This window comes from Ricinus communis, chromosome 5 (genome assembly GCF_019578655.1).
Source record: "Ricinus communis isolate WT05 ecotype wild-type chromosome 5, ASM1957865v1, whole genome shotgun sequence".
NCBI classification, from domain to species: domain Eukaryota; kingdom Viridiplantae; phylum Streptophyta; class Magnoliopsida; order Malpighiales; family Euphorbiaceae; genus Ricinus; species Ricinus communis.
In genome coordinates, this window is record NC_063260.1 from 7,709,135 (window position 1) to 7,770,082 (window position 60,948).

The 60,948-nt window shown below is 28.0% G+C and overlaps 4 protein-coding genes and 1 long non-coding RNA gene across 6 annotated transcripts in view; 3 read left to right on the forward strand and 2 right to left on the reverse strand.

Annotated features, from left to right (window-relative positions):
• Positions 1-151, forward strand: part of LOC8267957 (bax inhibitor 1) — a 2,431-nt gene extending 2,280 nt beyond the window's left edge. The window contains exon 6 of the mRNA XM_002531745.4: positions 1-151. This exon is cut by the window's left edge and continues 183 nt beyond it. The gene's annotated coding sequence lies outside the window, so the exon portion shown is untranslated.
• A 9,314-nt stretch (positions 152-9,465) lies between these two features.
• Positions 9,466-11,284, reverse strand: LOC125370176. Its single transcript, XR_007216091.1, has 2 exons — positions 9,914-11,284; positions 9,466-9,733 (listed from the first exon to the last, which is right to left on the reverse strand). It is a non-coding gene; the product is annotated as an uncharacterized LOC125370176 (long non-coding RNA).
• Positions 11,285-21,614: 10,330 nt separating this feature from the next.
• LOC8267958 lies at positions 21,615-24,737 on the forward strand. 2 transcript variants are annotated; one of them, XM_015726970.3, is made up of 4 exons: positions 21,615-21,778; positions 22,080-22,242; positions 23,443-23,553; positions 24,336-24,737. In XM_015726970.3, the coding sequence occupies exons 2-4, from the start codon at positions 22,126-22,128 to the stop codon at positions 24,570-24,572; spliced, it is 465 nt and encodes a 154-aa protein (XP_015582456.1). In that variant the 5' UTR covers positions 21,615-21,778; positions 22,080-22,125; the 3' UTR covers positions 24,573-24,737. The 2 variants fall into 2 exon arrangements, with proteins under 2 accessions (XP_015582456.1, XP_002531792.1); XM_002531746.4 differs by having other exon boundaries at positions 22,092-22,242.
• Positions 24,738-43,975: 19,238 nt separating this feature from the next.
• LOC8269035 (GATA transcription factor 26) lies at positions 43,976-50,710 on the forward strand. The gene is made up of 8 exons (XM_002531169.4): positions 43,976-44,609; positions 46,523-46,894; positions 47,598-48,030; positions 48,446-48,518; positions 48,846-48,949; positions 49,304-49,490; positions 49,607-49,721; positions 50,143-50,710. Exons 1-8 carry the CDS (start codon positions 44,570-44,572, stop codon positions 50,445-50,447), a joined length of 1,629 nt encoding a protein of 542 aa, XP_002531215.1. The 5' UTR covers positions 43,976-44,569; the 3' UTR covers positions 50,448-50,710.
• Positions 50,711-52,635: 1,925 nt separating this feature from the next.
• Positions 52,636-54,478, reverse strand: LOC8269019. The gene has a single exon (XM_015726643.3). The coding sequence runs from the start codon at positions 54,280-54,282 to the stop codon at positions 53,008-53,010; it is 1,275 nt and encodes a 424-aa protein (XP_015582129.1). The 5' UTR covers positions 54,283-54,478; the 3' UTR covers positions 52,636-53,007.
• Positions 54,479-60,948: the final 6,470 nt, after the last annotated feature.

Here is a 60,948-nt window from a genome sequence, read left to right on the forward strand (position 1 = left end):
GTAGTTATGTTTTCTGTAGGATATACGTCTGGGTTTTGATAAATCCACATGAAGAGAAGTTCATAAAATTAATGGTAGTTGGATTATAGGGCTCTGCTTGCTGTAGATTTTGGGATTATAATGATGACACAAAATGGATCTTGCCCTTGCTTGTGGCTGTTTTTTTTTTTTTTTTGGTCATCTGTCATCCAACTAGTTGGTGAACCATGCACCATTTTAAATATGAATGACAGTTAGGAGCCAAGGACTGGTTCATGCAATTAGGATAGCCTTTACAAAGTATTTGTCAGATGATGTTGAGATTTTTGAATTCAAAGTCATGCTCGAGAACATTATGAGAGGTGAAATAATTCTCGTTAATGTTCTCAGATTGTCTGCCCTCTATGATTTTTCCACAGGGAAACGATCTCGAAGGTCCTCCCTTGTTAATGCTTAGGACGATTCATATTGTAAAATTACTGCTTAAATAATGCTTAGGACCGAGGATGTTAGCTCTGATGCCACTCGCCTTTACATCTTTATTTCTCTATTTTCCACTCTAAATTGCTCTGAAGTTAAGAGAGATTAGGCTGTTGACGCTTGCCTTCCAGTTTTGTGGCAGAGTTGGAATTGAACATTTGATAAAAAAAAGTGAAAAAATGCAAAGTTTCAGAGACTCCCAAATGTTTTAAGAGTTCCCTATAGTAATAATTTCTTTTTAACAAGTATTCCTCTTAAGCTTTACTCAATTATTAATTTCTTTCAGTTGAATATTATGAAAAATTTGTACACCTACCACTAGGTATTTGGCCACATATGATTAATTTTTAACTATTATTTGTTAATATTTGAATATTTGGATTAAATCTGGATAATCTATTTTTATATTTATTAATTTCTGAACCTGAAATCTTTTTAATAACACATTAAATTTTTATTTTGATATATATATATACTTATTTTTAATATTTGGATTCAAAATTATATTTAATTTTATGTTTTTATATTTTTTATTGACTAGTAAGTCACACTTTAGTTACATATTGATTCTAATTCTAATAAATAGCATATTTAATTATATTTTAATATTATATTAATTAATAAATCAGTATCTTAATTAAATAATAATTCTAATTCTATTATAAATAAATAGTATATTAATTATATTTTAATAACAAATCAACTAATAAATTAATCTTCTAATTAGATAATGATTCTAATTTTATTTTATAAAATTTTGAATAACATCTTTAATGTTATATTTAATAATAAATTAATTTTTTTTAATTATATAATAAATTTTGATCCTAAAAATAGTAGTATCAATTAATATTAATAATATAAATTTATATAATGCTAAAATTAATTAATAAGTTTGTTAAAATATATTTTATAGTATTGCACCAATAAAATTTAAGAATATCTAGAAATAGTTAATTAATTTATTCTTTAAGATATTACAGACAAATATGAAGTATTAAAATTATATTAAATTTTATTTATAAACTTGATTGTATAATTTAAATAATAGGCAACATAGACTGAAGGACTAGTTAATATTAATTTTAAAGAAAATTAACTTTTAGAATGAGCATTTAAGATGGAGCATGGAGGGGCTTAAAACGTTAAAACGTACCATACCTTGTCACCAATGGTGAGACGAATCCTCGTATAGATTCTTCAATGAGGTGGAATAAATTGCCACATAATTTTGATAGAAAGATATTTCAAAAATAATATTAATAAATTCTTAATTCAATAAAAGAAAAGTTAATTCAGGAACTCGAAACTGCTTAAATAAAATATAATAATTTAAGACTAATTTACCCGTAAAAGTCTCGCCTATAAAAGAAAAATTAATTATTTAAACTTTGTTTATTTTACAGATAATAAATTATTATTTTATGAGAAAAATATTTTTAGAAAAATAATTATGTTATTTGGATACCCTAAAGTCTTATATTTTTAAAATAATTATTTAAAATATCATTTCTTCTTTTCATTGAAACTATTTAAATACTTAAAACTTATTTAAGTCTTACATTTTCATTTATAATTAATCATAAACACAAATATTATATAAAATGAGTAAAATCAAACATATTCAGATTACCATCTAGAGGTAATTGTAGATAATTGATATTTTAATTAATGAATACCAATGCCATCATTTCTTAATTAATTTTGTTATTCATAAGTTCTTACAAATCTAAAATATAAGTTCGTATTAGGAAATTTTTTTTCATTTTTCCAGATGCGTCCGACACTATTAATTAAATATATAATTTATCTTATTAATAATATACATAACATTCATACAATTATTAATTATTTTACATGAAGTATTAATTAATTCATTTTCTTAATTATATATTGTTAATAACTGAAAATAACTAAATAAATAAGCAGGAGCCATACAAAGAAAAGCACGCAATATCATAAAACTTTTCCTGTCACATAATTAAAAAATATTAAAAAGAACACAAAGTAAAACGAAGGCTCGCACTGAGGAGTCATTATAAAGAACCTTTCGCATTAAAAGTAACAAAATTACGACAAAGACTTTGCAGGAAGTCCCAAAAATGTCAAAAGATTTTTATTTAAATTGAAATTCAGTTGAAATATCATTGAAAAAAACAAATGATTTAATCGAAATTCAAATCTACTAAGCATCCAAACGCTGCATAAGAGAACCTAATATGATCTATATGATATCTCTTGATTTGAGCTCTTCAAAGTGTGCTTGAGGGATGATAAGAGAAAAAAAAAACGCTTTCATTCCGAAAGCAAATGATGCTTAAAGTATGATTTTTTTTACTTGTAAGTTGATAACTTTTTTGGAGTGTCATGATAAATAATACTCCATAACGAAAAATAGAAATATATAAATATGTTTTACATGATCTTCCATAAAAAAATTGTTCTATATGATAATCGGATCAACTCTTGTTGGACTTTTATTAATAAATAAGTTGATCAAGTAATTATTAAATTTTAGTATGCAGTGTTTATAGAAAGTGAAACTTAACTCGACTAACCAAAATTAATTTATATATATAATCAATCAAGTTCATTAAATCTGACAAACAATACTGGCCGAGTTCACCCGGCACTCTTGTTAATAAGCAGTTTGATCAAACAATCTAAAATTTAAGTAGATAATGTATATAGTAAGTGAAATTTGACTTATTTGACTAATAAACTATTGATGAAATATTAACATTATTATTCGAATTCAAATTAATAATAAACAGTTAAATTACATAAAACTTGAATTTGACCTTTTGTATTCTAATAAGGTTTGACTATGAAATTTAAGTATGACATATATTCAAGTAACTCATAATTTGAAAACTACATGGGAAATCCAGAACTCTCCCTTTGTAAATAATTCAGAAAGAGAAAAACATGTAAATAATTTTAAATCTGACTTTGTATAAGCTACTTGGTATCTTGGTTCAAACTCTATGTAATGTCTGCGGTATTAGAAAGAAATAAGAAGCACTCTTCCTTATCCCGCAGACATCACATAATGTTTGGAAGACACATTTGATGCTATGTGATGGAATATGGGATTATGAAAGGGAGATGTCAAAACCATACTACCTTTTGAATATATAGGCTTATTTCTCAACTACCATCTACAAAACATTTAATATATTTCTCCAAATTTGTAAACTACACAACAAATGAATCTTTTATGTACATGAATATTAGCATTAAAACAATTTAGGAAAATTAGAATCGAGAAACCCTAAGATAGCTGTATTGGTAAAATGGGTGTACTTTTAGTTGTTTATAGTTCTAGTCTTCCATATCTTACAATAATTTTTCTCACTCTAATTTCAATATTTATCACACGATTTTATTTATATAAATTAAATTATTATTAATTTAAAAGTCTGAATGAATAACATACACAAATCAAGTTTTCATTCAAAATTATTCAAATTAAATATGTTAGAATAAAAGTTTAAATTCTCTAGTGATTACATTATCAACTAAAATTAGTCGAGCTCATTAAATTATGACAAACTAGATTGACTCAACTTATTTTGTACTCTTACTAATAAGCAATTTAATCTATTAATTAGACATTTTAATACATATTGTATATGGTAAATAAGATTATAACTTATACTATTAATAAATAGTCGATGAAATGTTAAGATAACTATACGAGTTCACTAAAAGTTTTAGAAAATAATATGCTTAACTTATTCTATGATCTGCAATTGTCTTGAGTAACTAATTTACCTAATTTACTTAGACATTGTCTGTTGAAGGTATCTTATTTTTTTCTATTTATATAGAAAAACTGAGAATGAATCTGGCAATCAAATTGAATCAAATTGACCGCTAAATTTAAGTTTAATTTCTTTAGTATTGAATCCGGTAAATCTTTTTGTATCTTACTAGCCTAAATGAATTTAATTGAGCATTATATATAGCTTTTTCCATTTAATTAACTTTTCCATTTGTTGAATCGAGTTAAGCCAAGTTTTTTTTTTTAGTTTAGATCTAACTTATTTAATGTCGAGCCAAATTCACTAAATTTTTTCATATCTCATGAGGCTAAATGAATTAAATCAAGCCGAGCGGAGCTTTAATTAGGTTAGGCTTCACTTGTTTATTATTAAACCAAGTACATTAAATATTCTCATGTCTCACAAGTCTGAATGAGTCTAAACAAATTTAATGATTATGAATTAAAAATTAAATTGTTCATCAAACTAATAAAATAAAAATATTTATTACAAATCTAATAAAACTCATATTCTATTCTAGTTTAAGAGTTTAAACAAATATTTATACTATTATCAAAAATAAAAATATCTTAATTTTGAAATTCAAATATTAAGTTATTAATATTTTCATTTACAAGTAGTTTATGCGTCTATAAACAAGCCGGCTCATGAACTTAATGAACTTATTTTTTTCTAATTTGAGGTTAATTGAATCTTATTAAATGAGTTTATACCATGTGATATAATATGGGATTATACTATGAGATGCCAAAACCATGCTACCTTTTGAATTTATAGGCTTATTCCTCAACTACCATCAACAAAACATTTAATATATTTCTCCTTATTTGTAAACTACACAACAAATGAATATTTTATGTACATAAATATTAGCATTAAAACAATTTAGGAAAATTAGAATAGAAAAACCCTAAGATAGTTGTATTGGTAAAATGTGTATAATTTTTGTTGTTTATAATTATAGTTTTTCGTTATATAAATCAAATTATTATTAATTTAAAAGTGTTGGAATGAATAACTTAAAGTTACATGGATCAAGTTTTCATTCAAAATTATTCAAACTTAATCTGTCACAATAAAAATTTAATCAAGTAATCAAACATTTTAGTACATATTGGATATAGTAAATGAGATTATAACTTATGTAATTAATAAATAGTCAATAAAATATTAACATAATTATACGAGTTCATAAATCTTTTAGAAACTAGATATACTTAACTCATTCTATATACAGCTTGGGACCAAATAGAACTTATTACTATGAGGGGGTTACAACTTAATGGAGGTATGAGTACTAAATTTTTCTTTTGCCTTTATACATAATCTTGCTGGTGAAATGCTAGAAACTAGAGATAAGATACATAAATATTTTATCATATTATACAAATAAAATTGATGAGACAAAACAATGCTACAGCAAGACAAAATATAGTAATCAAACATTTCAGTACATATGAGCCGATATTTTTCTACCTCAACCTTAACCGTATCTTATTAGATGAGTTCATTTGAGTTGAATTTTGAATTCTTGAATGACTAGATGCATTTAGAGTCCTATAAATAGTTATTCAGTTTAAAAAAGAAAATATAAATAGTTATTTAAGTTAAATAGTTAATCAATAATGTACATATCATTTTATTATAAAATCAAGGAAATACAATTTTGATCAAGCCTTTCATGATTAAGACTATATAAAAATAAAAAAATTATATAAAAAAACTTATTCAATATTTTAATTCAACCTCTAAATGCTTTCCGAAAATGGAAAAAGAAAAAAAGAAACTCTCTGCCACATCTAGCAAGTAGAGCATAATGTTTGTAGAATACGACTCCTACTATTTTGCATGTAAATTATTGTTCCAATTTTATGATTTCTACATGTGAATGAATAAATAAGAATAAAATTGCATGTCCTTTTGGAGTTTAACACAGGAAAGTAATTTTGAAGGTTTCATTTTGTTAATATTACTGCGATAATTCATATTGTTAAATTCTTTTCCACAATCAATTACAACGATTGATAGTTTTGATATACCACCTCTACTCTATTACATGTATATATAGTTCTGATAGCATTACAGTCCAGAAAAAGAGAAAAGGCTCCTCATTATTAATTGCCTTCCAGGTGCTGTGAAAAAAATTGCATTTTGACATCTTCCTCCAAGTTTCTCCCATCATTTATAACTTGTAACTATAAATGAAGCTGAGCATAGCCAACACTGTGAACATGGGACATCCTTGAAAACTTTGCAAGAGTTTAACCCATACCACATTGAAAGTTTAGAATAAAATTTACCCGAGATTAAAAATAAAACTGGGATTTAATATGATTTTGATATAAAATATGAACATTAGTACATCTTAAAGAGTTTGAGAATGCAATCTGAGATTTTATTAAAATGAAGACCCAATTTATATTACATCAGGTTTCCATTATTGTAGGAGCAATCTTAACAAATAAAATATCCTACCATAGTTAATGGAACAAACTGCAAATAATGGAGAAACAAACTAATAACTAAATCAATAACAGAAAAGCTAAACATGTGCTAATATGCCCCTCTCAAGTTTGGCGTATGGGAACGACCAACTTGGTAATATTGCGATCAAAAGTTGGCTTTGGCAATGCTTTGTTGAGTGAGTTAGCAAGTTGATCGGCAGCATGAATGTGAGCAACAGTAATAATCTTGCATTGAACTTGATCTCGAACATAATGAAAATCAAATGCGAGAGGCTTCATTCTACTGTAGAAAACAGGATTTTCACATAGATATGTAACCCTATGTTATTGTAATAGATTAGTGGTGAACAACTCAATATAATGCCAAGTTCCAAAAGTAGATTTTTTACCTAAGTTGTCTCATCGAGAGCACTTGCAACAGCACGATACTCGGCCTCAGTAGATGATCGGGCTATTGTAGTTTGCTTATTCGAGGACCAACTGATTGGATTGTTGCCAAGAAATTGAAGATAACCTGTAGTGGATATGCGATCATTAATATCACATGCCCAATCCCCATCAGAAAACATAACAAGATTCAAGTTGTCGCTTTTTCTTAAATGAAGGCCATAGTTGACAGTCCCTTTGAGATACCGAAGTACTCGTTTAACAGCTTTCCAATGTTGTTCTGATGGAGCATGCATAAACTGAGAAAGTTTGTTGACAGCGTATGATATATCCGTGAAACTGAGATATTAAAGTTTTCCAAGCACTTGCCTGTACTTGGTAGCATTGGTAGGAGGTGAACCATCAGAAACATGAAATATTTCAGTTGAGCTCATTGGCGTTTTGACTAGATTACAGTTGTCCATATTTTTAGCATGAAGGACATCTATAATGTAGCATGTTTAAGACAAGAATAAGGAGCCCGAATGACGAAAGACTTCAACTCCAAGGAAATAATGAATATCACCTAGATCCTTAATTGAAAATCGAGTTGCAATAGACAAGATAACCTTTTGAATGACCATAGGATTGCTTTCAGTGACAATGATGTTATCCACATAAATCAAGATATAAATAGTAAAATCAGAAGCTTGCTTAATGAACAGAGAACTATCTGACTCAGACTTGACAAATCCCATGGTGAGAAGATGAGCTTTGAGTTCATTGTACCAAGCATGAGGGGCTTGTTTGAGACCGTAAATAGCCTTCTTCAGTCGACAAATATGTTTCGGATATAAAGGATTCTCAAAGCCTGGGGGTTGATGCATATAAACTTCTTCTTCAAGGTAACCGGGAAGAAACGCATTGTTCACATCCAGCTGTTTGATGGACCAATTATTGTGAACAACAAGACTTAGAACCACCCTAATTGTTGTGGGTTTAATAACAGGGCTGAATGTGGAGTGATAATCTACCCCAGACCTTTGAGTGAAGCATTTTGCGATAAGTCGAGCTTTGTAACGGTCGATTATTCCATCCGGCTTCCTTTTAATCCTGTACAACCACTTGCAAGCAACAATATTAGTATATGAATCAGGTGGTACAAGTACCCACGTTTGGTTTTTTAATAATGCAGCATTTTCTATTTTCATTGCTTCTTTTCGGTGTTTGTTGGCTTGATGAAAGGTTTGTGGAGTGATATCAGTTTCTACTTAAATAAGGTAATCAAAAATAACTTTTGGTGTATGGATATTATTTTGAGAATGAGTGACCATGTGAGGGGTTGGTGGATTAGAAGTTGGATTGTTCGATTGCTCAGTGTCAGGGATGCAATCCGTGATGGATGTAGTCGATGGTGGTGCACAAGCGGAATTTTCTGGAGTTGAACGGGTGGTTAGACTTGTTGTGGTAAAGGATGGTAAATGTAAGGGTAAAGGATTGTAATGTTGCAAGGTAGAAGTAGATACAGGGATTGAAGATGGCAAATCAGTTGATGGTGTAGGTACTGACGGTGATTCTGTGGAGGGTGGTTGTCGGATCTTTTATGAACTGATGTTAGACAAGTCATCCCATGCTAGATTTTTGTAGGTCGAAATATTTGAAAACATGATTTTAAACGGAAACTCAGTTTCGACAAAAATAACATCACGAGATAAATAAACTTTATTTTTTACAGGGTCAAAACATTAATGACAATGATGAGAATTAGAGAAGCCTAAGTATACACAAGGTGTTGATCGTGGTTGAAGCTTATGTTGAGAATATGGTTTCAGCCAAGGATAGCAAAGGCAGCCAAACGTTTTTAAGGATTGGCAGTTTGGTGTTGAGTGGAAGAGTTTTTTGAAAGGGGATTTATAGTTTAAGATGTTTGTTGGAAAACGATTTATAAGGTATACAACATGATGACAAGCAAAGGACCATAAATTGGATAGAAGGGAGGCTTCATAAAGTAACGTTCTTGTTGTCTCTATTATGTGTCAGTGACGTCGTTCAGTTGTAGCAACTCTTTGTAGGGTGTATACAGGAGAAATCAAGTGTTCAATACCATTGAGGCTGAGATACGAGCTGAGACTTTGGTACTCAACACCTCCATTAGTGTAGAGAGATAATATTTTAGAATTGAAATGCTTTTCCATTAAAGGATGAAACTTTTGGAAAATGGACGTGACTTCATTTTTGCACTGTAGAGTATAAATCCAAATGTATTTCGTGTACTGATCAACAAAAATACAACAATATAATTTTTTTATCAAGGAAAATAACAGGGGATGGACTCCATAAATCACTAAAAATAATCTGAAGAGGTTTAGAACTTGATAAAGTAAGGGTAGAAAATGGAAGACGATGCGATTTATTTGTTACACAAGAATTACAAAAAGGAAATTTGTCTTTTATAAGAAGAGAAAAAGAGAAATTACGTAAAATAAATTATAAAATTCTAGCATGAGGATGTCCTAGTCTGCGATGCCATATTTCAATGGTGGTGTTGTGAGAGGCCATATGACTTTGTGGAGGAGTTGGTGAAGAAGTGATAGGCCACTCATACAACTCGTGTCTATTCCGGCCGTGCACCAGCGATTGCCCTGTAGTTAGGTCCTTAATAAAGCAATCAGAAGGAAAAAAATCCACAGACGTTAAGTTATCTTTGTAAAAAATTAGAAACTGATATTAAATTGCGTTTAATTTGAGGAGCACATAAAGTATTTTGCAAATGAAAAATAAAATTAGATGCATATAATTGAGCTGAACCAGTGTGGGTAATTGGAATTTTATTACCATCTCCCATTCTTACTTCTTCACTGCCATTGTACTCAGGCATATTCTGCAGCTCAGTCGTGATATGATGCATTGCGCCAGTGTCGAGGATCCATGGATTTTCAGATGTTTGGTACCCAGCAATATACTTTGCTTTTTGTTTCAAGATGATTATGAGACTTGGACCGACATACTAATGTTACATGACCTGGCCAATTGCATAGCTGACATTGAATACCATTATTGAAAATATTGGGATTTTGTTGTCGCCATTATGATTGTTGAGTGCATTTGTTGTTGGAAAATCGACGTGAATTACGATATAAGCGAGAAGCCTGCATGTTAGTGTTGATTTTGGTTGCAACTACAGCTGTTATTGACGTAGAATTTTGTCGGCCTTGATGCTGCAGAAAGATTTCATGGTCTAGTAGCTTTTCATACAACTCAGGATATTCTATCAGAATGCTTCATTTGCGGATTGATGCTGCCACTTCACGAAAATCGAAACCAAGCCCATTGAGAATTTTGATAGTTAATTCTGCTTCAACCACTAGTGGGCCTGCAACAGCTAGTTCGTCTGCAATGGTTCGAATTTGATGAAGATATTCAACAACACTCTTGTCTTCCTTGTTAATTCGACCAAGTTAATCTCATAAGCTGTAAATCCGTGTGTGACTTTTGTTTGCATAGGTGGTGTGCAGAAGAGACCATGCTTTTTCTACATTAGAGGCACTAGCAACGGTGGAAACTATGGTGCTGTCGATGGAGGCCATCATAGCCTGGTGAATTAGTCGATCTTGATGAACCCAAAGACGGTAAGCTGGGTTGATTTCAGTTTTGTCTAACTGAGTGATTGTTTGTGATGGGCAGGGCGTAGAGCCATCAAGATGCCCAGATAATTCATGACCTTCTAGAAGTAATGTCAGTTGCATTTTCCAAGTGGAGAAATTTGAGCTGCCTTGTAGTTTGATAGGTAACTGAGATGTTGGGTTGAATTGAATGATTTGATTATTTGAATTTGTGTTATCAGCGTTGATAAGGGAAGGCCATGTTGTAGAGGTCATTTTTGCCTCTGTTTTTTTATTGTTGTTGAGTGTAGCAGGAAAATGAGAAGAAGACGATCAAACTCGTTAGAGCAGCAAGAGCTCTGCTACCATAAAGAGTTTGAGAATGCAATCTGAGATTCTATTAAAATGAAGACCCAATTTATATTACATCAAGTTTCCATTATTATAGGAGCAATCTTAACAAATAAATACCTTGCCATAGATAATAGAACAAACTGCAAATAATGGAGAAACAAACTAATGACTAAATCAATAACAGAAAAGCTAAACATGTGCTAATACATCTAGCTTTTTCATTTCCTCAACTTTTTGTAATTGTTTTCTCCTTGAGTCCTCTAAATTTAATTTTATTATAGAGAGACCACTCTCACCTTTCAAAATCTGTCACGTTAAGGGGTTCTTTTTACTCTTTTTCTTCTAAAGCTTTGGACTCAGTTCTTTCTCTCCAAATCTTTTTAAGGAGACTTTGATTGTATTTGTAGTTGGAGGCTTCTAAGTGTTTTGGAGCAGTAAAAGGATTTCCCAATATGCCAAAGTTCTGAAGTACGAGTAGACAATAAACAGAAAAGTTAAATTTCTCAAAAGTTAAAATACAGAAATTTCTGCAAGTACTCCAAAATCTTTTAAGGTTCATTGTAATATTTTTCAAAAGCATTTTTCATAGGGTAATTTAGTCAAAACTTGCAAAGCATGGGGTAAAGTATGAGGTAGTTTCACCCCACGGCAAGAGCGATTTCCTTTTATGAGGAAATGTCTCAAATTTAATTCTTCTTCTCTATATTAAGCATGTTATCGCCTTGATAATGAGTATACAGGAACTACTTCCTCTTTATGTCAGTAGCTCACAATCCATTAAACTCTTATAAAAAAAAAATTACAGACATTAACAATGGATAAATTAAAATGAATACTTTCACTTTGAAGATAATTATATTTTAAAAATCTAATTAATGTAAAACTTAAATAAGCAACTAACTTTTCAAGGGTTAGGGTTGAAGGAGCTTCTCTAATCTTTAGAAAAAGTAGACAAACAAAAAAGGTAAATAAAATATGAAATATAATTATTTGAGAGTTTTTGGAAAATACTTAGCTAAAACTAAGTCATTATTGATATATTATCGCCATTTGTACATGAAACCAAAAAAAGATGAAATAAAAAGAAAAACAAGAAAAGATAATAAGTCATAAACAAAAATAAAAAACAAAAATAAGGTAATGAATTTATTTTAAATTTATATGTAAAATAAAACTGATATAATTTTGATACTTTCATAGAGCACTAGCAAAACATAGAGTCTATAAGATTTTTACTTCTTTCTTAATATGTTTAGAGTTCATAGTAAGCAATTCAAACAATGCGTTTGAATTGCTTGTGGACCTAATTTTGGGATCTCTATACTAAAAGGAAAATAAAATATAAATAGAAAAGAACTAAAATGAAAGCTAGAAAGAAAACATATTTTATATGATGATTATACAATAAAAACAATATGCATCAAAGTCTCTCATGTTTGAAATCATGCAAATAATATAATTTTTCTTTAGTTTTAAATTTAGCTTATCTTGATTCAAACTCTATCTAATGGTTGCGGATTAAAAAGAAAATGAGAAGCATTTTTTTTTTTTAATTTCACAAAGATCACCGGAGTGTTTAAGATAATAATTCTTACTATAAACAATTTGAAATTAGATTTTATGTAAGTATCTTGTTCAAACTTTTATCTAATGTTAATGGAATTAGAAACAAAATGAAAATCACTCTTTCTATAATCTCCTAAACATTACATAGTATTTAGAAGATATAATTGTAATACTTACCAGTTGGATGTGCAGTTATGCAAAAAGGAGAGTTAAACAACTCCACATTCGAATCTGTGTATGCTACTTGATATCTTAGTACAAACTCTATGTAATGCCTGCGGGATTAGAAAGAAATATGAAGCACTCTTCCTTATCCCACAAACATCACATAGTGTTTGAAAGATACAACCCTGAACTTTTGCTGATTGAATATGCAATTACACAAAGAGAATGTGAAAAAAATTTAAATTTGACTTCATATAAGCCACTACGTATCTTGGTTCAAACTCTATGTAATGTCTGCGGGATTAGAAAGAAAATGTGAAGCATTCTTCCTGATCCCACAAACACAACATAGTGTTTGAAAGATACAACTCTAGCTTTTGCTAATTGAAGATGCAATTATGCAATAGGGATGTCAAATAATTTTAGACTTCACTTTTGTGTGAGCTGCTTGGTATCTTAGTTCAAACTCTATATAATGCCTGCGGGATTAGAAAGAAAATGTGAAGTACTTTTTCTCATTCCGCAAACATCACATAGTGTTTGGAAGATATTCTTGGTACTCATAATTGAATATGGGACTAGGCAATGGGAGATGTCAAAACCATACCACCTTTTGCATTTATAGGCTTATTTCTCAACTACCATTAGCAAAATATTTATTATATTTCTCCAAATTTGTAAACTACACAACAAAATGAATCTTTTATATACATAAATATTAATTTCAAAACAATAGAAAAATTAGAATAAAAAAAAAACCCTAATATAATTGTATTGGTAAAATGAGTGTAATTTTGGTTGTTTATAATTCTAGTCTTCCATATTTTACGATAATTTTTCTCACTCTAATTTCAATATTTATCACATGATTTTCCTTATATAAATAAAATTATTATTAATTTAAAAGTTAGAGTAAATAACTTAAAAGTACATAAATAAAGTTTTCATTCAAATTTAATCTGTTAGAATAAACATTTAAGTTCTATGTGATTACGTTGTCAACTAAAATTAGTCGAGCTCATTAATTTATGACAAACTAGATTGACTGGACTCATTTTATACTCTTGTTATTAAGCAATTTAATTGTGTAAGTAAACATTTTAGTATATATCGTATATGGTAAATGACATTATAACTTATGTAATTAATAAATAGTCAATGAAATATTAACATAATTATACGAGTTCATAAAAGTTTTTAAAAGCTAAATATACTTAATTTATTTTATCTTTGCAATTTTCTCGAGTAACTAAATATTTCAGTACATTTTATAAATAATTGATGAAATATAAACATATATTACTCAAATTGCAAGCCAAAAAAAAACATTTATTACTCAAATTCATTAGGTTATTAGTTAGATGATATCCGAGTGCGTTTTTTATTTCCAATCTCTTGCCTTTGACTAGAAAATTCATTAAACTTATGATAAATTGAGTTGGCTCAACTCACTCTACAATCTTATTAATAATCGAGTAATTAAATATTTTAGTAGATAATATATATACTAAGTAAATTCTTAACTTATTAAATGATAGATGCAATATTAATAAATCTAGGAACTTTTATTTTCTTTTGTTTGTTATTTATTTATTTAGACTTAATACACTGGCAAACAAATCTGATATCATATCTATCATTAGATTGATTTCCTTGTTTAGCTGTTTTCACCAAATTTTATTCCCTATTGCTCTAATACTTTCCAAACATACTTCAATTCACCAACCAAGAAACACCTAATTACACATTATTTAGTTACTCAATTTGGTTCCCTAAATTTTTTATAATTTTCCTCATTTGTATATCAATATACCTAATTTACTTAAATCTTGTCTGTTGAAGGTAACATTTTTTTTCTATTAATAATGAGAATGAATTAAATACTTAGAGGTGGCAATCAAATTGAATCAAACTGACCGCTAAATTTAGGTTTAACTTCTTTAGTATCAAGTTTACCACTAAAAAATTTCATATCTCACTCGCCTAAGTGAATTTAATTAAGCATTATATCTAACTCTTTTCATTTTGTTAACTTTTTCCATGAGTTGAACCGAGTTAAGCCAAGTTTCTTTTAGTTTAGATGTGACTTATTTACTATCGAACCAAATTCATTAAATTTTTTCACATCTCAAGAGCCTAAATGAATTAAATCAAGCTGATGCAGAGTTTTAGTTAAGTTAGGGTTGACTTTTTTATTATTAAACTCAGTCTATTAAAATTTTTCATATCTAACAAGTCTAAACGAGTCTAAACAAGTGTAATGATTATAAATTAAAAATTAAATTGTTCATCAAACTACAAAAAAGTAAAATACCTATTACAAATTTAATAAAACACATAATTTTATTCTAGTTTATAAGTTTAAGCAAATATTTATATAATTTTTAAAAATAAAAATATCTAGATTTTATATTCAAATATTAAGTTATTAATACTTTCATTTATAAGTGGATATACGAGTCTATAAGCAACACAGCTTATGAGCCTAATGAACCTATCTTTTTCTAATTTGAGCTTAATTGAGTCTTGTTAAATGGGTTTATTTTATAAAATCGAGCTTTGAAATCATAAATGATTAGACGCCTACAAATAGTTATTCAAAGTTACTATAATCATTTGAGACATATAAACGTATATATGATTTTATTATAAAATAAAGACGATACGATTTCGATCTAATTTTTAGATATATGCTTAACCTATTCTATACTCACAATTTTCTCAAGTAATTAAATATTTTAGTACGTAGTATATATAGTAAGTGAAAGTTTGACATATTTGTTTAATAAATAATTGATGAAACATAAACATGTATTATTCAAATTCATTAGATGATTGGTTAGATGATGCAAACGCCAAGGAAGTGTTAACCTAATTGGGATATTCGGGTGTGTCTTTTTATTTCCGATATTCTGCCTTTCACTATAACTTTTATTAAATTTATGGCAAATTTTTAGTTGGCTCATCTCACTCTACACTTTTATTAACAAACAAATTTGTTTGAGTAATTGAGTATTTTAGTAGGTAATAGATATACTAAGTAAATTTTTAGCTTATTAAATGATAAATGAAATATTAACATAATTACTCGAGTTCAGATTAATAATAAATAATTGAGTCACCGAATATGAGTTTGAGCCTATGTATATCCTACTAAGGGTTACTATGAAATTTAAGAATGACATTGCATTATTTTAATTCTTTTTTCTAATTTTGTTTATACTCTTCTTTTCTCAGTCATTTGAAAACTACATGGGAAATAATTTCCCTATGTAAATAATTAAAAAAGAGAAAGGAAACAAATGAAATCCAAATTAATTCCATTTTGATTTATGTTTTCCAGTAAGATCAAATCTAGGATCTTCATTTTCTTTTGGTTCAATTTAAAATTTATTTTTTTCTTGGAAGCCAATTTTATTTTATATATATATAGAATGCAGTAGAAATATAAAATATTTGTTTATAGAATATTTATTTATTTAAACCTAATAATACACCAGCAAACAAATCTGAGATCATATCCATCATTAGATTGACTTTCCTTGTTTAGCTCTTTTCACCAATTTTTCTTACTTGTTTTGCTCTAATACTTACCAAATATATTTCGATTTGGTTGCCTAAAATTTGTATAAATTTCCTCATTTATATACCAATTTACCTAATTTATTTAGATCTTATAAGCTGAGATAACTTAATTTTTTTATCTATTTATCTATTTATAAATTTATTTACATTTGAGTACCAACGTACTTAATTTTACATAGATTTATCGGTCCAAAGGATCTTTCTTATGATCTTTGGAAAAAATAAAAATAAAAATTGGTGGCCTAGAATTCCCTTGTATGCCTATTTTGCCTTTTTCATGTTTTGTTTTTGCTTTGTAACTATCAGCACCAAATGACGAGATTAAAGTTCGTCATGCAATGATAGTATTAACAAAATAAAACTCACTGTGTGAAAAGACATTATTATCATAGAGGTACTTAATTTTACATAAGACTTGATAACGACAATATGATAATTTCTTTTAATATATATATATATAAAAGAATTCGGAGTCAAATAATTATTCTAGTTACTTTACGTAACACCGTAATCGCTTTAATTTATAAATATAAATTAATATATATGATTCTATTATAAAATTAATAGAATATGCATAAATAAAAAAAGTGTATATGATTTAATATATATGATGCGACTTGTTTATTTAAAATCATGATTTAAATTTGGTACAGTATATGTTTAGGATTACTATTGAATGTTTTTAGATTTTTTTATTTAATATATTAATTTTTTTTATTCTTATGAATTACTTTTATCAAATCTGTTTTCAATTTATCTACTTTTTCTGAAACAAATTTGTAAATTAAATTTTTCTTAAAGAAAAAAACAAAGAAGTAATTTTCCCAATAATGGTTGCTGGAAATGGAGAAAACGACAAACTCTCTTGCGCATCCAGCAAGTATAATGTTTGTAAAACACAACTCCTGTTGATATGCATTTGGAGTGGACGATAAATAATACTACTAATTTGAGAATATTTTATGGAATACTTTTATCTGCACATGCAAATACATCAATAAATAAATAAATAAATAAAATGACAATTGAAATAGAAAAAATGGAAAGTAAACAATTTCTTAGGTCACCATTTAGAAATATGGAATATCCAGTAATATTAATGACATGTGTAGGGCATATAATTATCACTAACTAATTATTATTTTAAAAACTATTTAATATAAATAGAACATATAATAAATAATATAATGTATTTAAATATAATTATATAGTCCACTAATTTACAAAATGTACTGATTCTCACTAAATTTCTTAGAAAAGGGATAAAAATGAAGATATAGAAAAGGAATCTTTTGGCTTTTTCTATTATTATTCCTTGGAAGTCGACTCGTCTATCTTCTCATTTTTATTATAAATATAATAAACTTACATAATATTAGTGGAATGGTGGATGAGAATTTCGAAAAACAAGTCTGCAACATTTTATTTGATTTACGATTCATAATTTTTAGTACTTGACTCAATTCTAAACTTAATTAAACTATAAAATTGTTTATATAAAGTTTGGAATGTGTATTTAATTAAATTTTTTAATAAATTTTTTTTAAATAAAATACTTTAAAGAGTTTTTAAATTCTTAATAATTTTTACAGCGTTCATGATTTTATGAATGACTTTCATAGACTTTACTTAAAAATATTTTTATAGATATTAATAAACTTTTTATTGATTTTCACATATTACTATTTATCTATTATTTAATTATTTAAAAATTAATTTAATCAGTTTTATTATTTTCTTTAATTTTTTATTTATTTTAAACATTATTCTACATAATGTCATATGCAACTTTATATATAAATAACAGATTTTATTTTATTGTTGTATTAAATTTATATCATTTTTAAACTTTCTACCTTACAATATGAACACTATTATTTTTGTCAAGAAATTTTTTTTTTAAAAATAAATTATCATATTACAATTGGTTTCCAATTAAACTATCAAATTCATATCATACTCGTTATATTTTACTTATTACTTATTTGATAAATATTTAAACCATAATAATCACGTTTATTAATTATTTGATAAATATCTAAACCGACAATCACACTTACCAATAGAAAAAAAATTATCCAAATAATCTTCTTAATAAAACCTAAAAGTCTATATATGGTAGGTAGATAAGTTCATGGGTTTGGGTACCTGCCCGGCTCGCCCAAAAATTTACCGACTTGGACACCTTTTTTTTTGTTAAGCCCAAACCCACAAAAGTTTGTTTAATTTTTGAGCGGGCTTAGAAATACCAATTCTTTGGAGCCCGCCCAATAAGCCTGCCCCAGTCCAAAAATTATAAAAAAAAAATGTATTATATTTTTATGACGGACCGAGCTTGGTCAAAAGTTTAGGCTCGCATAGCCAGACTTGGACCTAGATTTCAAAACTTCAAGCTCATAGAATTTGAACAGATCTAATAGTAGGGTTGTTTGCTCAAAACAATTTACTAAATGCTTCATTTAAAATTTATATTTTTTACGAGGGTCCTTTTAAAATTAAATTAAAAATTTTAATTAATATTTTTTTATATAAGTGATTACAATAAAATATTATTAGTAAATAAATTTTAGCATTTAAATTTCTAAATTTTTTATATTTTTTAAAATGGAGGATATAATGAAGAATAATAAAAAGATGATAGTGCAGGAAAATTTGAAAAGAAGAAATATGAGTTTTCAAAAAAAAGTATTAAAATCTTAAAGAAAAGTGAACGAGAAATAAAAAAAAATATATATTCATAACAATGTATACAAAGTCATTAAAAAAATTTAAAAGTCCATGTCTATGAAAGCTAATGACTTTTTGAATATGCTCTAATTTCTAAAAAAAATTTTAAAATTTTTAAGGGTCTATATTGAATACTACATGGCTTATACAAAATTTTTTAAAGTTACTATTAAAAAATTCCCAATCTTTAAACTCTATTAAAGTCTAAATATTTTTTAATTAAAATTAATACCATTTGCTAATTAAAACTTATCATTCCTCGATAATTCTTCTATAAAAATATTATTTACTAATTCTTTTATAACTCTCAAATATAGAATTTTAATTCATATATTCATTTTGGAGAAAATTGAATGACCGAAAATATAATTTATTTCCCGAAGAATTACTTAATTAATTTCTTAAGAATCAAACTAATTGGATATAGAAAATAACTCACTTTTTTATCTAGCATTAAAATTCTATTTAAATCATCCTAATTAAATCAAATAAAAATAAAATAAAATCAATTTAAATAAGAAGTCGTTTATTGATTATTAATAATAATAATATTATTATTATTATTAAAAAAAAAATCGGATATTACATTTAAACTCCATTAAAGTCTTTAAAAGTTTTAATTCAATACACCTCTTTTATTTGGTGCGGACATTTTAATCTATAGTATTATTAATTTTATTTCTTGTACACTCATATTTGGAATGATAGGTTAACCAATAAGATAGATTACTAAAATAATTATAGCACCTAAACTCCCTTTGCTACATAAATGAAATTATATCTATCTAATTTTTTTTTCGTACAATTCTTTAAATCGTCTAGTATTAATTAGTTTCTATAATATTTTTTACATTAATTATTCTTACATATTTTATTGGATAAATTTTAGTAATTTTTTTATAAATAATTGTAATTCAATTTTATTGTGCAAATAAAATAAAAGAGTTTATTACAAACTATTTTAAAGAAACTTATAATATAAATATGAAAATAAATTTCAAAATTAATCTACTATAGCCACATTAGTAAATAAGAGATTTTACATAAATTTTAGTAAAAGATTAATTTAATTTAAATTTTTAAATAAAAAGTAAGAAATAAAATTTATTAAATTATTTTAAGTAAATCAAATAAAAAGTAAGACTATTTTAGGATTTAGAATTTCATTATTTATGAAATTAGCAATCCCATTAGAGACGACTTGTTATAAATGAAGAAATTTAGCATTAGATAAGACTAATTTTATAAATTAGCTAATTTCTTGAGATTATTAAATCAACCGCTATTATATATTATCAAATGTAGTATTATTTATTAATACTAAAGTTTAATTAAAAAATCCCATGAATCAAATTTACTGTAATCCCATAAAAAATGACACCAACTAAGTTACTTTCTAATAGATAGGAATCCTTTGATTTAAATTAAAGAAATAATGACAAGAAAAATCATTTCATACATAAAAAAAAAAATTGAAGATATTCTATATAAATCATGCATTAATAAAAGGGACATTTATATAAATATGAAAAAGTGCGCTGTAAAAATTATTTTTACGGTTCTTTTTTTACGATTCTTATTTAAAATATTTTTTTATAATTTTTGTATAAATCTATTTATAATCTTTTTTAACTGCATTATAGTATTCTTTTGATATTTTATTAATATCTTTTTAATATGTTTTTATTACTGGTAAATATATTTTTAATTTTATTTTAATTAATATCTTAATGTATTTTAAACTGTATTTGGTAATATCTATATTTTTTAAAACACATATTTTAATATTATCAAAATACACTAATTGCTATAAAATAAAAACATATAATATCATTCAATTCACAAATATCAAATAAGATATAAAAGTAAAAATGATAAATATATCTCATTTATCTGATTTCATAATAATATAAATTAAAATCATATTCTATTGTTAAGTTGTAAGTGTAACTTTAGTATATTTTCTCGGATGAGGTTCTAAAAGTTAAATTCATAATAATACAAGTTAAAAAAATAAATAAACTTTTGGTATTTTTTAAGTATTATTTCTCATAGAATTATGAAAAAATAAAAGAAAATAAAAAAAACTGAATTCACAATAAATATAAATTAAAAGTAATATCCTTTCGGTATTTTATGGATATATACTTTTAATATTTTTTTCTAATAAATTTAAAAAAATATATAAAATAAAAATAAAAACTACAATAATATAAATTTTAAAAAAATACTGTCGGAATATTTTTTAAGTATACTTTTGGTATTTTTTTTAATAAAGTAATAAAGAAGAACTGTAAAAGAAATTTAAACAAAGTTTTTCTAAAAATAACTGTAAAAAAGATTGACCGTAAAAAAAATTTCAAAACACGTCCACCGCGAAAATCCTTCTTAACAAAAATCATAATCAAGTAAAGTTGGGTCAAGCCCAAAGAGTTCAAGAAAAAGAAAATAAAATGTACGTTCGCCCCAACCCAAATGGAGAAAATCGAATCCAGTCAAGGCGACCCTTTTATTAATCAGGGTAGCCCGCCCAATTATTCTTTCTAACCGTTTACCTCCGAGAAACGACATCGTTTGTCCTCTTTCAGCATGCTCCTTGTTCTTCTTCGGTGCTTGTCGTTCTTCATCAATCATCAACAAAGCGATTAAACCCTTTGCTCGTTGTGTTTTTCTTCCTCTTTAATCATCTACTTAGATCCAGGTTTGTTCTCTTCTTGTTGCTTCTTTTGATCACATATAATCTGTTTGGTTACAGAAACATAGATATCAAGTCCTGTTATCTTTTATCCATGACTTTATATTGTGTTAATCTTTATTGTACCCATCAATCGATATTATTAAAAGATCAGAATTTGAAATTTGGGCATCTTTCAAAATGTCATGTTTTAATGATTCTTGTAGTAGTGGAAATTGCAAGGTTTAGGTTTTGACCTATTTTCTACATTAAACAGCTGCATTTGATAGTTAAGAAGATGTGATTGTGATGTTACTGAACTTTGCAGATATGTTTCTAGGTATCAATTGATGTTACATAGCTGAATTATTAATATGAATAAGCTTGTTGAGTTTGGAAGGAAAGCCCTTTTTTACGTAAGAGTTCTTTCTGGGTATGAGGAACGTAGAATCCGAAATTATAGATTGCAGCTTGAGAAGCGTCTGATACAGGTCAGCTAATAACTATTGCTAATACTACTTTGCTGCATTTTCTGTGATGAATTGTTTGCTTGAAGTGATTTTGGTATTCCTTTTCATTTATTGAATTGTGCTTGCTGACTGTAAATGTACTTTCATTAGAATCAATGATGAATTGTTTGTAAGGAATTAGTTATTGACATGAAAGTCACGGTAGCAGTGTACACTTTGTTTTGGGGATATTAAAAATACTGCAATCCGTGTGTACTTGTTGTATGTGCTTTCCAGTTCAAAGTACCCAAAAAATAACCATGAATGATACTTAAATGAGTAAATCGAGTGCATCTCAACTGAGTAAATCAGTGTTAAACAATTCTACATATGCATGTCATGGTGATAGTCATTCCATTTATATTGTTTATAGGCAGAGAACTCTACTACAATCTCAACTAGTTTGAGCTTAAGAATTAGTTGAATTGACTGAAGTTGTAAAGTGAGTAGGCAACACTATAAAGTAAAGTGGCATCTCTGGATAGACTTAGGAGTCATGTGCTCATCAATTTTGACTTGAAAGTCTGTGCGTTTGCATAGGTTTTATTATGGGTATAATCAATGCAAGCTAAAAGTATCAGGTGTCAAAACCCGTGTAGATTTAGGTCAATGGTTATCCTGTGGTGTTAGAGACACTGATTAATATCAGTTGACTGTATGGTTCTGTTTAAGGTGAGGATATGAGGTTTATAAAATTACACAACACCTGCATGCTTACAAATGATAATTTTGCTAGACCACTTAAAAAATTTAGTCATCGGGAGGGCTTCTGAGGCACCAAAAGAAGACAGAAAGTGAAAACTTCTTAATGGGTCAAACAGCATATCACAAGATTGTATCTATTTCTAAGTAAATCATATACACTTGCCTTGTTCTAGGTATCCGGAAAGAGTGAAGTTGTTAACTTGTTATTGAACTCTGTAAACTTCTCCAGAACTTGATTAACTGATTTTGTGCATGGAGAGCTTAAATGTTTCTGTTAGAAATGATAATGTGACAATCATGTTTGAGCACATTTTATTGCCGTGTACAACTTCAGATAAAATATATGCTGCTACTTTGTTATTTACACATGATATTCCCACTATATCTTATGAATTACCTGCGGGAATTGGTTCTGAAATCCTGATAATTTTATTTTCAAGCTACTTTTCATCTTTATAAGTTTTGCTCTCTGCACAGGCAGAAGAGAAAAAGGCAGCATTGAAAAAGATCCCTGAGCAAGCTGTATTAGCAGAAGTTCGTCAAATGGTTGAGGAAATGCAAACTTTAAACCGGAAGCTAGAAGAAACTGTAAGTATCAAGAAGTTAAAAAATTTATTAGTACAGTCGACTCTATCCAGGAATTAACTTTATTAAATCCTCATTCTCCATAGAAGTGGGGATCATGAAAACCGAGCAGTGCAACAGATAAAGTAATAAATAAAGAAATATAAAGTTTCTAGGCCTTTCCACGTTTACCTGTTTCCATAATATATGTAGTTTTGCAATAGAATAACTAAGGACTTGTTGGATATGTGACTGAGGAAATTTTTTTTTATTATTTATGTCAATTTTTTGAGAAAGAATCCAAATACAAAGTTTCAGTTAACTTTTTTGGTTTGTCTACAAATACATAATATTAATTAGCAACATTAATTTGGCATCATGAACTCCAAATTGTTTGTTTTTCTTAGCTCACTCTTTTGGTGGTTAAAGTTGTTAGATTAGAATAGGTTCTTGGGCCAGTTTTCCCATTTACAAGGGAGAACCTAACAATTATTTGAGCAGAGTTTGCTTGAACACAGAATTTCTTTCTTACTCTTTAAGTTTGGTGAGGATTAGGTCTCAGTAGGATAGAGAAGAAATTAGCTCCCCAAGGATCCAAGGGCCAAGGACGAGATTCAAGGCCTTGAATGCTGTATTCAAAGCATCTTCCATATTTTTCCTCTCATCTTCTTTAGATCTTGTGTGAAGATCTATATGATATCGGAGTCAAAGGTCTTTTCCCATATATATAACAAGAAAAGCGATTTCCCAATAGTGGGTTAAGTGTGATATTGTCATGTGAGAAGTACAATCGTGTCAATATGCAGGAGGCTGCTATTGAAGAGTACTTTAAGCCAATAGACAAGGAAGCTGAGATTATAATGAAGATGCAGCTTGATGGGGAGGAGAAATCGATGAGAGAGATGATGAAGACTATGCAAACACAGGCCATTCTTGAAAGAGCTGAAGCAGAAAAGAATGTAAATGCACAGAGTGTGGACACCAACCAACAACATAGCCAGGAAGCAGAATCCTCCACTAAGCAGCAAACGCAAATGAGATGATTTCACGGATTTTGATTGATTCAGTATAGAAATAGTTTTTTTGTAAGAGCGAGGGTCGTCATTATTTTTCCGGATATGGTTTCTGAGATAATACAATGTATTAAGAGTCACTTGAACAGTTTGAATAATTTAAACAACAATATGGTGCAAAACCCTTTTCTTTTTCTTTTTGCATTCAATGGATCATGCCATAAATGATGAAGAATATTGTTTTAAAACTTTTGGCTATTGTCACTTGGCTTGGGTGGGATGTGCCCCTTTTTTATTAAAACCCACATAAGAAAAGAAAATTAATGAGGTTTGTAGAGATGGTGTATGCTTACTTTCTGTAAAACAATAAGGTAAACCTCTAGTCAAAAAACTACCTACTCAAATAAGTTCAGAAAAGGTTTTTAAAAAAAATCACCATTTATCTATTTTCCAAAAACAATTACAAAAATATTTCTGTTTTTTATTTTTTTCAAATTTATCCATATTATTTTCAGAAGTATCAATATTTTTTAAAATTAATTTACATATATCTAACATATTCTATATTTTAGTAAATATTTTAAGAAATTTTAGATATCTAAAATATATTATTATTTTTTATAAATATATATTTTTTGTTATTCAATTCTTTTTGAGTTTGCATTTTATCTTATTTAAAAAAGGTTGAGATACTTAATATATACTATTTTGGTTAAATATATATATTTTATTGTTATTAATGTTTCATATTCTCTTTATCTTTTTGAAATAATCTTAAATATTGTAAACATTGATTAAATTGTTCTTTTAAATTTTAATATTGAAAGAAATTGATATTTCATATTTAAACATAAATATAATTAAAAATCAACATTTACTTTATTTAGTTTATATCAAAAGTATACCAACCATATTTTTTTTGTTTAATAAATACTCAACATATACTTTTTTTCATCTTGTAGCAATATATTTTTTATATATATATATGATATACTTAATACATTTCTAAATCTTTAAATCAGAAGAATATATTTTAGAATAATTTATTTATTTATTTATCCATCACTAATATTATAAAATTAAATAAAAAATAACAATATTTAACACAAGAAATTAATATATTTTAGATTCATTATTTGTCAAAAGTATATGGACATGTACAGTTTTCTTTTCAAAATATATCTAACATATACATTTTCATATGAAAAAATCAAATCGAGTATTTTTGTAAATAAGATTTCATTTTAGAATATCTTTTATAAATAAAATTCTGTTTTTGAGTATTTTTGTTATTAGTAATTTCAAAATAAAAAAGAAATCATTATGGTTGGATTGTATGTCGTGACGTTGTTAAAAGAGCTAAAGAAAAGATACAGAAGACTAAGGTGTCCATTGATACTCAATTAGGCAGAAACTGGACCTGACTAACTACAGTATCAATGGACCAAAATTAGCTCAATTTCAATTTTCAACTTCACATTCAAACCGACCATAACACAGGTGACATTGTCTTCTCTGCCTCCCAACTTTTTATTATTATTATTTTCCTTTTAAGTTCTTACAGATACATCTCTTTGGCCCTTTCCAACCTTGAAATATGTTAATCACGAATGCAATTTTATTGGAGTTACACAGTAGCAAGTAATCTTTATAATGTATAGTTCCAATTATTTCAATCCTTTTGTCACTTTCAGCAAAGGTAGTTGTTGTTTTAGTGCCAACTAATAGCACAAATAAGCCACAAAGCTTTATTATTTAATTACAGTCTAGTCCATGAATGATATGGTGTCTAGTAAGCATCACCAAAATTTACTCGTACCATTCAAAGTGTAATTATGTCTTTTATACACTCAAACCGTCCAAAACATCTTCTATCCTCTAAATCAATAGACATTTTCTTGCTATTGTTGGCAACCATTACTTAATCAGCCACTAATCATTGTAATAATTATGCGCTTTATTTTATTATTATTGGTTAATTTTTGTTGTGAGAGAACAATCTTATTCAAAATTAATTTTTATGATGTAAATTAGGAAACTATACAGAGTTCCTGGCACTAGTCATCTCGTTACTCGTTTTTCGTCTATTATTATTATTTTTTATCATAAATATTTTTATGTATGAAATGTGAAGACTTAAATAGAAAATGAAGAGGTAAAGAAAGGGAGAAAGATGATGCTGATAATGGAAAAAATGCTTTGTGGATTGATTGGGATAGCAGACATGGGACAGGATACATAGACAATTTCTAAAAAGAAGATGGAAAAGGGTCTCTAAAAATATTTAGCATTTATTCTAGTTTCCCTCCATTAAGAGGTCTCACATCTCAGTCAAATGATGCCTCTTATCATAAATTTTTTACAATCTTTTAAAATAAAAAGTTAGAGATCAACATACAAACATCATTCAAGAATCTTGAGCTACTTTAAGGTGGAAAGGGATTTATACAATTTTTTTTTTTTTTTTTTTTTGAGAAAACTGATTGATAAATTACATCTTTAAGTTTTTGAATATTTTCTATGCATAATTTTCTCGAGAAAGAGTATAGAATTAGGTTTAAGTATGATAAGTAGCTTTTGGAGGGTATATATTCATCTAAATATAGTTTTGCCCCAAACATTACTTGTGAATTGCCTGTAGAAGCATCTTCCTGCAGGCTGATCCTTATGATGCTTCTCCTAAATAGTGAAAGCAACTGGAAGAATCAGTAAACTGACATGTTTTGTTATGGCTATATATTGCATTTTACTATATAAATATACCCGATGATATTTAATTTTTATATTTATGATATGTTTAGTGCTAATTTATGATAATTATATATTTTTATATTATTCATAAATTACATATTTTATCAGATAAAAATTTTAATTTTAATTATTGATCGTTAAATATAATCAATATATTAACTAATTTTCATATTGTTATTTATTAAAAAAATTGTTACATTATATTTATTTTATTTTATACAAATAAATAAATTATATTTTCTTAGTTTTTAAATTTATAAAAAATAATCAAAGATGGACGAGTAACTTTGCTTTTCAAATTGAAACGAGAGAAAGGTGAGAAATGCATAAGAGAATGAAAATAAATGGGAAAAAGAAAGTAGAGAAGGAAAAGGAAAAGCATAATACAACACATCTAATCCAATCCAATCCAATCCGACCGCCCCACTGATCATTGCATTCTTTCCCTTCCTTTCCTCTTCAACTTGTTAACCCTTGAAAAGGCAACAATCTCATGATGGAATCTATTTTCTATTTTGAATAATTAAATTTTTTATTTACACAAGATGCATATATTATAATAACTATAAATATTTTATATTTTAATATTAGATAATTGATTCATATTTTATTATTTAAAATTAATAAATATCTATTAACTATTTATTGATTTATATATAAATAAAGATATATGTCTAAATTAAATTTTGATAAATATTTCTTTCTCATCAAATTTAAATCCATGACTTTTGTGAGAATAGTTTTCCTTTCACATTAGAGTAATATTTTAACTTATTTTTCTATTTTTTATGTTTAATTTATTCTTATATATTTTAGTTTAATTAACTCGAGAAAATTTCAAATTATCTCTAATATAATATCAACACTGTTTTGGAATTTTTTTTGGAATAATTACGGTTTAGATAGCATTAATTACATTTTACTTTTATCTCCTTTTCATGTTTTTCTTAATTACTCAAAGAATTGACATTGATATTAATTTCTAAAAAAAGAAAAAAGAGAGTTGATATTGGAAAAGCTGACCTGTCTTTTCAAGCTTTCTTTTTCTTGAATAAAAAACAGTGGAAGAAAAAAGAAAAGAAAAATGCAATACTCCTAAAAGAAAATGGGCACAATTATGTTAAAAAAAAATATATTTTATAAAGAGTGAGGGTATGCATATGAAAAGAGACAATGATTTACTAAAGAAATTTACAAAGATATTTTATAATTGTTTTTATATTCTTAAATTTTATTCATAATAGTGATATTATTTTACTACTTTATAATTTTTAATATGTGTGGTTATAAATCATTATAAAAGAATATATTTTACGATTAAAAAATTTTGATTCACAATGATTCAGTCGCTTTTATTTCGGTGAGTCATTATTATTATACGTAGTCGCTTTTATTTCGGTGAGTCATTATTATTATACGTTGCTCATGTCTGAGAATGTGAGTTTAGAGCTTAATAAATCATAATATGTTGTTTGACTGTCAAATTGCAATTTAAAAAATCATTAAAAGAATATATTTTATGATTAAAAAATTTCGATTCACAATGATTCAGTCGCTTTTATTTCGGTGAGTCGTTATTATTATACGTTGCCCATGTCTGAGAATGTGAGTTTAAGAAATCATCAATCCGGTCATATTGATTTAACGATCAAACAACTGTATATTGAGTTGTTAAACTCTAAATTTATATTATTAAAAATAAGCAATATGATAATAATAGTTGTTCGGAGTAAAGATAATTGAATTCTTTCTAATTGATATTTTTAAAGAAGGATTTCTTTTTTATATCATGATTTTTAACTATATATTCTTTTTTGTCTAAAAAAGACACGTACTGAAAATCGTCAAATAGTAAAATCATATATTATTTTCTTTTGTACTTATTTCTATTTTTTATAAGAAATGATTCAATTTATTAAAGAAAAAAGGAAAAAGAAACCTATAAGAGGGCTAAAGCATGAACAATCCTCGTGCTTCTAGCAAGCTAACCAGAAAAGATTCAGTGCCAGAGGATAAGCAAGTACAAATAATTCAATAAACCAACTGGGCAAACTAAATGAGAAGAAAAATTAGAAAGAAACCAAATGAGAAGTGACTGCTATAAGAAAGATTGTTAATCACATTGTCAAATGGAAAACCAACTCACTGGAACTCTTTTCTCCTTCAGTTCTCCAAACTTCCATTAGAGCTTCAAAATAGGGGTACTGTAGGCTCTTTTTGAGCAAGTAATATCCTTCTCATACTAGTTTTTCTTTAAGATAATTGCTTTAAAATAAGTAGTTTTTACTTAACTTAGATTTTTTTTAACCCTTGTTTTTCACTTCCTCTATTGGGGCTTTTGATGGGTTTCATATATTCTCCTTGAATTTTATTTTTATCTTCACTTCAAACAGTAGAACTATAGCTTACAAAACCAGAGACTTTTTGAGATAGATGATCCAAATTCAGCTCAATCAGTGCTAAGTGGGTACTCTCCCATTAAGTGTTGTTTATGTGTTGTAATTCATGGAGTATAATTACTTCTTAAGTTTAAGTGAATTTATTCCTTTTATATAATTATTGTCAACCTCTTAGTTTTTGTAAATTCAAGTTATGCTTATTGTTATATATATTATATCTTCTATGAATTTCCCTATTCTAGTAAAAATATTTATTTCATAAGAAATATATTCATAAACCTTTACCAAATTGGATTTAAATTGGGTTTAAGAGGCGCAAGTTATAAGATGAACTCTAGTCCATATAGCTTTATGGATCCATGGGTCCATCCAGTACCGTTTTATTTATAAAAAATTTATGTTAGTGTTTGATAAATGCGACAGATATTGACACACGCCAAATGCTGGATGTATATGTTAGACGCTGATGCAATTTTTTTTGAAAAGATAATTTATATTCATTTTTTTATATTAAATATTCATTAATTTATAATTATTAAATATGTGTTAAATGTTTACTGTTTAAACATAAAATGTTTATTATTTGTTAACTTAATTTTGTTGAGAAGATATATACTACAATATAAATATATATAGTATAACTTTAACTTAATTTTTTTTTGTTTACCAACTGTGTAAGGACAATTTATATTATATTTATATTATATATGTTCATTTGAATGAATCAGTGGTATAATTTTCATTAATAATAAATATCTATTGATAAATTAATGAATATTATGCCTATAAATAATGAATGTTTATATCAATCATAAAAATTTTTTGATATGCATCACAAAAACAATAAAAGCTTTCATAAATAATTATTATTTTTATTTAAAAATACTAATGAACATTATATGTTCAGACAATGAATATTGATGAATAATACATCAAACAAAATGAACATAAACATTAACCATAATGAATATTAAGTTCACTGATAATGAATATTTCAAAAAAATTAATTATTACAGAACATTACATCTAATGGACATTATACATATAGAAAATGAACATTCTAGTACATGTAAATAAATAAAAAATATTAATATGTATATAGTCTAATAAAAACTTTTTGATATGTGTTATTATATTCTGGATACATATAATTTTTAATTTTACCACGTGTACTTATTGTTGACACGTAGAATTCAAGTTATGCATAATTTTTAATATAATATTAATTTTTATAAATTTATTTTATTATAATTTAAGAAATTTTAAAAATAATGAAGAACGTGAATAAAAATCCCTGCACTATACACTTTAGAAGCAGAATGCACCATATATCTTAGAAAGAAAATGCACTACATGTGTTATGGACTCCGATCCATGTAGATTCATGAACTGCGATCCATATTATAACAATTGCGATTTATATGCAAATTATAAGATGGACTCATGTCCGCATAGTTTTATGAATATAGGGGTCCATTCAGCATCGTTTTACTTGTACAAAAAAATTTATTTTAAGTTTTACATGTGCGTCAGAAACTGATGCAATTTTTTTAAAAAAATAATTTATATTTATTATTTGTTAATTTAAGTTTATTGAAAATATTAAATGTTTATTATTTATTAACTTAATATTTTTGAAAAATATGTATACCGCAATATAAATATTTATAATAAACTTTAGTCTGATTTTTTTTTGTCTACCAATTGTATAAGGACGATTTATATTATTTCTATATTATATGTTTATTTGAATGAATTAGTGGTTATAATTTTTATCAATGATGAATATCCATTGACAAACTAATGAATATTATGCTTATAAATGATGACTGTTCATATCAATCATAGAATACTTTCAATATGCATTATAAAAACAATAAAAGTTTCCATAAATAGTCAATATTTATATTTGAGAATATTAATGAAAATTACATGTATAAAAGATAAATATTACAGTACTAAATAATGAATATTAATATTAACATTGACGAATAATACATTAAACAAAATGAACATGAACATTAACCGTAATGAATATTAAGTTCATAGATAATGAATATTTAAATACATAAAAAATAATTATTATAGAATATTACATTATAATAAATATTATACATATAGAAAATAAATATTTTAATACATATAAATGAACAAAAGAAATTTAACACGTATCTAGTCTAATAAAAACGTTTTGACATGTGTTACAATATTCTAATACATATGATTTTTATTTTTGACACGTGTACTTATTATGGGCACATAGAATTCAAATTTATATGTAATTCTGTGAGTTTTCTATTAACTTATTTATAATTTTTATATTGAAAAAATCTTAAAATATAAAAAACTAACAAAAACGTTAAAACTATTTAATTTATTATTATTTTTAAATATTTTAATTATTTATAAAATATTAAAAATTTATTTAATTTATATTATTATTTATAATCAAAATAATTAAGACGATTGTACAACAGGCGGGTACATTACTAGCTTTCATAAATACATAAAAGATAATATTTAAAATATTATTGTTAATATAATACTAATTTTAAACATTTTATTACAATTCAAAAAAATAAAAATTTATATTTTAAAAGTAAATATATATGTTAAAATAAAAATCTTTTAAATAATAACAGTAAAATAATTATAACAGTTCTACAACATGTAAATAAATGACTAATTTTTATAAATATATATATATATATATAATATAATTTTTAATATAATATTAATTTTTTATAAATTTATTTTATTATAATTTTAAAAAATTGAAACGGTACAATTTAAAAAAAAATATGAAAAGCCAGAGACAAAAATTCTCACATTGTACAATTTAAAAAAAGAAAAAAGAAAAAAGTGAGATGTTATACTCTCTCTCTCTCTCTCTCTCTCTCTCTCTCTCTCTCTCTTTCCCTCACACACACGTACTGTTTATAGATTCCGGTCCATATGGACCGGAGCTCATGTTATGAGTATTGTCTAAGAGGGTACTAGTTCATTCAAATATAATTTACATATTGAAGTTAGCCCACTAAAGTGGGGCTGGGCTTCATAAGGTCTAAACCCACATTTATGCTGATCAAACAATACTAAAACAAATTCTATTCCAGCTGACAAAAGATAAATGGATTCTTTTTAATTTTCTTTTTCTTATATTTATATTGTAAAGCTGATATGAAAGTGAAAAAGAAAAAAAAAAAATATATATATATATATATATATCTTTCATAATCAGGCCTGTTTTTAGTAGAAAACTGAGTTAGCCAAATGGGACCTTTTGTTTTGTAGAAATGCACCACTTCCATCCATTCTTTCTTTTTGTAGAAAGTAATTACTCTCAAACTATAGGCCACTCCAGAAACATAGTTTTAACTAATAAAATTAGTGCCTTTTTTTATAGTAAGAAGATATATTTATTTATTTTTTAAAAATCAAAAAATTAAAACCCATTATTCTTTGGACTGATTAGACATCTTTCTACAGAATTGCAAATCCTGATCAGAGCCCACCTTTGCTGTTTATTTTGTGCTGTAAATGCTTATTTTATGTGGGCAAAAAGCTTCTGCGTTTATGACCTAATTAATCAACCCCCTTTTACGTTTAATGGGTGGTTAGTGTAGAATTATTGTCTCTTATCTCTTTGAACTTATTCAATTATTCTTGATTAGGTCTTGTTTGCACTTGGGTTAATGTTTTTTCTTTAAAAAAAACAAAGAGATTTGACCTATTATATTTGTACCCTTTGTGCAAAATGCATTTTGGTACCCATATAAGACGCATAACACAGCAATTCCTGTTCCTTTTTCTTCTGTGGGTTAGGAAACCACACAAAGACCTAAATTTTCAGTTTTTCAAAATAAACAAAATGGTGAATTATTATTTTTCTTTAACCTTTTTTAACTCTCGAGTAGAGATTTAGAAAGAAGGTATAATTATCCTAAAGTATATTGTATATATGTGAGAACCTTTTGAATTAAAAGGTTGTGTTTATTGGAAAAACTTTAAGACTGAGATGTTATTCACTTAAGAATCTAGGACTAATATGCAAAGAATTTTAGAGCAAGATCAAAGATTAAAGTATCTCCATCTATTTCACCAAATGTCAAGTGATTCTTAAGATTTAAGATTTTCTACAGATGTGATTTTTTCTTTTAATGGTTAAGCAGCTCTTAAAGAAAAAAGAAAAAGAAAAAAACTTAAGATATACACTGGAATACTAAAATAGTGACCAGATTCGCAGTAAGCAAGATCCTTGAAATCTTTTTAGAAAAAAAGGACAATTGTCATTATTTTGGTTCACAACTATTTTCCAAACAATATCATGTAATGAGCATTGAAGAATTTCCTATGTTATTAGGAATAGAAGGTAGGAAATTTCCTATATGTAATAGAAGAGATTGCATGCCTTTCTATTTGAGCTAATGGGTAAATTTCTTGGACCATTTGTTTGATTGGGAGAACATAGATATCTCTGAGAAGATTGTAATTGGCTTTGAGATTATTGAACACTTATCTTATGTATGTTAATTTAAGGTCCTTTCTAAGCAACAATGAGAAGCTTGTCATGGAGATACCAAATTAGTGAAATTATGTTGCTTTCAGGTTTAATACATTTTGCAATTGGAATTTCCATTCTAAGAAAAGAATGTCATCCTTAATTTAATTCATATACATTCAATTATGAATTATCAACTCTTTTATATAAAAAAGAAAAAAAGAAAAAAGAAAAATATGAATTGCGTTTCTAAAAATTACATGAAGGGAAGCATAGAAATGAAGTAGGAATGGCTAAATCAAATAAGAGTGAAGAAGTAGCATGCAAGGAAGTGGGAATTGGAGAGACAAATGGTGATGGGTAGGTGTGTAGAGGGCATGAACACTGATGTAATAAACAGAGTGGGAGGGGGGAATAAATAAGGCATTTTATAAAAGGAGAGAAGTGGGTGCGGGTGGCTGGACAAGAGGGAGATCTGTTGGCCACCAATTACAGCCTCAACGCATGTTATCATTGTACTGTTTCTATCTTTTCGTTTTTAAGATTTCCATGGCCTTGCTCCAGTTCTTCTTCCCACGCCTTTAGACCCATCTCCACGCATCTTCTGTAATTGTCACTCGCGGGTCTTCTCTACCCACTTCATTTTTGTCAACAGCGCTGAATGTTAATGATACACATTTGCTCATTCAAGGTTGAAGTCACAACCTTTCTTTTATTTTTTTTTCTTTTAATTTATGAGAAGGAAAACTCACGCTGTTTAAATTTTATTTTTTAAATTTTTTTTTAGAATTTTGTAATACTTATCTATTGAACTTATTTAGAATTCGCAGCTCTTGTTTGAGTTTATTATTGACATCAACCACTTATCTTATTTGTTATTTTATTTATTACTATTAAAAGCACAGGAAAAACGATTCGAATTTAAGACTTATTCTTGTCAAAATATGTATATGTATATTAACATATTAAATTTATGGATTATATAGATTAAGAGTTATAAGTTATCCCTTATTTATAAGGCGTTTGGTTTATATGTCGAGATTAGTTATTAACTAATTTACACCGGACAATTGAAAAAAACTTGTTTAGTGAAGATTTAATATGAACTACCGATAACTAATAGGATTAGCTCGTTTTATGAGCTTTTAGCCAACTTGTCGTATTGTTTTTATACACAAAATAAAATTATTTTCTTTATTAATTATTAAGATTATCCTTTTTAAATAATTATTTTATTTACAATAAATAGCTTTATATTTATTTATAATACGTTGATAATTTTATTAATATTTTTATGTGCATCTCTGTATTTATCTTTTTATCAATTTTAATTAATATTTAGAATCAATTTATATATATACATATAAATAAAAAATTATTAAACAGGAACAAGAAAACATATATTTGTATTATAATATTTTCTATATTAGATATTCAATTCGTATTATTACCTATAAATTTTTTTATAATTTTTTATTTATATTTTCCTATTTAAATAATATAGTTTAATTTTAAATTATATCTATTATGGTAATTTTGTATATTGACAATAATAATTAAAATATTTATTAAATTCTTTTTTGATTCAATTACCCATTAGCAACTATCACCTATCTGGTATTATAGTTATCTACTATTAACTATCAGTTATGAATTGTATTTATCTTACTTTTAGTAGTAAATGGTAAATATAGAAAACTCACAAAGGAAATTTATATTATTTTAAATTATTTGTTTAGTTAATATTTTCATAGAATTATAATTTATATTAAAAATTAGGTTATTTGAATTAAGATTTAGAGTTAAGTAGTTTAGTTAGCATTGAATGGTAAATATAGGCCTACAAGTTATAATATAGGCATCTTATGTTATTAGTTTAATTAATTATTCTTTTATTTAGTTATTATCTTCATAGGATTATGATTTAAACTAAATGTTAGGTTATTTTAAGTTAAGATTTAGAGCTAAACTTTTCTTTATAAAATAAAGTAGTATTTTAGCCATTTTAAATGTTTTTTCTCTTTTGTGCTGTCTTATAATTTATAAATAGTATTATTATTAGATTATAATTTTTGACCAAATTATAAATTATAAACTTATTTTTTAAATTGTTTTTATAATTGAAAGGACTAAGAAGTTAAATGAATAAAAAAATTTAAAATATTTAGTACTTCTTTTTATAAATAATTGTAATTTTTTTTAATTATTAGATTATCACAATTGACATTAACTATATAAAAATTCATTAATTTAATCTAAGAATATTAAAATGATAAAATTTACATGTTTGCATTGCTCTTGCAATCAAAATAATTAAAATAATAATATTTATTCATATCAATTTAAGAATTTTTTTAAAAACAATACTGTATTATTGAAAATTAAAATCAGATTAGTTGAAAGAAGAATAAATATTTAAAGACATTTAAATTAATTAATTAATTTAATTAAAAGAATAAATATTTAAAGACATTTAAATTAATTAATTAATTAATTTATGATTTTTAAATAAATAAAAGTATTTGAACACAGTTTAAATAGGCTCATAAAATTTAGGAGCAGAATTGAATTAAATACGTCATTTTAACTCTTTTGGATCATTAATCTAAGATTTTAATAATTAAATTTGATTTATTTTGAATAAAAGAGTGAAAATCGGTCTCTTTTAAAATAAAAAAATTAAAGTAAGATAAAAATAATTTAAATTCATTAAAAATATATAATATTATTATTAATAGCTAATGATTTGTTTATTAAATTAAATTTTAAAAATTAAGTATTATCTTTTTTGAATTTATTTTCTTAATATCAAGGATGTAATTCATTCATTCTCCTAAAAAAATTAAAATTTGGATTAAAATGACACAAAATAAAATTTGATTCTTTGTTAAAATATATCACTTTCTTCTTATGCTCCAAGCATAATTCTTTTATGTTATTTTTCTTGCCATTGAGGAAAAAAATAATGGAAGATTATTAACATTTATACATATATGAAAGTAAAGTTGTAATTTGTTTTCTTTCTCTTCACAATTTTTTTTTATGATTTTTAAGTTATTTTTTTAAACTACTAAAAAATAACTACTAAAAACTAATAATTATATAAGTATTAAAAAGTTAACTATTCTAAAAAATATAATATTAATTAATATTAAAAACTTATAATTTTATATTCAACTATTTAATTATTTTAAATTATTGTTCTCACTCTATCATTATAAGAATTATTTTAAGATTTTTAATAAACTTCTTAGAATTATATTAAATAACCTTCGCCCAAGGACAGACACCGAGCTACTTTCATATTAAAATTATAAATTACTTTTCTATAACTACATAAAAGCAAACGTAAATTACATTTTCTCTTAGGTCTATATAATGGTTGCTTATAAATAAAATAAGCTACGGTAGCATAAAATCATTATTCAAATAATTTATGATGTTATTTTATTTGATAATTGTAATTATTGAGAATTAAGGTAATTAAGTAGAGGTTATTATGAAATTGGCATTTCCTTTTTACGTAGAAATATTTCAGATTGCTCATTGAAATATTGTTATGTCTGTATTTATTTTTTATGATAATACTTTATTATAAATACTATATAACTTTATAAATATTGAATATATAAATTTTATATTTAAAAATAATAAATATATAAAGTTTAGGTATTTGGAAAAATTAAATAAATAAATAAGCAGCAATTTCTCTTATTAGTTTAAAGAGTTGTATTATTGAGATTTTGTTAGTATAAAAATTAAACAAAAAAAGTTCACTAACACTGAATTATGTGCTAAAACACTAGAAAACAAATGAAAAGAAAACGCAATGATTATAAATGCATCAAAATTGACCATTATGGTTACTGCCACAGATTCATCAATGTAAAAGTTGAATTCTTTTTTTATAAACAAATATCATTTGGACTTTTTAAATTAAATCTTAAGTGATTTAGCAGTAAAAGATATTTTGCTATTCCGATAAAAAAGATAATAACATAGAGATAATAATACAAATAATTATTAAATTTTATATAGAATTTTTATTTTTATTTTATTTTAAATCATTAGGTTTTATTTACGATTAATTTAGTTGTTTTACAAATAAAAAATTAATACATGATAAAAATAATTTATAAAAAAATTAATCAAAAAATATAAAATATTAATTACTTACTACTAAATTTTTTAAAGTAAGATTAAAAAATTGAATAATAAAATATAAAATAATTTATAATTTTATAAATATAAAATTTAGTGATGAGTTATATATATTATTTTCTATTTTTTAAAAGATGTGAATTTACGAGCTAAATTTGGAGATGAAAAAACAATATTTAGGAGGTAGACGTGCATATGGGTATCAACCTTTTGGCTTCTGTTAGTTAATTGGCTCGATTATGTTTAATATAATTTTGCTACCTAATAAGGTATATGCCCAATCACACGCATGTGCACTTCTAAACATGCTGAAACATCTCTTATTTTCCTATTGCGTTTTGTCTCTCCTTTTCATTATTATTATTATTCTTTTGTTCATAAACAAGTACATTAATTAATTGATTTATTAATAAAGTTAGATTTACTGTTAATTAAACACGCACATTAAAATAAAATGTGAAATCGAAATTACCTATAAATAATGACACAATTAATTTTCACACGCCGTACCAAATTTGATTTAAAGTAAAGTATTTATTCTAACAAATGTACCTCTAGTATAATTAGATCTCAGTATTCACGTATTAGTTTAGTCAATAAGATGATAATAATTAAAAATAAAAATTACTTATCAGCTAAGGCAAGTGCTCTAAATTAGGCCTTTACAAACAATATATAATTGCTAGATCCCACCAATTGATCTTTATTATTATCCATTTCCCACATTGTCAATTGGCACCACCGATTTGTCAAACAATAATTTGCTCTTTTATTTTTAAAATTGAATCTACAATTATTAACGGTGACAATCACTTGTCAAAATAGGGCATCTATCCGGACCACTGAATGGAACACATATTTCCGGGTGGCAAAGGCCTTTCAAGCAACAAAAGATGGGCGACAGGAAGACCCCAATTTTCATTTTTTTTATTAATTTTCATAATAATTTGCACATTAATTAGTTACTAAAAACTTGAGCTTAATTTTAGGCTCTAAAAAATTAACAATTGTGTTACTGATAAAAGTTTCAAGTTTGCTTGCAATTTACTTATGATTACTGGTGCTTCACATGTAAACACACTGTAAAATATTTGTCAAAAGTAAAATGAGGTAATTGTGAAGATCAAGTGGTGTTAATTTCTTATATATCCCAATTATTTGGTAGTTTAAATGTTATATTCAATAATTTGTTATTAGTCTTTTACATATTTAACATTGATGGAAATAGGGGTAGTAATAAATCCATTTATCCTGAATTTTAAATATTTTTGCAATTCTATTTTGTTTTTAAATTTATAACAATTTACTATATGATATTTGTCGTTCAATTCTTTTTAGTGGTTTACTTTTATTGATATCCCACTTTCTAAGTGTAATTAAAATTAATACAAAATCATATAAAAATTGTATTATTAAAATATCAAAACTCACTTTTTTTACGAGACAAAGAAGGATTTTTGTTTTATAATATTAAAATTTATTGTTTTATCTTGAAAAATGATAATTTTAATGTTTTAACTGAAATATTGAGTTGTTCTCGCTTAGAATTTTTATGTATTTCTTTTTTTTTTATTATTATTATTCTCTCTCACTCACTTTCTCTTTTTTTATAAAAATGATAATTATTGATGTTTTAACTCTTTATTTTTATGTTGTTTCATTTCATTGTTTCTATTTACACATATAAAAAAATAACAAATAAATAAAGATATAGAGAGATGCATTAGTTTAAAATTGGGATAAAATTAAAAAATGTGTCAAGTTTAGAAAATATATAAAGTCATTATACCCTTGAAAATAAAGGACAAGTGAAACTGAAATGCATTAATCTTTAGGAAGGTTTTTGGAGATTATCAGCCCAACCCACAACCTGAATATGCATATCTATTTATAATCAAATACTTTGTAGCATTATTTTAAAGGTTACCTTATATATTAGTTTACAAATAAAACTAAACTAGATCTTATTTTCAAGCTAGTTGCGGTCAGCAATAGTGCTGCTCTATTACCCTTTACAATAATTGACTTGCTACTTAATTTATTAATTATGACTTGAACTTTGAGATAATATCATAACAACAGTTTTAATTATACCAAGGATATAAGCTTAATATAGCTTGTGAATTAATCCATCATACCCATTGATTGCTACACAATAAAAAAGGATTTGTATCATTTGCTAATAATCACAAGTTCACCAGAAATTTGAAGAAAACCACCATTCTGTCTATGAAGAATTTTTATATAAATTCTATTCATCATATAAAATTATAAATTTTTTTATTTTATATTTTAACATGCTGCGTCTATTCGGTAAAAATAATATATAATTAATTATATCATATCTCTCATAATTATAATAAATAATTCAAAATTGAACACAACAAATATGATTCATCTAAAAATTTATTGTATATCACGCAGTGATGATCCACTTTGCATTTTTTCGTTATCGTTTTATCTAATCCTAATGACGCTAAAATAGTTAACACTAACACTTTTCTTTTTAAAACAAAGAAAAAAAGAAAAAACACTAACATTTTCAACTTTCAACATTGAGGCAAAACCTGTGAGTGGTTGTTGATTAGCGATTATTTTTGGAAATTTAGACCAATTTTTTCTTTAAAAAAATAGTATAGAAATTGTGAGGGTTATTATGGACTTTGTACTAGTACTATTACTAGAAAATTCCTTTTTTTTTTTATATTACGTACTTAAAGAATTGAATAAATGCTCATTGGTTGTACCGGAGATCAGGTTTTTTCTTTTCTACCCTATTCAGGACGGCTTCTGTTTTATTTTCCAAATTACATTATGGATAATTTGCTTTCCTGCGGTGTATCGCATAGATTCAGTCCTGCACCTTATATTTTAAGCTGTACACGTGTCCCTCAGTTTAGATCGTATTTGATGGATTAATCAAATATTTATAAATATTCTCGATTCGAGCGGCTCTTTTGTGGGACCCTAATTGACTAGCGAATGACTCTGAAAATCAGGTGTTATAGTCCTTCATATGTGTCTAAGCGTTCACATGTGAGATTTCACTTTAAAGCAGGACTTGTACAAAGGTCGGCCTTTCTGTTCTTTTCTCTTTTTTTTTTTTTTTTTTTTTTTTTTGAATTTTAAAATTCACCCGAAGCAAACGGCGTTAGTCAATATGAATAGGTACTCCTGAATTCGTCCTAAAAGTAATAAAATCTCATTAATATTAAGAGATAGCAAATAAAAAAAATTTATTTAAGATCTTTTAATTCGTATAAAAATAATCAATCAAAGTTATTTCTGTTTGATTGGAAATTTATGAAATTTTAATATTAGGGATTTTATTAATTTTTTTATTAACTTACTTTAAATAATTATTATTTATTAAAATATTAAAATAATTTTGGTTAATAAGTTTTTCAATAATTTATCTGAAATTTTTATTATCTTTTATTATGGAGTTTTATCTATAAAGGTTGAATCATAAGAATTGCCCAAATGGTAAATAATTTATTTTAAGAAGATAGTTATAATTAAAATAATAGGTCAGCAGGTGCGACTTAGGCAGACCAGTTATTTATATAAAGAATAAGAAATTAAAAAGGATGGAAGAAGAATTAATAAATTAAATTAAGGACCTATTATACATCTAATATTAAAAAATAAATAAAAATCAAGGGACCTCTACATTTAAAGTTCTGATCGGGTCCCACCAGGAGACTGACTGCATTTTTTAAGATTTTCTTCTAATTTTTACTTTTCCAATTGCTCTGTATAATTCAAAGAAACAAAATATGGAATATTTTCAGCAGTTGCACAATGTGGACGAAATTATTTTAACCCTTGATCTCCACATGATTAAAATTTTGGACCCTTTTTTTTTTTTTTTTCCAAAAATATTGTTTCTCTTAATGATACATAAGCTATATATAAAATTAAGATATTTTTCATAATTCTAATAAACCTATTTACATTTATTTGGTTTTTCAGAAAAAGAAGTAAGGATTTATGTATTTGATTATTGTCTTATTGTAGGTATGAAGTATGGTATGCATGAAATGAACTTATGTGTAATAAATTAAAAGGTATGCAAAGTCATGTTGTGGCATGAACCTTGGTTTTATTGACCAATCCTTCTGTAAACTTTAGGATGATTGTGAGCCCTTGGATTGGAACATGGATTTTATCATGTTGTGAGTTGTAAAAAAGTTGGTAATGGATTATAAAAAATAAAGCTTAAATAATGAATTTCTCATTAACTGAATTCTAGAATGGACCAAAACAATTTTATTCACAAAGCTAAGGCCAATTCCAATGGCACCAAATTCATGGATACCCACTATGTATTATGGATAGGACCATTTTTGTCCTTTTATTTATTTTTGGTTTTAAATTTCTCATTTTATAATATTCTTTTAAAAGGGATAAAAGAATTTCAAATCACATATTATATAACATTATAAAATTGAAGCATTAGACTTTTCATTTTTCTTTTCTTTTACTATTGCTTCTTACATTATTAATGATAGAGTGACATGGTCAATAAATTACAGCGAGTGACAGCCGCTTAGATCACCTATTGATCTAGATTAAAACAGAGAGCAACAGGGCGAGCGACGCATGGTGGGTCCCGATTTGACATTGCTTAGGCAAATCAAAAAGTGACGAGTGTGTTTGTGAGCACGAATCATCACAGGATGTGGTGGCTTTAAGCCTTTAACTAAGGCCTATAATTTTATAGAAATGACCCACTTATTAATATTAATCTAACATCATGTCATCACCTCACCTGGATGTATTAGAATACAGTTTTAAAAATAAAAAAGGAGGATATACTATTATAATATATTATTTTGGTACTTTCTTTTTATTTAAATTAGATGTGAGATAATATCTAAGTTAATTTGTATAATGTTGTAAATAGCTATATATTCTTGAATAGGTCTTCTCAAATTTGACTGTATTCAAAAATTAATTCCAGAATACTAAATATGAAAAATACAAATTAAAATTTTAAGAATATGATTTTCTTTCAAAAATATAAAACATATTTTAACTGAATATAAAGAAAAAGGAAACAAACATGTTATTTTATTCATCAATAAATAACTTGATTAATATTATTATTTGTGAGATTTATTGAAATATTCAATTCAATTATTTTATCTAATACTTATTCTCATTTGTAAAAATTATTATTTATATGATAAATTAGAATATAATAATTGCTTATTATTTCAGCTATGTAGCTCTTATTTGTTAGAGCTAGACTAGTAAATAAATAAGAAATATTTCTTTGTTTATATTTTTTGTTATAAAATATTCACAATTATTTATTTCTTTTTTCAAGTATTATATTAAATATAGTTCTGAAAATTTACACAAACAAATAGAGTGACAGAGGGCATAAAAGTCTACAGTCAACAAGGATAAGTGCAAATAATATTCCTTCACAGCCATGACAAACAATTTCAAGTTAAACAAGAAAAATCAATTCATTTTTTTACTTTCAAAATATAAGAATTGGAATTGAAAACTGAAATCTTTCAATAACATCAAAAGAAAAGAAAGAAAATAATAATAATAAAAAATAATATAATGAAGAAAAAAGGCAAAGAAGAAGAAAGCTCCAACATTTACTTCACATACAATACAATACAACAATATGTACACTCTCTTTCTCTCTTTCTTTCTATCTCTCTGTCCTTTTCTCATTCTTCTCTTTCTTAACATTTCACCTTCCTCTTTTTTCACAGCCATTTATTAGATTCTTCTTCTCCTTCTCCTTCTCTAAATGCTCTTTTCTCTTCTTCTCCATTGAATTGTACAGATTCCCAGCTGAAAAAACAAAAAAACCCATCAAAATAGTTTCATTTCTTGTTTTTGGGCTGTTCCTTTTTTTTTTCTTGCTCTTCTGTTTGTTTTTTGTTAAACTGTCAAGACATTTAAAAAAAAAAAAAAACTCTTCTGGGTTTGGCTTTTGCTTTATTTTGCAAACTCTGTTTCTGGGTTTGTTGCCGAAAAGCCTTCTATAAAGATACCCAGTACTCTATGTATATACATATGTATATGCCATATAAACCTTGAAGATAACAAACAAAACTTTTGATTTTTGAGTTTTTGTTTCTTAAAGAAAAAATTGCAAACTTTTTTAATTTCTGTGAATAAAGTTTTCTTTTCTTTGTGTAATATTTCCCTTCAATTTCAATTTCTTGAAAAAGATAAGAGACATGGGCAAGCAAGGACCTTGCTGTCACTGTGGAGTTACAAGTGAGTTCTTGTTTCTCTAATTATTTTTCTTGAAATATGCAAGAAAAAATCAATTTGGATATTTGGGTTACTTTACCAAATATTAAAATAATTTAATCTTTAATTGATTTCAGATGCCTGGGACAATATATTATAATTGAACAGAACAACTCTAAGCAACAAGGCAGTGATTACCAGGACAAATGATAATTAAATTTGAAAATATGTGCTGTTCTTGTAGGCTATTCTATTTGTACATGATATTGTGAATAACAGGTGTCTTTAAATATATCAGATGCTGGTTTTTATATCTTTTGAGTTTGTTATTGTAATTTATAAACTTTATTATGATTGGTGCTTTCTTCTTTGACCTTCTAACAAATTTTGAACATATCTATCTCCCCAGTGGTAATTGAGTTCGTAGTGTTTTAATTCATGGGCAAATTGCATTTGATTGTTTCTAAGATTCTAGTGGACCTAAATACTTAGTCAAACTGTAGTTGCTGTTTGTATTTTCCTTATAGAGATAATGATTCAATGAAAAGATGTGCCTCATTCATGCATTATCTGTTAAGCTTTACATGAAATTTTCCCCATAAAACTTCCTGTCTATGTTCCAATTTCCAGGCAATCTTTGCTGCTAAAGCATTACTTACCATTTCATTTTAAACTTATTTTTGGGGCTTGTTTCTGCCACTAATGCCTTTTTGGCTATTCGATTCAGCTCCTTTAAAGAGTTCTCTCTATTATGGTACTCTAAGTCAGATCTAAACTTTGAAGTGATCATATAATATGCTTATCAATACAATGGACTTTGGTCAAAGAATTGGTGTTTATCGCAGGGCATTTGTTGGAAGTATACTGGTCATAAACCTGAACTTAAAGAGATCACTTCACTTCAGTTTTCCATTACTCTTAACTCCAAGGAACTTATTTAGATAGTGTTTGTAATCAAGGCCGAAGTTATACAAATGTCTTATGCCTTTCATCATGGAAATAAGGAGGCAAGGACTTGTTTGCATTACCAATAACTTGCTGCCTTCTCCATTTTTGATGTTAGGATTTAGAAGGAAAACAAAGCAAAGGTTTGGCTATGCTAAGCAGCTTTTGGGATGCTTCACACGTTTCATTAAGTGCTAATTTGTTTGAAACAAAACTCGGTTACAGATTCTTTTGATGTTGCTCAGATTCAAAACATTGGTGCCCTATTTCTTGATGGTGTAACAATTAGTGGTTTCAAGTGGTGTATCAATAAAGGAAACCAACTTGATATCTGTTCTATTCGAGTTTCTGTAGCAACTTATGGTACAGCCTTGGAGAGCCTAAACCATGTAAAGGAGCATTTGCTACATGGTCTTGACAAATCTAGAGGCCAAGAGTGTGCTTATCATGTAGCTAATTTGTATCAGATGAGTGCTAAAAATCTTGTTGTAAGAAGTAGAGAAAGAATGACAAAATACTCGTCTCTGGATCTAACTATAGATTTTTTATGAAGTTTTAGACGTGCTTCTTTTCTGAGTGAAAAACATTTTAACTAGGATTTTGTGGGGAAATGCCCCACATCAATTTCATATGACCTTTGGCTAATTCAGTTTCTCTCTCCTATTTAAGAACTCTTTCTTTGATGTTTTTTCTTGTGTTTGTTACAGACAATTCTTTATTCCTAGCTCAACACTACCTTCTTCTTTGGTGCATGCTTATCTTGTTTAAGCATGCATGATGTAGCTTCTTGTTATGTTTTTTCAACAGTCATGAGCATCCTTCACAGCCTTGTTTTGGTTTTAGAAGCTAAAATTCCTTCTTCCCTATCACCATTGTCCTTCAGACATATTGCTTGAAAATAAATTGCAAATTATATTATTGTTGTGCATATTTCTTGTATTTAAATAGTTGTTCGTTTATCTTGTATTTCTGACAAGAAATTTTTGCAATAGGCACACCTCTTTGGCGCAATGGGCCTCCTGAGAAGCCCGTCCTATGTAACGCTTGTGGCTCTAGATGGAGAACAAAGGGAACTCTAGCAAACTATACACCACTTCATGCCCGGGCAGACCCCGATGATTATGAGGATCATAGGGTCTCTAGAGTGAAGAGCATATCTATAAACAAGAACAAAGATGTGAAATTGCTCAAAAGAAAGGCGAATCATGATAATGGGGTGGTCGGAGGGGTTGTCCATGACTACAATCAGGGTTACAGAAAGGTTTTGGATGAAGATATTAGTAACAGATCAAGCTCTGGGTCAGCCATATCCAACTCTGAGAGCTGTGCGCAATTTGGCAGTGCAGATGCAAGTGATTTGACAGGTTGGGCCAGCACTAAATTGCTTTTGGTTTCCTCTGTTCTGATTGTGCAAATGAGACTGAGTTTGTAAGTGTGATAGTTGACGGCATATTGAACTAAATGGATGAATTGCATATTCTGATTGATATGCCAAATATCCAATTAAACTGTGAAATTCTGTGCTTGGTATGGCAGAAAAATGGTTTCCTGGATCAGTGCTGAGTAGGGGGATGGGAGGAAAGATGGAAGATGATTATCCTATTCAAAGCATAGAAAATAAAAACTGTTGTCTTCTAAATGAACATATGTGGCTTTAATACTTATCTATGATTTTGCTATGCTGGATGTTTGCTGCTCCGCTTATCTATCTTATCTTACAACGTGACGCTGTGGTTGAGATAAGATATTTTTTATGGTATTTAAAGTATGCGTTAGTATAATAACCAGAGGAAAATTTGGTATAGGCTAGGAATCCCCAAATTCAAGCTCTATATATAATGGGAAATGATGCTAAATGTCACTTTATTATTTGTTGGTGGTACATATTTCATATGGTGTATTAAGTCTGTAGATCAGAAGTAAAAAGGTTGAATACTTGTCGCTCACTAACATTGCAAGAGTTTTATGGGGGTCTTGACTCAATTACAAAGCTATTTGCAAATTTCTGTGCTCTTGTTATGCTTAGTGATGCTGGCACTTAAGTCTTCTTCCATTGCTTTTTCTCAGGTCCGGCCCAATCAGTTGTGTGGGATTCGATGGTACCTTCTAAGAAGAGGACCTGTGTCAATCGTCCAAAGCAGTCTCCAGTTGAGAAGCTTACAAAAGATTTATATACTATATTGCATGAGCAACAGTCTTCATGCTTCTCTGGATCGTCTGAAGAGGATTTGCTTTTCGAAAGTGAAACACCAATGGTTTCTGTTGAGATAGGACATGGAAGTGTTCTTATTAGACACCCAAGCTCAATAGCTCGAGATGAGGAATCTGAAGCCAGCTCCCTTTCTGTTGAGAACAAACAATGCTCAACAAATGAGGCTTATTCACATTCTCTGGGCCTTCTTGTACATATCGGAAACAAAAATATCCATACACCAAGTCTTCTAATAGAAAAAGCTAAGAACCCTATTGGACAAGGGCTGCAGCATGAGCAACTTAAGAGGTAAACTTTTCCTGGATGTTTTCAGAAGTCTAAAGATCTTTTCTTTGCAAGTGGAGTTTTTTTTTTTGCCAGTTATATAGCCAAGCTAAATATTGTGGCAGTGGTTAACAAAGTTATGAAGTTCCTATGATAACCACCTCCTAAAGAAACATGAGAATGTAAATGTAAATACAGACATGAGTCAAGTCTCTAACATGGAGGAATTAGCCTGATAATACTTAAAAGAGAAAATAGCCCTTGCTTTATAATCTACCTTTTTTGTAACAGTAAACCTTTTAGTTTCGAGTATTCATAGAAAAAGCTAGCGACTGGATGGATTAACGGAAGTAATTGGGAAATTGGTCAGTACAAATGGAAAAGGAGCTTAAAACATACTAGTGCTGTATTTGATGTATTATGCTATGTGGAATTTCAGGGACAAGTTTCAGCATGAAAGGGTGCAAGTTCTGGGAAATCATAATTCACCACTGTGCAACGTGGACTTAAATGTAAGTTACAATGCAATAGTTTCACGGTCAATTCCAGTACTCACAATTTGATCCTTAGCAATTATTGCATCCTAAATCACATGGTGCTATCATGAGGCACAATCAGACTATTGCATGTACTCTTGGCAATGTCTTGCATATAACCAAGTCAGAGATTTTGCATTTTTCTTCTAATTTCTCCTGAATGATCTATGCCATTCTGCCTTACAGCCTATTTACTCTAATTTCGCGAAGGATCAGGAATTATGCATTTTTAGAAATGTCGCAGGTGTACTGCGCTTCTTAACTGTTGAGCTTGTATGATGATTCTCTTCTGTTTTATCACAGGATATTCTTAATTTTGAGGAGTTTGCTAGATACTTGACAAATGAAGAGCAGCAGCAGCTGCTAAAATATCTACCTCCTGTTGATACTGCCCAACTTCCTGACAGGTCAGCATTGCGTTATATTGGTCTTAGTATGGTGGGAGAATGACATTAGACATAAGCCCTATATATGCTAATGGTGGTGAATATTCTCTTCAATCATGCATTAGTAGATTAAAGCAAATTTTACAGTGTTTTGTCAGCATGAATTTGAATCTTGTCCTGTTTATTCTCATCTCATTTAGCTTGCAAAATGAAGGCAGGTAACTGAACATCAAATGATCACATTGGCAGCAGCGCATGCTGTTTTTTTATTTTTTTGTGTGTGTGTGTGTTGTTATATTTACATTCCATATAGAAGGTTTTAAGAAGTTGAGACATGATCTGACATTACTCATGTTCTTTTTGTTCCATCTGCAGCATCAAAAGCATGTTTGATAGCCCTCAATTTAAGGAGAATATATCTTGCTATCAACAACTGCTCGCGGAAGGGGTCTTTGATATCTCCTTCTCAGAAGCTAAAGCTGAAGACTGTAATACTTTGAAAAGGCTGACACTATCCAATCTGTCAAAATCAAAATGGGTGGAGCATTATACTCAACTCAAGGTTTGAATTATTTTTCTAAGTAGGAGTATCTCTACATAGAAATGTCATGTTTATTTAATAACTTCGATAGTGAGTCCACAAATAAATAGCAACTGACTGTCTTTACTTGGCTGCAGAAGTGTAGAAATAGTAATGAAAAGTCTCTTGTTGGAAGAGGGCCAACTGTTGTGTCATCTAGCAATTCAGTTAGCGGTAAGAGATCACGGGACAGCATAGGCCAAAAATATATAGGTAAGCCAACATTTGCTAATGCTGCATGTATTGTTGAATAAACTGGAGTTGCTTTTATTATAACAAAATAACTACTGATTTTCGATACCAACATTGTATTTCAAGGTTGAATAATCAGAAGGTTGAACAATGGCAATGTCTTCTGTTCTTATTGTTTTTCTTTTTCATGGTGGCAGTGCGGGGCGGTTTGAATGATGTCTTAGAAACCCGTTACTCTTTTTTCTTTCTTCCTTTCTTCCTCTCCCTCACCCCGTCCTTCTGTCCATCTCTTGTTTGCCATTTGGATGCATGAAATTTAGATGACCTTGTTTATAGTCTGAGCATTGAAGTTAACATGATTCTATACATTACATTTGCTTGTAAGCAATTTCACAATTTTAATTGGAATCATTCTCACAATTACTTTTTTTTTTTTCTTTAGAAGTAAAGACAATGAAGAGCCCCAAAAGGATTAGCATGAAGGCCACCTATGAAAACAAAGAACTCATGGAGAGTGATGGTACTTGCTTTAGTCCAAGAAGCCTATTTGCCTTGCCTCCTGATGGTGGCTCCTTCATGCTGGATTCTTTGCATTGCGTTGATGAAAGCTCGGATCAGGATCTGCTTCTGGATGTGCCATCCAATGGCTCATTTGCACAAGCAGAGCTCCTTCACCCAGCTTTAAGTTTTGGTCAACAGGCAAGCACTAGCAGTAGCTCAACATACCCACATCTACTCCGTCCCTGACAAACGTTTGCAAAATCAGTACTTTTGATCACTAGGGCTATATATAGATTCACCTTTTTGCCAAAATCCGTGACTAGGTTACAATCTGTGAATGAGGTTTGATGGTTGCTGTTTGATTCCCTTTGATTTTTGCAAACTTGGTATACCAAGGGACGAATTTGGATGGGTTTTTTTTTTGTATAGGTTGACAACAGATTGTAAGATATAGCTAAAAAATGCACTAGAGGTGATGATTTTAAGAGTATTGTATGCAAGTTTTAGTCCCTGTAGTGCTAAATAATTTGAGGAGATTACACTCATTGGCTTGCTTTTACCAAGAAAAGAAAAACAATATTGCCAAGTTAAGGGAAACAAAGATACCAGGTTGGAAAATGCAAAAAAATAAAACTAGCTTTTGTGAGAAGCATGTGAAGAAAGTTGACATCAGCTTTTGTTTCTGGCTTTTGGAGGATACCTGCCAATGTTCAATGCTCCAATTGGTTTTTTTTTTTTTTTTTCCTTTCTTTTGTTTGCATCCTGCTGATAAGATTATCTTCCAGCGGACCACCAAAGGATAAAAAGAGATATAAATGCTTATCTGAAGAATAGGATTTTTGAATACCATGAATTAAGGAATCATTTGGAAGTAGATATGGTTTAATATTTAAGGGTCTAGTCGTATTCCCTCATTTTTGTTGTACACAAGAATTTGTTTATTTATTTATTTGAAGAGTAAAATAGAGATTATTTGGCAATCCTTCAAGCTTAAGGCAATGCGTTTTTTCTTTTTCTGGGAGTTACAAATTATAAGAGAGAGATTTTTAAGACCTAATTCAGTCTGGGATATGCATTTACCGCCAGGTTGATATATAGGTGCAAACAAACAATATTGACTTAAGAAAAGGTTGAAATCTGTCAAGTTACTCAAAGTAAAGTAGATTTCTCCTTCATCATAGCCTTGAATCTGGTAAACTTAGTGTAAACAAGTTTTCAATTGATTGCATCACAAATGAGGATTTCTTAGTTCACAAATTTTCTAAATTAAGTGTGTAACCAAGCAAATTTTGTTTGGTTTGTCGGGAAAGAAAGATTTCAAACGGTCATCCTCATGAACTGAAATCCTGAGCTTGATGGCATTCATTTCATTTGACAGGCGCATCTGCTTAGACACAGATAAACGCAACATCCACAGCAGATATTGGCAAATACTTTACTTAAGAAATGATTTGGGAAGGAAGTGCTGTGTGTGCATATCCAACTTCACTATAAGATGAGCATATTTTTGGATGCTGATCCTTCTCCTTTAGCCGTTTCTGAAAACAATACATTTTATGAGATAATCTTGTTGAACAATTCAGATGTGGCCAAACTTGTTCACATGCGATGATGTCTTCCAATAGATTTGAGGAATGGTGCGTATAACATAATCCAATCTAACCCAGATAATTTCTCCCAAGTGGGACAGATTAAGCAGTAATCCATCTCATAATGTTGACATTCCTGAAAATATGTTGAAAACAGTTCCCAAGGATCAAAAGCTTTTGCAGGCCATTACCTTAAATTATAAGTGAATTTACCAGTTCCTCATTAAGAAAGAAAAAGACTGATGACCCAAGTTTAATGAGAAGGCCTTATCTGTTGAAAACCTGCTCATATTTCTTTCAGAGATGTCATTAATTATTAAAGCCAATAAAAGAACACCCTACAGGTCAAGATTGTCCATCCCGCCATTCTATAGAAGAAGCTCCAATGCATGCATCTTAGTGGGCCAACCCTAGTGCCAAGAATCTTTAACTAAGGAAGCTAAGATTTGTTGCTTTTGCAAATTTAGATTACCTGCTAAAGTATTTACATAATGTTGTTGGTATTTTTTTTGATACATAGACAATCCTTTTGGTGCAGATGTGAACATAACATAATACATTATTAGGTCACTTGAGAGGAAAACAAGGGGGAGAAAGAGGAGTAGCTTTCACCACCTCATCTCCTTTGACAATTAGTCTAATCATGTCCTGCTACACGCTTACTTTTCATCCATTGCCTTTCTCCCTATGTTCCTATAAGCCAAAGGCTTGACTTTAGAGAGTTGATTTACAAAAAATTGCTTAAATGAATGAAGTGAAATACAAAAGTAACTAACTAAATCCTGAAAAGAAAATTAAAACATTTCAATGCATGAAGGAAAAAAGGGAAAGAAAAACAGGAAAAGAAAAGGAAAGGAAATGAATTGCAAAGAGCCCATTTTGAGGAACAAAAGTGACTGCAACATAAAGCTATAAACATGACATATTAACCGCTTTCTGTGCTGGAAAACATTTCTTTTTCTGTACCACCAACAACCAACTTCAAAAGCCATAGAAATATCTCGTAACATTCAATACATAAAAGCACTAAAAAGATTTCTAGTTTGCAGATAGAAATGGCCTCATCAGAGACCAAACTATAGAAGCTGCAAACTGCAAAACTTAAGCACGCTTAAGATTTACACAAAACCCAGCATGCTAAAACCCCTAGAGAAGCAGTTTCCACCTGGAATATACCTCCTTCCTTCATCATCTCCCACTCTTTTTCCAAACAAGGCCTAAGGAAAAGTCATCCCACGCATCTTTGCAACCTCCACTATGCTTAAATGTTCCAGAGCAGGATCACAGTCATGCCCGTCAGAAAGCATTTTGAGCACCTCCAAGAGTGTGAATACAACCTCCTCATATGATTTTGGAGATGGAACGCCATCAGGCACCACTTCTGATTCTGCACAGCCATTGTTTACACACATTGACATTGGCAATGCACGCTTTGCTCCAACACATTTCTGCTTTTCTAGAGAATTTGCATTCGTAGGAGGAACATATCTAAACTTGTCAATATCATCAATGCTCTTTGCTTCCCTTTCTTTCCGCTTTTCAGCAGAACTTGCATCCAAACATCTCTCACTATCATCATCTTCAATCTCTTCAGTCCCATCTTCTATTCTACCTTTATTAAACCCTAAACCTACACTATTTTCTCCCATTTCAGATTCTACTACTCCATAAGCACAAAACTCAAGCTTTCTCTTTGCAGAGCTATCCCCATTGAACTCCCTATTATCACCACCATTAACTTGCTGAATTTGGTGATTGTTCGGTGAGTTGCTTGGACTCGAATTTTCAACAGATTTCCCCAAATTCTCTGCTTCAACTGTCTCTAATACCAAATTTTGATAAACCAGTTTTGATATTTTTGATGGAGACCTCAATTTCTCAATAGATTTGACTATTCTTTCTAAATTTATATCTACTATTTTAACTCTTTTACCTGAAAACGACCCACATAAACCATTACTTGAGTCTAATTCTCGTTTCAACACCCTAAAGTCCTCACCTTCAAGAATGCTATTAACATCAGTGCCTGAATCGACTTCAATCCTCTCCGTCAATTCCACCTCTGTAGAAAACCCTAAATCCGTATCCCTTCCCAAATCAACAGCTGTGGAATCATTATCCGTCAAACTAGCCTCAATTTTTTCATCTCCCAGGACCATCCGGTCTTCGTGACTATCGACCCTCTGATGAAGTTCATGTTCCTGGGAGGTTGCCAAGGTGGACTCTTCTGGCGGAGTATGAAATACATCGTTATCGCGAGGGATATTCTCGTGATCTTCCTCCTCTTCCTCCTCCGGAGATTCCGGAGGTGAAATCATCATGATTCCGGTGGACTCCACAGGGGTAGTATCGTCATTTTCTCCGGACTCGTCGGAAAGGGACTCATCCGTCTCTGGTTCGCCTGCGAAGCGGCAGCGTTTTAATAGTTCTTCTTGAGAGGAAGAGATGTGGCAAAGCTCTGCTATTGAAGCAAAAGGACCGTTATTATCCATTTGGGAGAGAGACAGAGAAAGAGAGACGGGGGAGAATTTTCTAGGGTTTGATGAGTTTAATTTGGGGATTTTTATTTTTATTTAAATGGTTGAATTTTCGCGCCCTTTTCAATTGAAAAGTTAAAGAAGTGATGGACTAGGGGCCTAATAATATATTGTCGCAACCGACCTGCCGTTTTAATCACGGAAAAGAGCTAAACGACTTGTCGATTTATAATTCGCCTGCCTTTTCTTCCTTTTGTTAATTTAGTAACTTATAGACTAAAATTAATTCACTCCTTAGTAAGATTGAAAAGCTTAAAAAATAAATTAAAATTTGGAGGAGCACTTGAGAGGTGCAAATCTTGATAGTGTAGTGGTCTCTTAAATAAATTCACGTTCGTTATACGTATAAATAATTATTATAAAAATTATATTATAAAATATATATGATAAATTAGTATATAATTTAATTATTTTAAATATTTTTTTATTATATAGTAGGAATTTATGTGTTTATATACGATTAATTTTTTTTTTATTTGATGATTCATCATCAATATTAAATTTACTTTTATTTTATTCAACTTTTCTTTCAACTTATTATTTATCGAAATAATTTATTTTAATTGAGTAATTATTTTTATTTTTTAAAATATTTAAGTATATTTTCTATAGTTATTTAAAAATATTAAATTAAATTTTCCATATTAGTAAAGAAAGAAATATGAGAAGGATTGGTGTTTTAGTTTTAATAAGTTTTTAATTTTTAATATTATAATACAATACGTTTATTAGTAATATTATTATAATTAAATAAAAATATATTTTTCCTATAAATATAAGAAAATATAAAGTTTAAATTTTATAATGAAAAGTAGAAAATAGATAAAGATATTAAATAATAAATAATTTTATAAATAAAATATTATAATAATAAATATAATATATTTTTTCGTCTTTTAATATTGAAAAATTATAAGTTTTTTTGTTGATAGAGGGTAAAATAGTAATTAAGCGAGTGGATGGCACCTATTTGAAGATCACTATTTTTCTTTCTAAATCTCCAACTTTAAAAAATTTATTATAGTTATTTTTGATAATTTTATAAAATAAAATATTTTTTCAAATAGAGAATATGTTGCTCATTAATATATATATATATATATATATATATATATATATATATATATATATATATATATATTTATAGAAATATAAAAAAATTAAATAATTTATTATCTAAAAGATATCTTTGCAAAATTTTAAATAAATAATGAATTTAAAATTTTCTAGCAATAATATACATACATATATATATATATATATGGAAAAGAACAGACTTGATAAATTATCATCAATCAATCTTTAATTTAGATATTTATTTAGAACTATATATAAAAGAATCTACATACTATTGTTTATTTTATATAATTGATTTAATTTTTCTTTTAATTTATAACTATAATAGTAGCAATTTTTTAAATTTAAATTTTATATGTATTTTTTTGTTATTATTTAAATTAATTAATATGTTTATTTTATTTGTATAATAGTATTTCCCGCTATATTATAAAATCTATTTAAATTTAATTATTGATTTGATATGTTTTTTTTATTTATTAATTTGAATTTATTAATAGATTTTTATTTTTTTTTATAATTTAATTACTATTTTTTTTTTACTTTTTGCTCATCTTAATTTAGAATTGCATTCATCTATAGTTTTTATTTTTTGTTTTTTTCACTTTAATAATTTATTTTTATTGATTAATTACAAAAAAATCCAAATATTATATATTAATATTATTTTAAGATTTTTATTTGCAAACACCTTAAAAGAAAAAATGAAAGATTATATTAAAAAAGTTATCGAAGTGATTTAAATTTATCTTAAACTGTGTCAATTATTCTTTCTCTCAATGTCTTTATACTTCATTTTTTATTTTTTTATTTTTATTTTAGTTTATATTACTAAAATTTAATTAGTAATGAATAATTAGTTATTTTATTCAATACATTTTATATTTTAAAAATTAGAGCTGATATTTTTATTTCTTTTATGTTTTAAAATTTTTATATTATTTATTTTAATATTTAATATTCAAGTCAATAATTTATAAATTGGATGAATAAAATTAAATTGGTAAAAAAGATTAAAATCAGTTCAGAACCAAAAGACTTTTTCTCAATTGGAATTTGAACTTTTATTTCCAATTCTAAATTATAAAATAAAAATATATTTTAATTTATTTTTATTTTTTAAAAATTAGTTAAAATCAGCTAAAACTAGAACATTAGAACTGGCTAGCTCCATTACCACAACGTTTATTTTTATATATGCTAGGATAATTATTATATTTATATTTGACATATCAATTAATATCAAATATAAAATATTTAATATATGTGCTCTATTAATTATATGGTTTATATAAAAATTATAATAATTTAAATAAAAATTAATTAATATATTGTCATATAAAAGATAATAAATTTAACTATCAAATATAAAAATAAAAATAATTTATAAATAAAATATTTATAATTCATAATAAAATATTTAATTAATTTCTGCATAAATTACAAGCATTAAACTAATTGCTATATCGTGTACTCTGTATATAATAAATGATGGATCCAAAAGATTTAAGCGTCTTATTTAGCTGCACTCCCTTGTGTGGTTCCCAATATCTAACATGTGTCCACTTCTTTTGTTATTCAATTATTTTTCTTGTTGTCCTTGTTTTGTATCCTTTTCTCATTAATTTAAAATTTACCCTTTACTTTCTATTATATTATCATTAATAATAACTATTATAGTTTTTTATTATGTTAATATTTTTAAAAAAATTTATAATTTTATATTTATAATTATAAATTACAAAATATAATTATAAATTATCAACACAAATTCATCAATAAAAATTATAAAATCAATCATAAAATTATAAATTTATAGATAAATAACAATTGACTGAAAAACACTCTTATGTTTATTCCATATATCTCAAGGTATTTATATAAGATACCTAGACTTATTTAAGCTAGTCAACTATATAGGAATAATTAAAGGAAAAGTAAATTACAGGAAAGGTAAATCAACTATATAGGAATAATTACAGGAAATAAATAGAGAAATATTACAACTATAATTCCTAAATAGGTATACAGCTATATATGCTAAGTCTCCCCCTTAAGTTGGTGCATAGATATCACACATGCCCAACTTGGATAATGATGCATAAAATGAGCCACTAGTAACAGCGTGAGTTATCATATCGGCCAGCTGATCTGCACTCTTAAAGTAAGGAACCTCTATCATACCAGAATCTAGATTATCTTTGATATAATTCCTATCAACTTCAATGTGCTTAGTTCGATCATGTTGAACTGGATTGTTAGCTATCTCAATAGCTGCAGTGTTATCACAATAAAGTACTATAGGTTTCTTTGGACCAAACCCGAGTTCTTTTAAGAGAATTTTTAACCAAGCAAGCTCTGTGGTTGCATGATGAAGAGCCCGGTATTCAAACACACTGAGCGGTGACACTATATTCTGTTTCTTACTCCTCCAAGTCACCAGATTACCTTCAACGAATGACACATAGCCTGAAGTAGACTTTCTATCCAATTTGGAGCCAGCAAAGTCAGAGTCTGTATAACCCATAATATCCAAGTGCCCATGTTTGGAGAATATAATACCTTTACCTGGAGAGGACTTCAGATAAGCCAAAATACAATTCACTGCATTCATGTGTCGATCACTTGGATTGTGCATAAATTGACTGACAATACTAACTGCATATGATAAATCAGGCCTAGTGTGAGTTAGATAAATCAACTTTTTCAATAGTCTCTGATATCTCTCCTTATTAGTCGGAACCTGATTAGGATAGATAGATAGACTATGATTCACCTCAATAGGAGTATTTGAGTTCACAGTGCGAGAGATCTAAAATATACTTCCGTTGGGAGAGAAAAAGTCCTTGCTTGGACCGAGATACTTCAATACCTAAGAAGTATTTTAGAACCCCCAAGTCCTTCATCTCAAATTCCTTGGCCAAGTAGCTTTGAAGTTTCTCTATCTCACTAGCATTACTACCTGTAACAATCATGTCATCAACATAAACAATAAGCAAGGTTATATCATCATGCTCCCTCTTATAAAACAGAGTATGATCTGCCAAAGCTTGCTTAAAACCATACTCCTTCATTGAGTAGCTCAACTTGCCAAACTATGCCTTTGGCAATTGTTTCAACCCATACAATGTCTTTTTCAGCTTGCACACCTTACCTCCTCCTAGTGTAAATCCTGGAGGAGGATCCATATACACCTTCTCTATCAAATCACCATGGAGAAAAGTATTTTTTTACATCAAACTGGCGTAAAGGTCAGTCTAGATTGACTGCAAGAGATAGAATGACTCGAACGGTGTTCATCTTAGCCACAAGAGCAAAAGTCTCTTGATAGTCAATCCCATAGGTTTGAGTGTAACCTTTGGCCACCAATCTAGCCTTGTACCTTTCAACTGTCCCATCTGACCTGTATTTCACTGTAAACACCCACTTGCATCCTACTGTCTTATTTTCTTGTGGCAACTCAACCATCTCCCAAGTAGAATTTTTTTGGAGAGCCTTCATTTCCTCTTCCATAGCAACCTTCCACTTAGGATCTCCAAGGGCTTCCTGAACATGACTAGGAATAGACACAGAAGACAACTGAAGAGCAAAAGCTAGATGAGCCTTAGACAGACGATGATAAGAGATAAAATCAGAAATAGGATAAGTGACATTAAAAGATGACTTGGAAAAACTCAACCTATCAAGTTCTCTACGTTCACGATGGGGATATCTCCTACCATGATCGTGATCCATAACTTGTGGATTCAAAATAGCATTTTCTAATGTTACAAGACTAGAATCTTTCTCTAAAGTTGAAGTTGTAGGAGAGGGAACACATACCTCAGGATTAATAGTAGAAGAGTCATCCGATGGCATGGTAGTATCATCAAGAGGGCACTAGAGTCGGGGAGAAGGCATAACGGTGGCATTCGCTTTCTTGTATAACCGTTTTGGTATAACCTAGCTGGTCTTTCATCATTTTTCTCCTTAAATTCAGACTCAAACTCAACAGAACAAGTATTATCTAAAGATTCATTATTCTCCATAATAGCTGAATTCTCCCCCTTACTCGACATCCACAACTTCTTCTATTCTAGCCATAACCGTTCCTCTTCCTTACTACTAATCTCCCCCTGAAGAGGAATCATAGATACATCCCCAAAAAAATAAGATACTTGTTCACAAAACTGAACATCCATAGAAACATAATATTTACCTGTAGGAGGATGAAAACATTTATAGCCTTTTTAAGAATTAAAGTAACCAAGAAAAACACATTTAAGAGCACGTGGATCAAGCTTATCCCTATATATAGAGTGTACATGAACATAACATACACAACCAAAAACCTTAGGATAAATATTTAGAGCAGAAGGAATAGAGTGTAATTGTGATAACATCCTTAAAAGGGTTTGAAAATTAATGATATGAGTAGGCATTCAATTAATAAGAAAGACAACAGTCATGATAGCCTCAGCCCAAAAACGTTTAGGAACATGCATAGTAAAGCTTAAAGCTCGAGCAACCTCAAGGATATGACGATTCTTATGTTCTGCTACACCATTTTGTTGTGGTGTGTAGGCACAAGTTGTTTGGTGTAGGATGCCATGTTCTGGGAAGAAATTGGTAAGAGACTGATTTACAATTTCACGACCATTATCAGAATAAAAAACTTGGACCTGAGTATGAAACTGTGTGACAATCATTTTGTAAAATTGAGGAATCACCTGTATAACATCACTTTTAGATTTCATCAAATATACCCAGCTCACTCTAGTGCAGTCATCAATAAAAGACACAAAGTATTTATGGCCTGAGGCAGATGGAGTAGAAAAAGGGCCCCACACATCAGTATAAACACATGAAAAAGGAATAGAACTCTTATTGAAACTGGTTTTGAAAGAAACACGATAGTTTTTAGCATAAATTCATTGTTCACATCTTAGACTAGAGATAGCAACATTGTGAAACAATTTAGGAAATAAACGCTCTAAATAAGGAAAAGATGGATGCCCCAAACGACAATACCATAAAAGAATCTTCTCTCTATCAAATGACTCTCTTTCTATTTGAAAACCATGGCTAAGTTTAGATTTAAATTCCGTAGCCCCCTTTAAGTAATAAAGACCTCCTCTTTCCTTACCAATGCCAATCGTCATCTTCGTACGTTTGTTCTGAAAGACACAATGAGTATAATCAAATATTGCAGAACAATTAAAACTTTTGGTAATCTTACTAATGGAAAGAAGATTATTAGAAAGATCAGGGGCAAGTAAGACATATGACATTAAGAATGTAGGAGAAATTGAGACATTTCCAACTCTTGTAATTGGCATAGAAGTCCCATTAGCAACATGTACAGACTTAACAGGTGAAGACATTAAAGAGGAAAGTATAGAAGAATTACTAGTCATATGGTCAGTAGCCCCTGAATCAATAACCCAAGTGTTAGAAGCAGTAGAAACATATGTCAGACTAGAATTACCTTGTTGAGGAGACACTTGAGAGACATGAGAAGCAGAAGGTGGAGAAGTGTCAGGAACAACAATCTGAGTATATTTC

What these genes read in the sequence shown, in the direction of transcription:
- LOC8267958 (XM_015726970.3), top strand. Translation starts at nt 22,126, where the DNA reads ATGAATAAGCTTGTTGAGTTTGGAAGGAAAGCCCTTTTTTACGTAAGA. An exon ending in TTGAGAAGCGTCTGATACAG is followed by an intron (nt 22,243 to 23,442) that starts GTCAGCTAATAA and finishes CTCTCTGCACAG; the next exon opens with GCAGAAGAGAAAAAGGCAGC. An exon ending in ACCGGAAGCTAGAAGAAACT is followed by an intron (nt 23,554 to 24,335) that starts GTAAGTATCAAG and finishes GTCAATATGCAG; the next exon opens with GAGGCTGCTATTGAAGAGTA.
- LOC8269035 (XM_002531169.4), top strand. Translation starts at nt 44,570, where the DNA reads ATGGGCAAGCAAGGACCTTGCTGTCACTGTGGAGTTACAA. An exon ending in CTGTCACTGTGGAGTTACAA is followed by an intron (nt 44,610 to 46,522) that starts GTGAGTTCTTGT and finishes TTTTTGCAATAG; the next exon opens with GCACACCTCTTTGGCGCAAT. An exon ending in CAGCATGAGCAACTTAAGAG is followed by an intron (nt 48,031 to 48,445) that starts GTAAACTTTTCC and finishes GTGGAATTTCAG; the next exon opens with GGACAAGTTTCAGCATGAAA.
- LOC8269019 (XM_015726643.3), bottom strand. Translation starts at nt 54,282, where the DNA reads ATGGATAATAACGGTCCTTTTGCTTCAATAGCAGAGCTTTGCCACATC.